General features: G+C 41.9%; 1 protein-coding gene and 1 long non-coding RNA gene across 2 annotated transcripts; one reads left to right on the top strand and one right to left on the bottom strand.

Annotated features, from left to right (window-relative positions):
* Window positions 1-19,673: 19,673 nt before the first annotated feature.
* Window positions 19,674-56,943, bottom strand: LOC130366749 (uncharacterized). The gene is made up of 3 exons (XR_008891913.1): window positions 56,860-56,943; window positions 21,664-21,738; window positions 19,674-20,216 (listed from the first exon to the last, which is right to left on the bottom strand). It is a non-coding gene; the product is annotated as an uncharacterized LOC130366749 (long non-coding RNA).
* A 2,917-nt stretch (window positions 56,944-59,860) lies between these two features.
* On the top strand, window positions 59,861-71,585 carry LOC130367311 (extracellular calcium-sensing receptor-like). The gene is made up of 7 exons (XM_056569719.1): window positions 59,861-59,865; window positions 62,931-63,152; window positions 63,569-63,860; window positions 65,765-66,595; window positions 67,513-67,725; window positions 68,534-68,657; window positions 70,687-71,585. The coding sequence occupies exons 1-7, from the start codon at window positions 59,861-59,863 to the stop codon at window positions 71,583-71,585; spliced, it is 2,586 nt and encodes an 861-aa protein (XP_056425694.1).
* The last annotated feature ends 504 nt before the right edge of the window (window positions 71,586-72,089 follow it).

The raw sequence follows: 72,089 nt of genomic DNA, 5'->3' as shown, positions 1-72,089 counted from the left end.
TAAGAGTTCCCATCGAACTTGTCAGGAAGGGACAAGCGGAGTCTGGAAGTGGCAACTTGCTGTGGAGGAGAAGCAAAAGCAGGCGGAGGAGATGGTTGCTGCTGTAGAGGCAGAAGCTGCTGTAGCATGGCGGACAACTGTGACAACTGTTGTCCTTGTTGGGCGACCATGGTGGCGAGGTCAGTGAGACTTGGCAGTGGCACCTCAGCGGGATCCATGGCCGGATCTACTGTCAGGATTCGGCAGGCTGGCGGTGGATCCTCTGTGTCAGAGAGGGATTGGCGTGGACCGTACCGGTGGACCGGTTCTAAGTTGCTACTGGTTTTCACCAGAGCCCGCCGCAAAGCGGGATGGTCTTGCTGCGGCGGTAGCAACCAGGTCGTGTCCACCGGTAACGGCTCAACCTCACTGACTGCTGAGAGTGGCGTGGGACAGGAGGACTAGACAGAGGCGAGGTCAGACGTAGCAGAAGGTCAGGGCAGGCGGCAAGGTTCGTAGTCAAGGGCAACGGCAGAAGGTCTGGTAACACTGGTAAGGGCATACACAGAAACGCTTTCACTAGGCACTGAGGCAACAAGATCCGGCAAGGACAGGAAGGGGAAGACGGTTTAAATAACCCTGAGCAGATGGGAGCTAATTACACTGATTGGGCTAGGCACCAATTAGTGGTGCACTGGCCGTGGGGCTTAGGACTTGACCAGGTATAGGTCTTAAAGGGGTACTCCAGTGGAAAACAAAGGTTTTCAAATGATCTAGTACCAGAAAGTTAAATTACTTCCATATGAAAATCTTAACCCTTCCAGGACTTATCAGCTGCTGTATTCTCCAGAGAATGTTGTGTAGTTCTTTCCACATTGCTCTCTGCTGCCACCTCTGTCCATGTCAGTAACTGTCCAGAGTTGGAGCAAATTCCCATAGCAAACCTCTCCTGCTCCTGTCCCTGACATGGACAGAGGTGGCAGCAGAGAGCGCTGTGATCAGCCTGGAAAGAACTACACAACTTTCTGTGGAGCATACAGCAGCTAAGGGTTAAGTAATGTAACAGGAAGGGTTAAATAATTTACAAATCTGTATAACTTTCTGGAACCAGTTAATTTGAAAACATTTATTTTCCACCGGAGTACCCCTCTAACCCCTTAAGGACCAAGCCCATTTTGACCTCAGGGACCAGGCTAATTTTATTTTTGCATTTTCATTTTTTCCTCCTCGTCTTCTAAAATTCATAACTCTTTTATATTTTTATTCACAGACTAGTATGAGGGCTTATTTTTTCCGCGACCAGTTGTCCTGCGTAATTATATCACTCACTTTACCATAAAATGTGTGGTGCAACAAAAAAATCTGTATTTGTGTGGGGAAATGAAAAAGAAAACCGCAATTTTGCAAATTTTGGAAGGTTTCGTTGCCACGCTGTATAATTTACCGTAAAAATGACATTATCTTTATTCTGTTGGTCAATACGATTAAAATGATACTTATGATTACTTAATTTTCTATTATTGTTGCGCCTAAAAAAATTGCAAACTTTTTCACCAAATTAGTTTGTTTAAAATCTTTCTATTTTGACGACCTATACCTTTTTCATTTTTCCATATAAGCGGCGGTATGAGGGCTAATTTTTTGCACCATGATCTGAAATTTTTATTGATACCAAATTTGTGTATATAAAACTTTTATAAATTTTCTTATCAATTTTTTTAGTATAAAATGTGACAAAAAAAGCAGCAAATTTGCGCTTTTTTTTTTACGTTCAAGCCGTTCATCGAACGGGATCAATAACATTATATTTTAATAGTTTGGGCAGTTACACATGCAGCAATACCAAATATGTGTTTTACATTTTTTTTTTTTACACTTTATGGGAGTAAAATGGGAAAAAGGGACATCTTACATTTTTAGTGGTGGAGGGGATTTTTCCATTTTTTAAACTTTTTAAAAAACTTTTTTTACTTTCATTTTAATACTTTAATAGTCCCCATAGGGGGCTATTTTTTAGCAATCCTTTGATTGCTAATACTGTTCAATGCTATGCATAAGGCATATCACTGATCAGTGTAATCGGTCATCTTCTGCTCTGGTCTGCTCGATTTCAGATCAGAGCAGAAATCCTGTGGAAGGAGCGCAGAGGCAGGTGAGGTGACCTCCATACGCCGTTCTGGATGATCGGATCGCCGCGGCACCACTGCGGGTGATCCGATTATCCATCTTTCTGACCGCACTCCCGCAGATGCCGTGATCTGTATTGATCACAGCATCTGAGGGGTTAATGGCAGAAATCCGCGCGATCGCGGATGTCGGCCATTACCGGCAGGTCCCTGGCTGTGATCACCGGGACCAGCCACGCATGATCAGGGCATCACTCCGATGCTCGCGGTCATGTATAGGATGTAAATATACGTCCTGGTACCACAGCACCAGGACGTAAATTTACGTCTTTGGTCATTAAGGGGTTAAGGCTTATCCGTTCTTTACGTTGAAACCTTCACAAATAGATATGGACGTTCCAGTGGAGGAATCCCGATGTTGCCATACTGTAGTGGTCTCCAACAACAGCTTAGGCTGCATTCACATAAAAAAATCGGATCCATTACACATCCAATTTGATCCGCATCCGATTTCACACAATTTTTGTTCAGGTCTGAAATCATGGTCAACCCCGATTTCAGACCCGAACAAAAATTGTGTGAAATCGGATGTGGATCAAATTGGATGTGTGTAATGGATCCGATTTTTTAATGGAGGTCAATGGATCCCACTTTATATACGATTTCATACGATTTTAAGTTATAAAAATCGTGTACTCAGGTCGGATGGAGAAATCGTGATGTGAATGCAGCCTTAATTGTGAGCTGGCTGGAAATCTGAAGCATAGTACCAGAAGAGACTATAGATGCATGGTCATATGGAAGCCAAGGCCAGGACCGGCAGAATTTTTGCAATATGGGTAGATTATAGATGGGCCTGGGCAGGGATGGAGCCGATACGATGTCGGGCACAACATGCACATCTCTAAGGAAAACAAAACTTAAGTGCTCATTGTCGTGTGAAATTGAGGAACCCAAAATGCATCTTCTGCTTTCTTTGCTCTTCAGGTATTTGCCATATGTTTCCCTTTAGTGAAAGTTTAGAGTTAGATTCAACAATAAACAAGGAAATTGGGCAATACCCTTCTAGAGGTCACTATTCCCTGTATGGTTATTGGGCATGGTCGATTTGGTAGATATTACGGTCTTCCTTTCTGAGTACAGTAGAAACCACCTAAGAACCACCTAAGGTAGAAGAAGCAGAGGCTTTTTGAAATATTGCCCTCGTCTTGTGAAATATGTAAAAGAGAAGTTTAGCAATTGTCTCTCCCATAGCTCTTTATTTATTCTTTGATAAAGGGGAACTCCGGTACATACATTCTTCTCCCCTATTCACAGGATAGGGGATAAGTGACAGATCCAACCACTGGAATCCCCACAATCTCCTGCCCAGCTCCCGGGCACTCTCAATGCACCAAGCGAGCTTCTCTGTGTGCACAGATTACTGCCGGCCATCACACGGAACGGCGGTTGACATGCCCCTTCCATGTATCTTTATGGGGAAGCCCTAGATACACGATCAATGTATCTCTAGCTGTACCATAGAGATACGTGGAGCTGGTGTGTTGGCCACCGCTTTGTGTCATGGTCGACAGTAATCCATACATGAAGCGGAGCTCGCTCCATGCATGAGAAGAGCCGAGGTGCTGGGCAGGAGATCACGGGGGGTCCCAGCAGTTGCATCATAACAGGGCAAAGTAACAATCTGGCACATTTCAGCTTCTGAAGCCTTACTCATAGATCATACAAAACAATGAAAATCGCCATCTTAAAACCCCTCATGACCTGGACATATCTGACATCATAGGCCAAGGTTCACAGATATTACACCTAATATTATGTGGTGTCAAAAAATGACATTTATATGAAAGAATACAAGTTACAAATAATAAGAGTACCAAGACACACTAGAAAACCATACTGTATCAAGAAGAGGACAGTCAGTATGTTAGAATAAGATCCTGACAAGAGTTTAAATTGTGGGGCTATCTAGAGCCCAGAATGAAGGTCCAACAACTTGCCTAACTAACCAATCTATGGCGTATATTACCTCCCCTACTGGTCAGAAGAATTCTCTCAATGCCCCATCAGCACCATGAACTCTCTGAAGATGGCAGAAGATCCTAGAAATATTATTCTCCCCATTGAAATAAATATGTACAGGCTTAGTTTTTTTGCTAAAACTATGTGTACATATTCATATTGTAGTCTTTACATCTGTGATAATATGGTTTGTCATCGAGTATTGTTCTAAAGTGATAAGTTATAGACTCATGTGATATGTCAGGCCCGCAATGGCATGTAATGTTGGTGAATGGTGTGGCAAAGGTAACTTACAGTTCGTGATGACAGGGCACCATTAACCTACACGATCCGAAGGAGCGACAGCTTCTCTTGGGCCAGGCGCGGGATAATAAATATACCAGTACCAGGTTATGGATAACTGTTTTTTTTACTGAGGCAGGAGTAGTTGTTAAAGTCCTCATAATGCAGATTAGAGCAGAAGAGATGCAAAGTAACCCTTGGGAGTGCTGTCAACTTGCTTGGACTTTACTTGTTGAAATCTTTGGACTTTAGACTTAGTTTTGAGGCCTCCCACTCTTACTAGGGTTCTGCTAATGTCCAATTAATGCTACTTCCAGGGTATGGACTAGCCCTTGGGATCCAGCAGCCTGAAGCTTTCTACTGTATCTATCCCAGACTAGCACTGTGTCTCCCGTCGTCTCACTGGCTCCTGTGCCCACAGTTAGATTGTCAACTCCTCCTGGGTGGGGAACACTTGCAGAATGGCGTGGTCACTCACTTGAAGATTTTCTTTGGGCTTCCCTTAGATCACCTCACACTTGTGCTGACTCCTCTCCACACTGCAGCTCACACTGAGCTCTGCACTCAGCACACACAGGCTCTCTTCTCTCCATTTAATTAACTAACTCCTCCCCCAACACTATATATGGCCTATCTTGGGGCACTCCCATTGGGCAATCAGGGTCACATGGTTTACTCTGCATTATACCTCCTAATGGATATCCTTCACATTTATTAAGGGTACAGTGCAAAACATTATAAATCAAGAGGCAAAACCGTAATAAATATCAAGGCATCACCTAGTGCAGGCACCTGAAGCAATGTTTACCTGACAGGACTCACTCCGGTACTGGGATACCACACTTAGAATACTTACTTAAAGAAACATCACTGGTCATCCGAGCACAAATGACTTCAATAGAGTAAAATACACTCACAGTACCAGAAACATTCTATGTATCGCTTCTGTAAAACACCCTTTCTCTTCTAAAAAACTTCAACATGCTGAAAAAAAATAAAAATAAATAGTCCAGCCTATATCCACATGCCCACGGCTACTGAAAGTGTGACTGGGAATTTTTGGTTGGGGAACAGTATCTTCTCATCATTTCTCTGAATAATACACGGAAGTTACACAAGATCTGACTGGAGAAAAACAAAAACATAGAAACCATTACAATTCTAAATTATTTTTTTAAAACAGCTGTTAGAACCATAAATGATCAATGACATCAGACAACGGATGGGGGGTCTTGAAAAATGTGAGAACATTCTTTCCTAAAAGATCAGTTTTCTGGATAAAGTATATTTTAGCTCTTTTCATCAACCTTAAAGGAGTACTCCGGCCCTAAGACATCTTATCCCCTCCCTTATCGCCCCCTCCCATAGACTTGCATAGCGGGGGGTGACATCAGGATACTCCGGCCCCGTGGTCTGCACCATTGCAGTTTGTGAGGTGGCAGCGAGGCATGCAGCTCAAAGAGGTGGGTGCCGAATGCAAGATTGCGGGGGTCCCAGCGGCAGGACCCCTGCGATCAGACATCTTATCCCCTATCCTTTGGATAGGGGATAAGATTTCTTAGGGCCGGAGTACCTTTTAATCTTCTGCACATAGGTATCTTAACCGCTTGGGGAAGGAGGGTTTTTCCGTTTTTGCATTTTCATTTTTTCCTCCTTACCTTTTAAAAATCATAACCCTTTCAATTTTGCACCTAAAAATCCATATTCTGGCTTATTTTTTGCGCCACCAATTCTACTTTGTAATGACATCAGTCATTTTACCAAAAAATCGACAGCAAAACGGCAAAAAAATCATTGTGAGACAAATTTGAAGAAAAAACGACATTTTGTAAATTTTGGGGGGTTCCGTTTCTACACAGTATATTTTTCGGCAAAAATGACACCTTATCTTTATTCTGTAGGTCCATACGGTTAAAATGATCCCCTAGTTATGTAGGTTTGATTTTGTCGCACTTCTGCAAAAAATCATAACTACATGTAGGAAAATGAATATGTTTAAAATTGTCATCTTCTGACCCACATAACTTTTTTATTTTTCTGCGTATGGGGCGGTATGAGGGCTCATTCTTTGCACCGTGATCTGTAGATTTTAGCAATGCTATTTTTGTATTGATCGGACTTATTGATCACTTTTTATAATTTTTTTCCTGATATAAAAAGTGACCAAAAATACATTATTTTGGACTTTGGAATTTTTTTGCGATTGTGCCATTAACCGTGCGGTTTAATAAACAATATATATTTATAATTCGGAAATTTCTGCACGTGGCGATATCACATATGTTTATTTTTATTTACACATTTTTTTTAAATGGGAAAAGGGGGGTAATTCAAACTTTTATTAGGGAAGGGGTTAAATTATCTTTATTCATTTTTTTTTTTACTTTTTTTTTTGCAGTGTTATAGCTCCCATAGGGACCTATAACACTGCACACACTGATCTTTTACATTGATCAATGGTTTCTCATAGGAAACCATTGATCAATGATTCTGCCGCTTGACTACTCTTGTCTGGATCTCAGGGACTGAGCAGTCATTCGGCGATCGGACAGCAAGGAGGAAGGTAGGGGACCCTCCTGCTGTCCTACAGCTGTTCGGGATGCCGCTATTTCGCCGCAGCGATCCCGAACATCCCCCTGAGCTAACCGGCATTAGTTTACTCTCACTTTAGATGCGCCGTTCAACTTTGAACGCTGCGTCTAAAGGGTTAATAGCGCGCGGCGCCGCGCACTATTAGCCACGGGTCCCGGCCGGGCCTGACCCGCTATGACGTTATAGAAAGGGAGTGGGCGGAGGGCGTACAGGTACGCCCTCTGTCCCCAACAGGTTAAAGGGGTTCTCCAGTAGAATTTTTTTTATTTTATTCAACTGGTGCCAGAAAGTTATACATATTTGTAAATGACTTCTAATTAAAAATCTTAATCCTTCCAGTACTTATAAGCTGCTGTATGCTTCAGAGGAAGTTGTGAAGTTCTTTTCTGTCTGACCACTGTGCTCCATGCTGACACCTCAGTCCACGTCAGGAACTGTCCAGAGCAGGAGAGGTTTGATATGGTGATTACCTCCTACTCTAGACTGTTCCTGGACAGAGGTGACACCAGAGAGCACTGTGGTCAGACAGAACTTCATCTGGAGAATACAGCAGCTGATAAGTACTGGAAGGATTAAGATTTTTTTAAATAGAAGTAATTTACAAATCTGTATAACTTTCTGGAGCCAGCTGATATGAAAAAAATAGTTTTCCACTAGAGTACCCCTTTAAGTCTTTTGGTGGTCTTTTTGCTGTGATTTTCCACCATGGCCCTGAAAAATGAAAATAGTTTCCCTTTTTGAAAAGAGTTGTTCTTGTGGTTTTATTAATAAAATAGTTTATTTTATTCATCTGCTCCAGAATTGGTTACTAATAAAGTTAAATCCATGGGTTTGGGTCAGTAAACACCATTTTTATGTCAATCTGGAATCACTCTTCCCATAAGAGTATAGATGGGCATACATTTTCAATAACATTTATCTCTCCAGACATCACCATATACATGTCTTTTTGGCACATCGGTGGCGGGCTTGGCCAACTTTAGTATAAGGTGTATGGGTACCTTAAAGGGGTCCTCCACCCCTAGACATCTTATCCACTAACCAAAGGATTACTATTACTACACAACAGAGTGAATATTTAGTCCCTTAATACCCGGTCTGTCCAGTCTTTCATGCACTCCCAAAAATACATAAAAACATCTTTCCTCCTCCCCTATGAGCAATCATAGTTAGGATTGGATCAGTGCATGAAAGACTGGCATCGTGGGTTGACAATCTGCTGCAACAACTTGTAGTACGAACCATGGGATATGTGCGTGATACGAAAGCGCTATTGTCAGCAGTTGATAATCTCACATGGAGTAACAATAGTTCATGGTTGTAATGTGACATAACTACTTAGTATTCATGTATCCCACATGAGAGGGAAATCTGTACAAGTTATCATTTGAGGAAATACAGCAATTATGATCATAATCTCATTGAGTTTATTTTGGAAGCGTTACAGTTTTTGTTTAGCCATAATTGTTTTTCGATTTTATTCTGATTTGGGGCTCCAAGTTTTGGGCTCAAAGTTTTCACCCAGTCTGGCTAAGTTGTATATGTCATTTTGGGAGGAGAATCATCTATGTGTGGCCTTGAACCCCTTCCTATCTATGGTGGGGTGGTGTGGCCGTTACATAGATGATCTCCTCCTTGTGTGGCTTGGCTCCAAAGAGGATGCTATGAGGCTTCTTGAATACTGGACGTTCATCTGGAGGGCAATCTAGCAACTAATACTGTACAGTATTTTACTAATGTTTGTTTTGACATTGTAAACAGACTTAGAGCTAGAGGTTATTCCCAGCCTATGTTAACTAGAGCAAAAAATACAGCTAGTAGTAAAGCATGTGACACACTACTTAATGACAACATAAAACACTCAAAAAGCACAACAAGAACGTTTTTTTCCACGACATACAGCACAGAGTCTATACATATATGAAAATGAATTGTTGAGTAATATTTTGCAGGACGGTGTTCACATTGTTGCAAAAAAGAGGCCGATCACTACGCAACTGGCTTTCACCTAGTGACTTCCACAGCAAAGATTGCAACTCAAATTGGCTGCGTACTAAAGGTTACTTCAAATGTTTTAAAGTAGATGTAACCTATGTAGTCACATGGTGAAGACCAGTTCTTTTATTCCAGCAGCAAATGGTAAAGTGTTCCCCATCCAATCATTTATTAACTGTGATTCTACTCACATTGTGCACTTGGTGACCTGTAAGGCATGCAACATTCAGTACGTTGGCTGCACTATGCGAAAATTAAAAAGATGCATATATGAACATATGCATAGGTTCAAATGATGCGTTTCTGGTGTCCCGTTCTACCTCCGGTTTGACCAAACATGTCAAGGAAATGCATGGAGGAGACACGTCCAGTTTGGAGGTTACGATGGGTATTGAAGGGGTCCACCCTCCTAGAAGAGGTGGAGATTGGTCTTGTTTATTGTTTATGAGAGAGGCTTTTTGGATACTTTGCCTCGATACACGCTTTTCAAGAGGCACGAACTATAGAAATGATTTGGCATTTATCTATTGATGTGAATTTGATTTTTTGAGTATATATGTTTCTGCTATTTTTTACCTGGTATCTATGGGGTTAAGAAACAAAGAAGTGTTGGTGTCAGTTTGTTCTCTTCCGGTTTGTGATTGCCTCCGGTGTGTGAAAGGGGCGTTCCTCGGAATATGTCCACATGCAAGACAATGGTATATATAGATAGGTGTTTGTTCAGTTCAGACAAGCCATGATTAAGAACTGTAAAGTTTGAAACGCGTTGGAGTGTGGGGTTTTAACTCACTTCAGCACCATTTTTCCTTTTTAGTGTTGCTATCATTATGTTTTTTTAAGATGAAGTTCTATTAAAGTTTTGAATTTCATCTGGACTATGTGGAGCTGGATTACCTTCCCCCGATGTTGGATCTCCTACTGTTGTGCACTGAGGATGTGGCTCAGCATTACTTATCCATGCTCCCTTATATGAAGCTATCTGGGACTTTATTACCTGCTACATGGTGAGCTGATGCGCTTTTTGTCTTTGTTTTTTAAGATATCAGTGAGTTTAGTGAGAGTATCGGATGTCCAGCACTTCCTTATTCTGATTTCTGGCTTAAGCAAATTACACGCGTCTCCTCCGTGCCCTTTAACCTGTTCAGGACACAGGGCGTATGCATACACCCTGCATCCCGAGTCCTTAAAGGGGTACTCCACCCCTAGACATCTTATCCCCTATTCAAAGGATAGGGGATAAGATGTCAGATCGCCGGGGTCCTGCTGCTGGGGACCCAGCTATCATTACTGCGCAGAGCGAGTTCGCTCTGCACGTAATGATGGGCAATACAGGGGCCGGAGCATGGTTACATCACGGCTCCGCCCCCCGTGACGTCATGGCCCGCCCCCGTCAATACAAGTCTATGGGAAGGGGGCGTGGCGGTCATCACGCCCCCTGCCACAGACTTGCATTAAGGGGACGGGCCGTGATGTCATGAGGGGCGGAGCCATGACGTCACGCTGCTCCGGCCCCTGTATCACCCGTCATTACGCACAGAGCGAACTCGCTCTGTGCAGTAATGATGGTGGGGTGCCGCAGCGGCGATCCCCGAGGTCCCCAGCAGCGGGACCGCGGCAATCTAACATCTTATCCCCAATCCTTTGGATAGGGGATAAGATGCCAGGGGTGGAGTACCCCTTTAAGGACGTAGGGCATAGGGATACGCCCGTGGGATATCTGGTGCCCGCCGCTAGCCGGTTGGGGACCCGACCGGGATGCCTGCTGATATCATTGTTACCAGAGGGCAAGAAAAAGCAGGCATCTGCCCATTCAGCAATATTATTTGTTCACTGTACAAACATCATTTATTATATTACTATATCGAGATAATGGGGTTTACTTGCTAAGAGTAGTGTTGCTCCCGAATATTCGCAATGCAAATTTTATTTGCGAAAATCGCATATTCGTGAATTTGCGAATATTCGCGAATATAGCACTATATATTCGTAATTACGAATTTTCGTTATTTTTTTTTTTCACAGTACACATCACAGTGATCACCCCTCTCTGCTTCCAGCTTGTGTGGTGTAAAGAAGGCTCTAATACTACTGTGTGAGACTGGCGTGCATATGCAAATTTGTGTATATGCTAATTTTCGCATATGCGAAAATAAAACACGAATATTACGAATATGCGAATTTAGCGACTATGACGAATATTCGTCCATATATTCGCGAAATATCGCAAAATTCGAATATGGCCTATGCCGCTCAACACTAGCTAAGAGTGGAGTGTAGGTTTCTTTGTGGGTTTTGATTACTGACAGGTATTTTCCAAAGGCATTTACTTAGATTTCCATGCATTTTGCACTTTCTCTACATTTTGTTTCTTTTACAGCTGCTCTGATCTGTCTGGTTTTCCTCAGCTCAAATCCATCACGTTTCTGTGTAAACCTTAGTAAATATGTTGGGATTTTTCAAAACTGTCGGTAACATAGAAACATAGAATGTGTCGGCAGATAAGAACCGTTTGGCCCATCTAGTCTGCCCAATAATCTGAATCCTAGCAATAGTCCCTGGTCCTATCTTATATGAAGGATAGCCTTATGCTTATCCCATGCATGTTTAAACTCCTTCACTGTATTTGCAGCGACCACTTCTTCAGGAAGGCTATTCCATGCATCCACTACTCTCTCAGTAAAGTAATATTTCCTGATATTACTGCAGAAACCTTTGCCCCTCTAATTTAAAACTATGTCCTCTTGTGGTAGTTTTTTTAATCTTTTTTATGTGCTCTCCTCCTTTACCGTGTTAATTCTCTTTATGCATTTAAAAGTCTCTATCATATCCCCTCTGTCTCTTCTTTCTTCTACGTGTTAAGGTCCTTTAACCTTTCCTGGTAAGTTTTATCCTGCAATCCATGTACTAGTTTAGTAGCTCTTCTCTGAACTCTCTCTAGAGTATCTATATCCTTTTTGGAGATACGCACTCCAGTACTGTGCACAATACTCCAAGTAAGGTCACACTAGTCTTCTGTACAGTGGCATGAGCACTTCTCTCTTTCTACTGCTTATACCTCTCCCTATACATCCAAGCATTCCGATAGCATTTCCTGCTGCTCTATTACATTGTCTTCCTACCTTTAAGTCTTCTGAAATAATTTCTCCTAAATCCATCTCCTCAGATACTGAAGTCAGGACTGTGTCAAATAATCTATATTCTGCCTTTGGGGTTTTACGCCCTAGGTGCATTATTTAGCACTTATCCACATTAAATTTCAGTTGCCAGAGTTCTGACCGTTCTTCTAGTTTTCCTAAATCCTTTTCCATTTGGCGGATACCTCCAGGAACATCAACCCTGTTACATATCTTTGTGTCATCAGCAAAAAGACATACCTTACCATCGAGACCTTCTGTAATATCGCTAATGAAGATATTAAACAATATTGGTCCCAGTACAGATCCCTGAGGTCCCCACTGGTAAAAAGACCTTGCTCTGAATATTCTCCATTGACTACAACCATCTGTTGTCTGTCACTCAGCCACTGCCTAATCCACTCAACAATATGGGAGTCCAAGCTCAATGACTGGAGTTTATTGATAAGTCTTCTATGTGGGACAGTGTCAGAAGCCTTACTAAAATCTAGATATGCGATGTCTATTGCCCCTCCGTCATCTATTATTTTAGTCACCCAGTCAAAAAAATCAATAATATTTGTTTAACATGATCTCCCTGATGTAAACCCATGTTGTTTTTCATCTTGCAATCAGTGGGATTTTAGATGTTCCACAATCCTATCCCTTAGTAGGGTTTCCATTAATTTCCCCACTATTGATGTCAGACTTACTGGCCTATAGTTGTTTGATTCCTCCCTACTACCTTTCTTGTGAATGGGCACGACATTTTCTAATTTCCAATCTTCCGGGAAAACTCCTGTTACCAGTGATTGGTTAAATAAATCTGTTAATGGTTTTGCTAGCTCACCACTAAGCTCTTTTAATAATTTTGGGTGAATCCCATCAGGCCCCTGTGACTTCTTAGTGATGAGCAGCATATGCCATATTCGAATTTGCAATGTTTTGCAAATATATGGATGAATATTTGCCCTATATTCGCTAAATTAGCATATTCAATATATACGCAGATGCGGATAACTATTTATCTATATTATCCATCTATATATCCATCTACCCATCTATTTATCTATCTCTTAATATTCTTTAGTGACGATATTCGTGAATATGAGGATATTCTTATATTTGTGAAAATTAGCTCTGCAGTCTAATACAGTAAATAGTATAGGAGCCTCCTTTAGACCACAAGCTGGAAGCAGGAAGGGATGAGATCAATGTGATGTGTTCTGTGGGGGAAAATAATTACGAATATTTGTAATTGCAAATATATAGTGCTATATTAACGAATATGCAAAATTAGCAATAAATATTCAAATTGTGAATATTCACGCTCAACAATATGGATTATTTGTGTTCACTTTAGATAGCAAACATAGAACATCTACCTCTGTAAAGACACATGCATCAAACCATTCATAAGTCTTCCTCCCTAATGGAGAGGTCCTTTTCCTTTTTTTTCATCTGTAAAAACTGAACAGAAGTATATATTAAGGCTGTCGGCTAACCCTTTATTCTCTTCTACATACCTTCCTTCCTTTGTTTTTAATTTAGTTATTCCTTGTTTTAATATCCTTTTTTCATTTATAACTAAAGAATGTCTTATCTCCTTTTTTCACAGACTGAGATAGTTTGTCTTCTGCCTGCGCTTTAGAAGTTCTTATAACTTGCTTGGCCTCTTTCTGCCTAATCATGTAGATTTCCCTATCTTCATTGCTCTGGGTTGTTTTATAACTACTAAATGCTAGCTTTTTGTTTTTTTTGGATTTTGGCCATTTCTGCTGAGTACCACAGTGGTCTCTTCCTTTTTCTGCTTTTACTGACAAGTCTAATGCAATTTTCTGTTGCCTTCAATAATGCGTCTTTTAAGTAGTCCCATTTCTCCTAGACTCCATGTAATCTGTTTCAGTATGATAGGGACTCATTTATGACTAATCTCATTTTTGACATCAAATACCAAATCCCCATTTGTGTATACCAAATTCAAAATGGCCTCCCTCCAGGTTGGCTCCTCAGTCATTTGTTGTAGAGATAATCCTAGTAGGGAATTTAGAATATATGTATCCTGGCAGAACTAGCTATTTTGGTTTTCCAGTTTATATTCGGAAGATTGAAGTCTCCCATAATGATAACTTCTCCATTCATTGTCATTTTAGCTATTTCCTCAACTAGTAGATCATCTAATTCTTTAACTTGGCAAGGTGGTCTATATATCACACCTACACGAGTTATTGCATGATTACCAAATTGTAACGTAACCCAAACTGACCTCACTAACTTGTATTAGGTTAGATTTTATGCTATCTTTACATACAGGGCCACTCCCCTCCTTTCTTGCCTTCTCTGTCTCTTCTGTATAAAGAGTACCCTGGTATGGTTATGTCCCAGTCATTACTTTCATTAAACCATGTCTCTGTAACAGCCACTAAATCTACAGGGTGGGCCATTTATATGGATATACCATAATAAAATGGGAATGGTGGGTGATATTAACTTCCTGTTTGTGGCACATTAGTATATGTGAGGGGGGAAACTTTTCAAGATGGGTGGTGACCATGGGGGCCATTTTGAAGTCGGCCATTTTGAATCCAACTTTTGTTTTTTCAATAGGAAGAGGGTCATGTGACACATCAAACTTATTAGGAATTTCGCAAGAAAAACAATGATGTGCTTGGTTTTAACGTAACGTTATTCTTTCATGAGTTATTTACAAGTTTCTGACCACTTATAAAATGTGTTTAATGTGCTGCCCATTGTATTGGATTGTCAATGCAACCATCTTCTCCCACTCTTCACACACTGATAGCAACACCGCAGGGAAATGCTAGCACAGGCTTCCAGTATCCGTAGATTCAGGTGCTGCACATCTCATATCTTCACAGCATAGACAATTGCCTTCAGATGACCCCAAAGATAAAAGTCAAAGGAGGTCAAATCGCGAGACCTTGGGGGCCATTCAACTGGCTCACGACAACCAATCCACTTTCCAGGAAACTGTTCATCTAGGAATGCTCGGACCCATAATGTGGTGGTGCACCATCTTGCTGGAAAAACTCAGGGAACGTGCCAGCTTCAGTGCATAAAGAGGGAAACACATCAAGTGGATTTGTCATCGTGGGCCAGTTGAATGGCCCCCAAGGTCTCCCGATCTGACCCCCTTTGACTTTTATCTTTGCGGTCATCTGAAGGCAATTGTCTATGCTGTGAAGATACGAGATGTGCAGCACCTGAAACTAAGGATACTGGAAGCCTGTGCTAGCATTTCTCCTGCGGTGTATATAGTAGTATATAGCAGTGTATACGGATACTGGAAGCCTGTGCTAGCATTTCTCCTGCGGTGTACATAGTAGTATATAGCAGTGTACACGGATACTGGAAGCCTGTGCTAGCATTTCTCCTGCGGTGTTGCTATCAGTGTGTAAAAAGTGGGAGAAGAGGGTTGCATTGACAATCCAACACAATGGGCAGCACATTGAACACATTTTATAATTGGTCAGAAACTTGTAAATAACTCATGAAAGAATAAAGTTGCGTTAAAACAAAGCACATCATTGTTTTTCTTGTGAAATTCCTAATAAGTTTGATGTGTCACATGACCCTCTTCCTATTGAAAAAACTAAAGTTGGATTCAAAATGGGCGACTTCAAAATGGCCGTCATGGTCACCACCCATCTTGAAAAGTTTCCCCCCTCACATATACTAATGTGCCACAAACAGGAAGTTAATATCACCAACCATTCCCATTTTATTAAGGTGTATCCATATAAATGGCCCACCCTGTACATTCTCAGATGCCATTATTGACCAAAGTTCATTGATTTTATAACCTAAACTGTGAGCATTTATAAACAGGACTATGAGCTTGTCATTTCTTACCCTCTGAGCTACTAAAAGTACAACAAAATCTTCAGCTCACCTCCAAATGGTCTTGCCCAGATCCTCAGCCTGGCCCAGCTTGATACGTAGTAGTGGACAAAAAAGGGATTCTGGATCCAGCAATTCCGAAAAACATCAACTTTTATTTGTAATCCAAAGCATTAAAAATCTTGCAAGATGACACTCACGACACACCACCTAGCCAGTGATACACTGCAACATAGACGCTTTTCGAGTGCATGTGCGCTCCTCTGTGCTACTGACATGTTCTGGCATTGTTTTGGCGGCAATTGGACACTTTTGCCCCCCTTCCTAGTTTAAATACTTCTTAGCAGATTATTGAAATTGTTCACTGAGTACATTCGTTCCTTTGAAAGAAAGATGCAAACCATCTTTTTTGTACAGTTCCTTTCTATTCCAAGTAGAGCTATCATGAGACACAAAGCCAAATCCTTGCTCTTGACACCATTTACTAAGCCAAAAGTTGAACTCCTTAATGCACATCTGCCTATCTATGCACAGGCAGAACTTCAGAAAATGAAACAGTGGATGCAAAGAGGAGTGGAGTCATTGCAAGCCAGGTCATTAGTCCCTAGATGGACAAGAACATCCATGTTCCCTTCCTGCTTTGCTTGCTTAACAATATTAAGAATACATCTTAAATCTATTCTAGCAGTAGCATTCGAGAGACATCTCACAAAATCATTTTCCTTAACCCTTTAAGGACTTAGCCCTTTTGACCTTAAGGACTCGGCCGTTTTTTGCAATTCTGACCACTGTCACTTTAAACATTAATAACTCTGGAATGCTTTTACTTATCATTCTGATTCCGAGATTGTTTTTTCGTGACATATTCTACTTTAACATAGTGGTAACATTTTATGGTAACTTGCATCCTTTCTTGGTGAAAAATCCCCAAATTTGATGAAAAAAATGAAAATTTAGCATTTTTCTAACTTTGAAGCTCTCTGCTTGTAAGGAAAATGGATATTCCCCCCAAAAAAATTTTGGTTCACATATACTATATGTCTACTTTATGTTTGCATCATAAAATGTATGAGTTTTTACTTTTGGAAAACACCAGAGGGCTTCAAAGTTCAGCAGCAATTTTGAAAATTTTCACAAAATTTTCAAACTCGATATTTTTCAGGGACCAGTTCAGTTTTGAAGTGGATTTGAAGGGTCTTCATATTAGAAATACCCCATAAATGACCCCATTATAAAAACTACACCCCCAAAGTATTCAAAATGACATTCAGCCAGTGTATTAACCCTTTAGATGTTTCACAGGAATAGCATGTCCTCCTACATGCTCCTCTTCCCCTCTCCCTAGACCCCCAGATTCCGCTCCAGGCTCCTCTGCCCCACTCCCCAGAGCCCAATATCTGACCTGTACCTAATCACCCCCTGGCCCCTCACCCCTCCGCATTGATGTACAGTATATGTATTTATGTATGATAGATGTGTATGTGACTGGTGTATGTATGGTAGATGTGTATATGTATGATGATAGATGTATGATACATCTACACATCATACACCCATATATTATACACATACAAATCTATCATACATACACACACATTTATCATTCATACATACATCTATCATACACACATCCATCATACATACATCTATCATACAAACACACATCTGTCATACATCATACATACAAACACATACATCATACATACACACATTCTATAATACATACACACATCCCCAACCTCTCACCCTCCTGGAGATCAGCACCATGGCCTGCCACTCACCAGGTGCCGGGGATGCAGCGAAGCAGAGGAGATTATACGGATGGTGACTGTAGGGGATGGAGTGGAGCAGAGGCTGCTGCTTTTTCTGTAGATGCTGTGGATGTAGCGGCAGTCGCAGGCAGGGACTTGTCAGGGGCTTGGAGCAGATGTGCTTACCTGCGTGGGGCATGTCTTCTCCCTGCAGCCCTCTGCTCTTAAGGGGGCAGTGTCCCTGCCCAATCTTACTGCGCTAACAGCCAGCCCAGAGTGAGGCTCCTGCAGGGGGAAAAGAGGCCAGAGCTTGCCCTTAGCTTTTTAAAAATTATTATTATTTATTTATTTTTAAGGGCCCGTCATTAAAATAAATAAGTGTGCTGACAGCAACAGGCCTCCCCTTCAGACCTGCAGCTGTAGTATTACACAAATCTATCAAGCATACATACAGACACATCAATCATACATGCATACATACAGACACATCTATCATACATGCATACATACAGACACATCTATCATACAGGTGTAAATACAGACACATCAATCATACATGCATACATACTGACACATCAATCATACATGCATACATACTGACACATCAATCATACACGCATACATACAGACAAATCAATCATACATACATACTGACACATCAACCATACATGCATACATACAGACATATCATTCATACATGCATACATACTGACACATCAATCATACATGCATACATATTGACACAATCATACATGCATACATACAGACACATCTATCATACATGCATACATACAGACACATCAATCATACATGCATACATACAGACACATCTATCATGCATGCATACATACAGACACATCTATCATGCATGCATACATACAGACACATGATCTATCATATACATATACACACCCATCCTCGGTATCTTCACCCCACAGTTCACTCACCCGGCTTCTGGGGATCACTGCCGCGGCTTGCTGCTTACCGGGTGCCAGGGAAGTAGCGGGGTCGAAGCCAGAGGAGATCGCGGTGCAGGTAACCGCAGAGGATGTATGAGGCGCTGGGTTGCTGCTTCCGTTTACAGTGTAATGTGGCAGGGTTGAGCTCAGGGACTTGCTTGGAGCCGATGTGCGTGCCTGCGCACGGCATGTAATCTCCCAGCAGTCCCTTCAACTATCTATGGGGTATCATAGAGGCAGGGTGGCTGCAGCCGCACGCATTAAAAATACATGCTTTAAAGCAGGCATATGACCCGATGGTCAGTCCGGCCCTGCTGTGCTCATTTTATAAAGGACACCTTCTGGCATGAAGGAACTTGCTGCCAGCTACGCCCCCTTCCACCCCAGGCCCGCGCAGTGCCGACCTGTCAGCGCCGACCTGTCAGCAGTTAGTGTAGTGGGCGGGGGGGGGGGGGCCCGCAGTCCCCCTGGCTGTCATGCCCCATCGCCATGGTGACCTCTGTGACCTCTATAGCTACGCCACTGGTTCCTCACCCTCAGTTCTGGAGCCAATAGCCATGTTGCCCTTACATTCTGAGAGTGCTGCAAATTAATTATGGAGAACCACAGACTGTAGGACATGTCTTCTATCCACAACTCTAAGTCTTCCCGAATCTACAGTAACCCATCTTCCATTTCTAGGGGTCCTCTGTGGCAGTGGCATTACAGCAGTCCCAGTCTGAGTTTGTTTAACAGATAATCTAAACATCTCAGATTTCAAAAATGCAATTTCTTGCTGCAGTGAGAACTGTCTACAGATCTGACAGCATCCAAACCTCCAAAGAGTGGAACCTGAAATAAATGCACAATAATTCCTGCACTGAACCAAGTCTGCCATTTTAAAGAGGATCACACCCCTTTTCTCACATGGCCACATAGGTTTTTCTTGTAAAATGGAGGGTCTTGGTTTTTTTGGTTGCAAATTGTGTCGCACGAAATGAAACCAATGAAAAAAGAGTTGAGTTTTACCAGCATTTAGACATTTGCTTTACAGCAAGCCCTATGTACATAAACAACAATAGACTGATGTTGCCCTATTGAATGGGAAAAAAGGTGTCAGGGCGGGTAGAGAGGGCCCTAAGCCAATACCCCTCCCCCATCAGAAACTTATTAACTATATTGGGAAAATATATTTGTAGGGGATGTATTTTAATAAAAAATTATACAGATTTGTAAATAACTTTTATAAAAATAAAAAAATATTTCCAGATGAGTTGCTGAATGCCCTGGAGGATGTCCTGTAGTTCTTTCCAGTGAGACACAGTGCTTTCTACTACCCCCTCTGTCCATGTCAGGAATTGTCCAGAGCAGGAGAGGTTTGCTATATTGAATTGTGAAAAAAACAATGTTTGATGATGGACGTATCTCTCTTCTTAAATGTACAATTATACGTCATTGTTTTTTAACATCAGCATAAACAACCTCCGGTTCCCTTGATACTTGGGATATTTTTGGCGTTGTTGAGTGAGTCACTATTGCATACAAAATTTTTTCATCCTGTGAACAAAAAAAAGGAACATCCTTGTTAAAGAATATTTGTCATTTAAAGGGGTACCCCGCACCTATACATCTTATTTCCTATCCAAAGAGGTGTTTACAAGCTCCTGAAATATTAAGGACTGGAACACCTTCCCCATATCCTTGATTAACAGTCTGCTGGAAGCCGAGCCCTGTTTCCAAATCTTTTTCTGTGCATTATAATTGTGTTCAGGTGCAAGATTTGGAAACAGGGCTCAGCTTTAAACTGATAAGCAGGGAAAGGAATGGGAGTGAAGAGGCGTTCCAGTCCTCAGCACTTCAGGGGCTTGGGAACTCATTTTTGATACTTTGCACCAGATTATACACTTTTTTTTTAATCTTATAGAAGCACTGTTATATTAAAGGTACCATGTGTCTCTTTGCCATACAAGCTATCTAACATTGTCAGCAGTTTGAAAACTAATTTGCAGTTGACAGATTAAATATTGAATCTGAGATAAGCACAGTACCGATAGACATAGGCAAAGTGCACGTATACTGCAGAATCAACACAGTAAATAAATATAGTACAAAAACCGAGGTCATTGCATGAATATTGGATCTGAGACAAACACAGTAGTGATAGACAGTACCAAAACCAAACACAGTAAGTAAATACAGAATGAGAGCCAAGGACATTGCTTGAATATTGGATCTGTGGTGAACACAGTCCAGATATACAGTATCAGATCCAAGCACAGTAATTATATACTATACAAGAAGGAAGGTCAAGGCAAGAATATTGGATCTAAAATATGCACAGTCCAGATATACAGTATCAGATCCAAGCACAGTAATTAAATACTATTCAAGAAGCAAGGCCAAGGCAAGAATATTGGATCTAAGATAAGCACAGTCCAGATATACAGTATCAGATCCAAGCACAGTAAGTAAATACTTAACAATAACCAAGACCAATGCATGAATATTGGATCTGAGATAAGCACAGTCCATAGATACAGTACCAGACTCAAACACAGTAAGTAAATATAGTACAAGAATGAAGGTCATTGCATTAATATTGGATCTGAGATAAGCACAGTACAGATAAACAGTACCAAGACCAAGCACAGTAAATTAATACAGTACAAGAACCAAGCTCACTGCATGACTATTGGATCCTGGACAAGCACTGCACTTTTATACAGTTCAAAAACCAAACACAGTAAATAAAAATGACACAGATAGTAAGACCATTAGAGAGATGAATGTATAAGTCAGTGAGGTGAGCATGACTATAAGCACTAGTGAGCATGATTATAAATTTATAACACCCTAATATAAGAAAAAAATTCTTTGGATACAATACACCTTAAAAAACACATTTGCCATAAAAGAGAATAGCTATAAAAAGCAATGTGTGATGATGGAGATTTTACTCCTCTTGTATATGATAAAGTTATTTTTTAATATGAGGAGAAACAACCTCCGGCTCCTTTGATTCTTGGGGTCTTTTTGGCGTTGTAGAGTGATTCACTACTGCGTACATCATTTTTTCATTCTGTAAGCAAAAGAGAACACACCAGTTAAAGAATAATTATTTTTCCCCAAAAAATAATTACTGGGGGCCTATATAGAAAACTTTATAATACATGTGAAGTCCACTCACAATTTATCAGATACCTCTTTCACCATCTACTGTACCACATAATACATTTACCAGGTTGTGTGAAAGTTCAGGTGAGGGCACACTTACTGGTCACTTTGGGGTAAAGTTTGACTCCCAGTATGACCAGACAAAGAATCAGAGCATGCTGGGATAATGGTACCACACACTTACACAGTCATGGTACTGACCACTATATGGTCACTGCATAGTGGTATAACTGGTTATGTCGGTGCTTGTATGATGGCAGTGTACACTACTGTCGGTGGCCATGTGATTAGGTGGTTATAGGGCCCACATTATGTTCACTCTTGTGCTTATATGTAGGCAAGTAGAAAGTAAAAAGAGATATAGATAGATAGATATGAGATAGATAGATATGAGATAGATATTCAATGAAATATTCGATTTGCAACAAATGCAAATATATATTCTATCACACAAATCGCTTCATTAAACTCCATTTCCTGCGGTCCAGGCTTCAGGGCATCTAAATGGCGGATCCACAAGTCAGTACATGGGGCAAGGAATGCTGGGAAGGCGGGAAGGGAAGTAGGCGGTATGACCCTGAATCACATGCAGGATGCAGCCTATCAGCAGCCAGTCACCCCTGGAATGTCACAGCCCTATATATTCGGCAGCCATATTGCGGCCAGCCACTTCATTCATTACAGTGTAGAGAGATAGGACGGACAGCCTGTGTGTTTGTTACACAGAAAAGCTAATTCCAGCAGCGTTTCACATCCTGGTCACATCAGCGTTCTCGTGGACGGAGAGTATTGTTTTTTTCACTGAAAAGGAATTTTACTGCAGCCATTAATCTCCCAGTCACTTTCTTCGGCAGATAGCTGTGTGTTGTCTCATACATTTCAACAAGCTGCCTCAACTTCATAAACCTTAGCAGAGAAGGCAAGAATAATTTTTCAGTGCAATTCTGTGTCTTTGTTCCACAACAACTAATCTGCTGGTTATACTAATCTATACACGGTATAATACCCAGCAGTCCATTTCTAATAGTCTTTGACAGAGTGAAATGTTGTATTTATTACACAGTTTTTTGTGCTTCAGCACTGTTGTGTACTGCTGGTGTGCAAAAATATATATTTTTAAGCGTACTGTACCGCATTTTCTGCCCTCATAAGTGCATACTGCATACCTATATCTAAATAGTGTACTATTTTGTACCTGTTAATCTGTCAAGGGCCTACATACTGTGAAAGTCCAAGCAAAAGTTATCGCCGGCTGGTGTTTTACTCCAATACATTTATTAAGCGTACTGTACCATATTTTTCTGCCCTCATAAGTGCATACCACATACCTACATCTAGGTAGTGTAATTTGTTGTGCCTGTTAATCTGTCAAGGGCCTACATACTGTGAAAGCACAGCCAAAAGTAATCACCGGCTGGTGTTTTACTCCACTACGTTTATTAAGCGTACAGTAGCCCATTTTTCTACCCTCATAAGTGCATACCACATACCTATATCTAAATAGTGTACTATTTTGTACCTGTTAATCTGTCAAGGGCCTACATACTGTGAAAGTCTAGGCAAAAGTTATTACCGGCTGGTGTTTTACTCCAATACATTTATTAAGCGTACTGTGCCACATTTTTCTGCCCTCATAAGTGCATAACACATACCTACATCTAGGTAGTGTACTTTTTTGTGCCTGTTAATCTGTCAAGGCCCTACATACTGTGAAAGGACAGCCAAAAGTAATCACCGGCTGGTGTTTTACTCCACTACGTTTATTAAGTGTACAGTAGCCCATTTTTCTACCCTCATAAGTGCATACCACATACCTAAATCTAAGTAGTTTACTATTTTGTACCTGTTAATCTGACAAGGGCCTACACACTGTGAAAGGCAAGGCCAAAGAAATCCCCAGCTGGTGTTTTACAAAACTATGTTTTTATTAAGCGTACTGTACCGCATTTTTCTGCCCTAATAAGTGCATACCACATACCTACATATAAGTGGTGTACTATTTTGTGCCTGTTAATCTATCAAGGGCCTACATACTGTGGAAGGACAGCCAAAAGTAATCACCAGCTGGTGTTTTACTCCAATACATTTATTAAGCGTACAGTATCGCATTTTTCTGCCCTCATAAGTGCATACCACATACCTACATCTAAGTAGTGTACTATTTTGTACCTGGTAATCTGTCAAGGGCCTAGATACTGTGAAAGTCCAGGCCATAGTAATCACCAGCTGGTGTTTTATTAAAATACTTTTTTTAAGCGTACTGTACCGTATTTTTCTGCTCTTATAAGTCCATACCACATACCTAAATCTAAGTGGTGTACTATTTTGTGCTTGTTAATCTGTCAAGGGCCTACATACTGTGAAAGGAAAGCAAAAAGTAATCACTGGCTGGTGTTTTACTCTAATGCGTTTATTAAGTGCACAGTAGCGCATTTTTCTGCCCTCATCAGTGCATATCACATACCTACATCTAAGTAGTGTACTATTTTGTACCTGGTAATCTGTCAAGGGCCTAGATACAGTGAAAATGCAGACAAAAGTAATCACCAACTGATGTTGTACTCAGATACTTTTTTAAGTGTACTGTAGTGCATTTTTCTTCCCTCATAAATGCATACCACATGCTTACATCTAAGCAGTGTGCTATTTTTAACCTGTTAACCTATCAAGGGACTAGATACTGTGAAAGTCAAGGCAAAACTACTCACCGGCTTGTGTTCCTACTCAGATACTTTTTTAAGTGTACTGTTGCGCATTTTTCTGCCCTCATAAGTGCATGCCACATACGCACATCTAAGTAGTGTACTATTTTAATCTTTACTGTTAATCTGTCAATTGCCTAGATAATATGAGAGTCCAGGCAAAGTACACACCTGTTGCTGTTCTAGACAAATACTTTTTTAAGCATAGTGAAGCGTATTGTTCTCCCGTGATGCGCACTAAATATGTCAGGCAGAGAAGTGCCAGGATGTGCAAAGAGGAGTGCCAGAGGTCGCAGCAGACTAGAGGTGAGTGGCAGCAGGATTCGCAGTGAGAGGCCTGAGCTCCCTGTATCAACTAGCAGTCGTGTTTCGACTAGTGTTGAGCGGCATAGGCCATATTCGAATTCGCGAATATTCGCGAATATATGGACGAATATTCGTCATATATTCGCGAATATTCGCATATTCGTTATATCCTCGTTTTATTTTCGCACACGCGAACATTTACAGATGTGAAAATTAGCATATACAAAATTAGCATAAGGTAAAATTCGCATATACGAAAATTCGCATATGCTAATTTTCGCATATGCGAATTTTCGCACGCCAGTCTCACACAGTAGTATTAGAGCCTTCTTTACACCACACAAGCTGGAAGCAGAGAGGGGTGATCACTGTGATGTGTACTGTGAAGAAAAAAAAAAAAAAAAAAAAAAAAAACCAATATTCGTAATTACGAATATATAGCGCTATATTCGCGAAATTCGCGAATTCGCGAATATGCGATATTCGCGAATAATATTCGAATTGCGAATATTCGCGAGCAACACTAGTTTCGACCAGCAACCCATCTTCCGTCATCGATTGGTTAACACGTCCATCCACTTCATCATAAGTGACATCTGATACCTACAGTCAACAGTCAGTGGGTTCCTCATACACAACCACCAGTTGGCATGGCCCAGGAGCCGTCCCTGTCCTCCCATTGCCTCTGTCCTATGCTGTTCTCTCCCCTACAGAAGTATCTTATGCTGTGGGTTCAGCTACACTATTCACTGAGGACGATCTAATAGAGGACAGTCAGCAGCTACAGGCCAGCCAGCAAGTGGAGGAGACATTCGCCGCTTCCTCCACTAGGCGGGCAAGTAGTGATGAGAAGAGTGACGTGGGAGGTGGTGTTGCCAGGGTTCAGCGCTATGAAGCAGACACTATTGAAGAACCTGAGGAGGACATCAGAGACTTGTTGATGATGATGAAGCCGATCGCAATTGAAAGCCTGGTGTAGAAGAGGCTTCATCATCATCAGGAGAAGAAAGTTGCTGGTTGCCCGTGAGGCAGCAGCTGAGCCAGCAAGGTGGTAGCATGGTTGACAGTCAGCATGGTGGCAGAAGTAAAAATTCTGGAGCCAAACGTGCCTGGGGAGACCACCTGCTTCGCAGCAGCCTACCTTCCCGGGAGGTAGTGGAACAGGGGTTCCTGAAGATGGCGCCAGTAGCAGTCAATTAGTGCAGACTGTTGGGGGGAAAATCAGCTACTCGGCAGTGTGGCAGTTTTTCATTAAGCATCCAGAGAAGGTTCAAATAGCCACATGCAAGATGTGTCGGCAGAAGGTGAAGCATGGCCAGGGTCCCAATGTTGGCACCAGGGCCCTGTGTCAACACATGCTTCGCCACCATAAAGCGGCATGGGAGAACCATAGCTCTGATGTAGTGGTCCAGCCTGCTGCATCACCCAGTGGGACGCCGCTCCCTGTTTCAGACAGCCAAGGCTCCCCCGCCTCAGCCGAAGAGAGCTGTGTATCATACCCTCCTTCTGTCGCTCCAGATGCTCCTGCTCCTCCTACTTTTAGTCAGGCATTCCGCCAACAATCCATCATCGAAGCCATGTCCAAGAGACAACAGTGTGCGCCCACTCATCCAACAGTGCAGAAGATGAATATGCTCCTGTCCAAGTTGCTGGTGCTGCAGTCCCTCCCTTTTCAAGTGGTGGACTCAGCAACTTTCAGAGAACTGATGGCTTGTGCCGAGCCGAGGTGGTGAGTGCCAACTTGTCATTTGTTTGTGAAGAAGGCAGTACCAGCAGGGCCAGATTAAGGCTGCCTGGAAGATGGAGCACTTCATTATGATGGGGCCCCCCCGCCCCCACCCCCCAGCAGTCCCCCCCAACAGTTCCCCCACATTAGGTGGAGTATAGTTCCCGCACATTAGGTGCAGTATAAGTCCCCCCACATTAGGGGTGCAGTACAGTTCCCCCACATTAGGGGTGCAGTACAGTTCCCCCACATTAGGGGTGCAGTACAGTTCCCCTTGCATAAGGGGTGCGGTACATTCCCCCCACATTAGGGGTGCAGTACAGTCGTCCCCCCCATTAGGGGTGCAGTACAGTTCCCCCATTAGGGGTTCAGTACAGTCCCCCCCCATTAGGGGTGCAGTACAGTCCCCCCCCCATTAGGTGCAGTACAGTTCCCCCACATTAGGTGCAGTACAGTTCTCCACATTAGGTGCAGTACAGTTCCCCACATTAGGTGCAATATAGTTCCCCACATTAGGTGCAATATAGTTCCCCCACATTAGGTGCAGTATAGTCCCCCACACGCGTCCTTCTCGATGCACCGCCCTGCTCTTCTATGGGCGCACGGACGGGATGTCAGTGACGTCCCTGCGTGCGCTACCTCCCGGTAACCTGGGCATTCTTGTGTCCTGAAATTTTTTTTTGGGACACAGGGATGTCGCAAATGTGACGGGGGCCCCCAGGGCTGCCATCATGAATTTCAGGGCCCCATACAGCCATAGTGTCTGGCCACCCCACCACCCTTACCAAGAGCAATAGTACAAAAAAAACTTTGAATATGGGCCATATCTTTGGCCGTTTACAGCACAAGGGGGGGAGATTCATCAAGACCTGTGCTGAGAAAAAGTTGCTGAGTTGCCCATAGCAACCAATCAGATCACTTCTTTTATCTTTCACAGGCCTTTTCAAAAATGAAAGTGATCTGATTGGTTGCTATGGGCAACTCAGCAACTTTTCCTTTGTACAAGTCTTGATCAATCTCTACCAAAATACGTGCTGCATTGCAAGTCAAAATATGGCCAGATTTTAGCATGTAAATGGCCATGTATATGTCTGGTGAAGCAGCCATATTGGAAACATGAAGTACCAGATGTCATACTAGTATTCTGCCATTCAGGAGTCTTATAAAGCTGGGGAAGTACTAGTGGGACATTGTTACTTTACTCCATGTTTCCTCTCCAATGTGGCTGCTTCATAAGATTGATATTCCCTTTAGGAGACTGGGAAAGCTGGGTGACAAACAGTACATAAAGTTGAGGAAGTAGTGTGAGCCCAGCACCGTGCACTACCTTTCACCCAGCGTTCCCAGTCTCCTGAAGAGAGCCCCCAAATACCCATATAGTGCCCCACACTGTGGAGACACGCACATTGCACAGATACAAAACACCTGCACATTGCATATATACATTCATAATATTAACAGACATATACACAATCAGGCACAGGACATATACACAATCAGGCACAGGACATATACACATTCAGGCGCAGGACATATACACAATCAGGCACAGGACATATACACAATCAGGCACAGGACATATACACAATCAGGCACAGGACATATACACAATCAGGCACAGGACATATACACAATCAGGCACAGGACATATACACAATCAGGCACAGGACATATACACAATCAGGCACAGGACATATACACAATCAGGCACAGCACATATACACATTCAGGCACAGGACATATACACATTCAGGCACAGGACATATACACAATCAGGCACAGGACATTTACACAATCAGGCACAGGACATATACACAATCAGGCACAGGGCATATACACACACATATACAAAAGCACACTTACTTTTTAGGCAGGATTGAACGGCTCCAGGGGGTCCACATTTTGTGTAGCCCCAAGCCTGACTTCTGCTCCCAGCTGTAGCACTGTGCAGCCTGCAGCCTCCCCCTGCTCCTATTACCCGACTGCCGAGCTGTGTAAAGCAGGAGGCCGGGGAACTTACTGAGCAGTGGGGGAGGGGCCCAGGAGAGAGGCCCGTACATCTTCTTGCACATGTGTGGGGTACTGCTGAGCCTGGAGCCCTGCAAAGTCCAGGCAGGAGGAGGGGATGGGCCCCCATGATTTTAGCTCCGTAAAAAGAACAAGCCCTACTGCTTTGCAAGGGGCTTGTTCTTTTTACTAACATGCAGTGTGGGAGGAGAGTGACAGAGTCGGCAGCAGCCGGGCCCCCAGTACACAGTGCACCTTGTCTGGGCCCCTGATGGCAGTACTGCCTGTACTGCCCTGATGGCGGCCCTAGGGGCCCCCTGTGGGCCCCGGGCCCGGAGCAGGTGCTCCATGAGCACCAATGATGATCCGGCCCTGAGTACCAGCCCTGCACAATTTTGTGGAAGAGAAGTTGGGACAGTCCTTGAGCCTATCGGTGTGTACCAAAGTGCACAGCAGCACCGACGTCTGGAACGTAACTAAGGTCAGGGACAATACATGTCCTTTACGGCCCACTGGGTGAATGTGGGTCCTGCACAGCCACAACCCCAACTTGGACAGGTCACACCGCTTCCTCCCCCACACTGTCGGCCCGTTGGTCCTGTGACAGTGTGCGACTCTGCATCCTCATCCTCCACCGTGTCCTCAGCCTCCACTGCCCAGACAAGTCTCAGTGGCCCTTCAGCATACCATGTGTGCAGTGCACGGCGGTGTCACACTGTTCTTCACATGGTTTGCCTTGGTGAAAAGAGTCACAAAGGAGAGGAACTGCTAAAAGTCATTCATCAAGAAATCTGAGTATGGCTTACTCCACGAAATCTGGAAATGGGAACCATGGTGACTGACAACGGAAAGAACATCTTACATGCACTGCGAATGGGAAGGCTGAGCTATGCGCCCTGCATGGCACATGTGTTCAATCTGGTTGTCAAGCGGTTCCTGAAGTGTTCCCCCAATCTGCAAGACATCCTAACAATGAGAAGGAAACTTTGCATGCACTTCAGCCGCTCGTAAACCATAAAGCATACCCTCCTTGAGCTGCAGCGTCAGAATGGTATCCTCCAACATAGTCTGATTTATGATGTTGCCACACGTTGGAATTCCACCCTCCATATGTTGGACCGACTGTACATACAGAGAAAAGCCATCACCGATTTCTTGAGGAACCAAGCGGATAGGGGTACTCCCCTGTGTAACTTCAATGTGAACCAGTGGAATCTCATACGTGACACCTGCCATTTGCTGAGGCCCTTTGAGGAAACCGCAATATTAGTAACTCGCCAGGATTACGTTATTAACGACGTCATTCCACTGCTTCATTTCATACAAGTGTTGGAAATGATGGCTGGTCAGGGCACTGGAGATGTGGCGCCTAAATCTCACGGTCACATGAGCCCTGTGGGGGCTGAACTGGAGGAGGAGGAGGGGGAGGGGAATAGTTGAGCACAGTTTAGGTTTCGCCAAATGGGCTTTTTTCTAGTAATATGACAGGAGAGGAGGAGCAGGAGCAGCCAGAGGAGCTAGAGGGTTATGAGGAAGGCAAAACAGAGGACCCAGACACACTATGGCAGTATGCTGTGAAGATGGAGGCAGGGAGTCCCTCCGAGACACTTGCACAAATGGCACGATGCATGTTCACTTGCTTGCGTAGTGACAGCTGACTTGTCACCATTCGGCAGCGGGATGACTTCTGGCTCTCCACCTTATTGGACCCTTGCTGCTGCCACAAAATAGGGGCCTTTTTTACACCCACTGAGAGGGAGGACAAAATGACCTACTACAGAGGCATCCTATGTAGTCAGTTGGCCGATGCCTATCGACGCCATTGTCCATCCTCTCGCAGGTCTGAATTGGGGGGCCCCCTGCATTCACCTTCCACTGCCATGGCTGCTGGGGAGGGGTGGGGTGGCATGAGTAGTGCCAGCTCCATCAGCAGCAGCCTAAGTCTACAGTCGCTGATGAGTAGCTTTCTTCACCCGCATAGTGTAGAAACTCATCAGCAGCAGGTACACCTGGAGCAGGACCTTAAGTAGCAGGTAGTGGCATACCTTGACATGCCCATGCCAACACACCTTCAAGATCCCCTGGACTTCTGGGCAGCCAAACTTGATTTGTGGCCACTACTAGCAGAGTTTTCCCTGAAAAAGCTGTCCTGCCCAGCCAGAAGTGTGCTGTCAGAGAGGGTGTTTAGTGCGGCGGGGGCCATAGTCACCCCAAGGAGAACTTGTCTGTCCACGAAAAATGTGGAGAGACTGACCTTTGTGAAGATGAATCAGGGATGGATCAGCTAGGATTTCCGCCCACCAATGCCTGATGCATGAGAGTAGATTGGCCACACCAACACTTCACAAATATGGATAGTGCCAAACAGATTTAAGGCGCTGCTCCCCAATTACAAACATTCCTCCGCATCAGACCTTTTTTCACGCACCTTCGTCACCGGCTACTGGTATTGCCATCCACCACACCGCTCTGTCATCGGGTCACTTTCAGGACTCCTGATGCTGCCAACTCCAGGCTGTCTTATTCAGCCACTATATGGTCTCTTCTCATGCTTCAGCCAACTCTAGGCTGTGCCATTCAGCCACTATATGGTCTCCTCATGCTTCAGCCAACTCCTGGCTGTGCCATTCAGCCACTATATGGTCTCCTCATGCGTTAGGCACCTCCAGGCTGTGCCATTCAGCCACTATATGGTGTCCTCATGCTTCAGCCAACTCCAGGCTGTGCCATTCAGACACCATATGGTCTCCCCATGCTGCCACAAACTCCAGAAAGTCATTTAGCCACTATATGGTCTCCTCATACTGATGCCACCTCCAGGCTGTCTCATTCAGCCACTATATGGTCTCCTCATGCTTTAGCCAAATCCAGGTTGTGCCATTCAGACACTATATGGTCTCCCTATGCTGTCACAAACTCCAGGCAGTCATTCAGCCTCCTCATACTGATGCCACCTCCAGGCTGTCTCATTCAGCCACTATGTGGTCCAATCATGCATCAGCCATCTCCAGGCTGTGCCTATCAGCCACTATATGGTCTCTTCATGCTGCCACAAGCTCCAGGCTGTGTCATTCAGACACTATATGGTCTTCACATGCTGCCACAAACTCCAGGCAGTAATTCAGCCACTTTATGGTCTCCTCATACTTACAGTATGCCACCTCCAGGCTGTCTCATTCAGCCACTATATGGTCTATTCTCATGCTTCAGCCAACTTGAGGCTGTGCCATTCAGCCACTATATGGTCTCCTCCTACTTATGCCACCTCCAGGCTCTGTCATTGAGGTGACATGTGACTCCTTGTTAGATGTGGTCTTTTGTACCCACGCGCCGGGGCCCCAGACACTAAAACTTGGGAGTTAAAAGTTCAATTTCAAAATCCTCAATTTCAATTTCAAAATCTTAAATTTCTATTTATAATTCTTAAATTTCAATGGTCTCCTCATGCTCCAGCCAACTCCAGACTGTCATTCAGCCAATATATGGTTTACTGATGCTGCTAGGCCTAGGCCTCAAATTTTTTTATTGTAGCACTAGCTACTCTAAATCTTGAATTTTAATTTCAAAATTCAGCTTTTAATCTTACGGGATTGTGAAGCCCTAGTGTCTACTCATGCTGCTTCCAGTTCCAGGCTGTGTCATTCATCCACTATATGCTCTCCTCATGCTTCAATTGCCTCCAGGCTGTGTCATTAAGCCACTATATGGTCTCCATATATTGACTGTGTATTGTAGGAAACATGTGGGTATCCTTGAGTTACTCTCCCAGCATTATTGCCATGTTGATACCAGACCAGTAATAAAAGGAATATTGCCAAGGACCAGCAGAATCAGGGAACTGTGGATACTGACAACCGGCTGTTGGAATGGACTGACTACCCCGGGTGGTAAATTTACCATTTTGAAGTTCCTGAGTTCATGTAGGCTTTAAGTCGTTCATTCTTTGATGTGGTTCTTTAGTGTCAGAATTAAGTTGTATCATGTTTTCCTGTTCCTCCGAAGAGCTAATGTCACTGGAACACAAAATACTCATTTACTCATTTTGTCATCTAATGAAGGATCCTTTTCTTCAGAGAATGTATTTATCATTTTATTATTTTTAATGGCAGGTGGTATTCTGACAATTTCTGATTATAAAAGAATTTTGGAATCTGGGACACAGGTAAAAATAAGTATTTTTAAGCATATTGTAGCACATTTTCTGCCCTCATAAGTGCATACCACATACCTACATCTAAGTACTATTTTGTACCTGTTAATCTGTCAAGGGTCTATATACTGTGAAAGGAGCATTTAGAAAAGAAAAAACTGAGGTGCGCTCCTAGTGGAGTATTTTTTAGGATAGAGCAAGGAATGTGCAATATATTGCACCTTACCATGGTTAGTTGTGCTCAGGGCACAACGCCTTTAACTTGCCCGTAGACTCTCTGTTGCTGGAGGTCCAGACGTGCGGGAGGCAGCCTTTATGCCCTTCACCGTGATTTTCAGGTAACGGTGCTGTGTCAATGGTAATTTGGAAAAAATTGGGAAGTGTTAGATGGTGCCAAATCCTTGAAGAAACCATTGTGCCAAAAATATTTCTCAACCCCTTAACCCCTTAAAGACCCAGCCATTTTACACCTTAGGACCCGGCCATTTTTTGAACATCTGACCACTGTTTTAAACATTAATAACTCTGGAATGCTTTTAATTATCATTCTGATTCCGAGATTGTTTTTTCGTGACATATTCTACTTTAACATAGTGGTAAAATGTTATGGTAACTTGCATCCTTTCTTGGTGAAAAATCACAAAATGTGATGAAAAATTTGAAAATTTTGCATTTTTCTACCTTTGAAGCTCTCTGCTTGTAAGGAAAATGGATATTCCAAATCATTTTTTTTAATTCACATTTATGTTTGCATCATAAAATTTACATGTTTTTAGTTTTGGAAGACACCAGAGGGCTTCAAAGTTCAGCAGCAATTTTCCAATTTTCCACAGTTCAGGTTTGAAGTGGATTTGAAGGGTCTTCATATTAGAAATACCCCACAAATGACCCCATTATAAAAACTGCACCCCCAAAGTAATCAAAATGACATTCAGCCAGCATTTTAACCCTTTAGGTGTTTCACAAGAATAGCAGCAAAGCGAAGGAGAAAATTCACAATCTTCATTTTTTACACTCGCATGTTCTTGTAGACCCAATTTTTTAATTTTTACAATTTCTCTCGAGTAAGCACATACCTCATATGTCTATGTAAATTGTTCAGCGGGCGCAGTAGAGGGCTCAGAAGCGAAGGAACGACAAGGGGATTTTGGAGAGTACGTTTTTCTGAAATGGTTTTTGGGGGGCATGTTGCATTTAGGAAGCCCCTATGGTGCCAGAACAGCAAAAACAACCCACATGGCATACCATTTTGGAAACTAGACCCCTTGAGGATCGTAACAAGGAATAAAGTGAGCCTTAATACCCCACAGGGGTTTCACGACTTTTGCATATGTAAAAAATATTTTTTTTCACAAAAATGTGTGTTTCCCTTCAAATTTCACAATTTTGCCAGGATTAATAGCAGAAAATATCCCCCAAAATTTGTAACCCCATCTCTTCTGAGTATGGAGATACCCCATAAGTTGACCTGAATTGCACTACGGGCAAACTGCAATGCTCAGAAGAGAAGGAGTCATATTTGTTTTTTTGAGAGCAAATTTTGCTCGGGGTGCATGCCGCTTTTAGGAAGCCCCTATGGTGCCAGGACAGCAAAAAAAAAAACAAAAAAAAATACATGGCATACCATTTTGGAAACTAGACCCCTTGGGGAACGTAACAAGGAATTAAGTGAGCCTTAATATCCCACAGGGGTTTCACAACTTTTGCGTATGTAAAGAAAAAAAAAAGTTTTCACTAAAATGCTAAAATGTGGGTTTCCACCAAATTTCAAATTTTTGCAAGGGTTAATAGCAGAAAATACCCCCCAAAATTTGTAACCCCATCTGTTCTGAGTATGGAGGTACCCCATAAGTTGACCTGATTTGCACTACGGCCGAACTACAATGCTCAGAAGAGACAAACTCAGGAATCCGTGGCTGATAACCTTCTGGGGGGCTCCAGACAGGGTCATCGGAAGGGGGCTTTGGTGCACTTATCTGGGGGGCCGGACTCCTATTAAGAGCGGCATTGCCACTCGTACTAGTGTCGGCCACTGGGTCACTCTCATGGGGGGTGCGTGGCCTCGCCTGGCGGCATCTCCGCCGCCCTGCAGGGGGCTTATCATCACTGCTAGATGATGAGGAGGACGAGGAAGAACACAAAAAATTAGGATCTTCCTCGTCCTCACTGGCAGATTCGGAGTCGGAGGCTAAAAAAGCGTAAGCCTCCGCTGCCGAAAATGCCCGGTGGGCCATCACCTTTTTTGTACGGTGGTGTGTGCGGGGGGGGGGGGGGGGGGGGGGGAGGAACAGGGAAGTGTGTAGTGTGTGGTGCTTGGTGTAAACTTACAGAAAAAAAAAAAAAAAACAGCTGCGACCAAAAAAAAAAATGTGTGGCACTCGCAGCACCCTGAACCCCTAATAGGGCCCGGGGTCACACAGATCAGGTGACAGTGGACCCTTGGGGACCTATTAGGGGGTCAGGGGGGGTTTACTTTTTTTTCAGTTTTTTCACTTTTACTGTTTTTTCACTTTTACTTTCTTTTGATTCCCTACTGTCCCTGGAAAAAGCTCACCCTGATCTAAAGGGGTCCTCTTCTTCCTGAGGGTCTCCAATGCTCTGAGGGGGGATCCCGGTCCTTATCTTCCCGCACTGCCCGCTGACTGAACTCAGTAAGCGCGCAGAGCAGGGAGAAGGAGCCGTTAACCCCTCTTCTGCCGCATTGCTATTGGCGGGACGATCGCTGGCCAATAGCAGCGTTGCTGGGGAGGTGACAGTATTGTCACCTCTCCCAAGCAACGGCAGGTGATTGGCGGTGTATCGTACACCGCCGATCACCATTTATTACCGGGTCATCGGTTCACAATTGACCTGAATGACCGGAATCGTCGCAGATCGCTGGCGTGAATTCGCTTGCGATCTGCGCCGATCGTCAACATGTGGGGGTCCCGGGACCCCCCTCGGCATTTGCACGGCATGTCTGCTGAACGATTTCAGCAGGCATACCGTTCCAATCTCCGCCCGGCGAGCGGCGGAGACCGGAATGACTCAGAACGTATGCATACGTCCTGGGTCCTTAAGTACCAGGGTCCCAAGACGTATGCATACATCTTGGGTCCTGAACAGCCCTTTTTCACCTTAAGGACTGAGCCCTTTTTCGCAATTCTGACCACCGTCGCTTTACGCATTAATAACTCTAAAACGCTTTTACCGAATATTCTGATTCTGAGAGTGTTTTTTCGTGACATATTCTACTTTATTTTGGTGGTAAATTTCCGGCACTACTTGCATCCTTTTTTGGTGTAAAATCCCAAAATGTCATGAAAAGTTTGAAAATTTAGCATTTTTCTAACTTTGAAGCTCTCTACTTGTAAGGTAAATGGATATTCCAAATAAATCTTATTTTTCTTCACAAATACAATATGTCCACTTTATGTTGGCATCATAAAATGGACATATTTCTGCTTTTAGAAAAAATTAGAGGGCTTCAAAGTAGAGCAGCAATTTTAAAAAATTTCATGAAAATTGCAAAATCTGAAGGGACAGATGTTACAGAACTACAACTCCCAGCATGCCTGGGCAGTCTCGGCATGCTGAGAGTAGTAGTTTGGTAACATCTGGAGGGCTACCGTTTGGGCACCACTGTAACAGTGGTCTCCAAACTGTGACCCTCCATATGTTGCAAGACTACAACTCCCAACATGCCCAGACAGCCTTTGGCTGTCTGGGCATGCCGAGAGTTGCAGTTTGGCACCCTCTAGGAAGGGCAGCAGTAAATATCACTTACTGCTACCCTTCCTCCCCCCCCCCCCCCCACCGTCGATTCCCTACCTTCGACGTGATATCCGCTGCCTCTGCGATGATCTTCGGTCAATGCGCATCTTCTTTGCAGGTACCGGCCTCCATCTTCTCCCCCCGTTCTGCCCGACATCCAGTGTCCTGGCTGCCATTGGTCAGAATCTGTTCTGACCAATGGCAGCGGATAGGAGGGGATCGCAGCACTGCGACCTCGCTCCTATCCCTCAGGATGATTGGGGATGTCACTGACAGCTCCAATCATCCGTATTTTCCGGGTGATTGGGTCACCAGAGACTCGATCATCCCAGAATAGCAGAAAAACGCATGTCTGAATTGACATGCAATTTTCTGCGATCACCGAAATGGGGGGGGGGTCTCAGGACCCCCCTCGGTGATGTGCCGGGATGCCTGCTGAAAGGTTTCAGCAGGCATCCCGGTCCGGTCCCCAACCGGCTAGCGGCGGGGACCGGAATTCCCACAGGCGTATGCATATGCACCACGTCCTTAAGGACTCGGGATGCAGGGCATATGGATATGCCCAGCGTCCTTAAGAGGTTAAAAACTGTTTGGCTTTTATTGGTAACATATAGTAGGGTGCAACACAAAGGTTTCGAACCTGTGCCGGGTTCTTCGTCAGGCATAGAGTATTACAGATGTGCGTTTGCAGTGGTTTAAATATACACCTTCAGAGTAGAATTACTGCCGGGTCATCATGTCACCGGTACAGGTAATTTGAATAATCATTGAAACATTAATTTGCATAACATGATGGAAGAGCTAATAATATACTAATAATATACTATGTTACAGGTATTACAGATGCTTGTAGCGGGGTATATTCTGACTGACATTTGGAATCTTTTTATTAATCATACTGCAGCGTATTGCGCTGCGCACTGTTGCGGACACATCGGCTGGAACAAAACTAAGAGTGATAGTCGCGGAGTTTGTTGCGGCTGGCATCTGTCAGCCGTGGTGATGTTTGTAAGCATTGATTTGTACTCCAGCACTATATGCTGTACTGGATCCCTCAGCCGGCAGTGAGTAACCAGTGAGGAAAGCGCACTGAATTGGTGCAACAATATTCTTTGCCGGATTAGCAGATGCTCGCTTAGAGCTTGTACTGTGGGTCTCATATGGGCCCTGAGAGTTTAATAGGACCACTGTGTTGGTTGAAACAGTATAAGACATTTGGTTCAGGCGGCCATGGTTATAATATGATAATTTGGAGGGCACTTGCAGCGCTGGAGAAACTTTCCAACTGAAATACAGACTGACGTGCCAATCAGCCTATGTGATTTACCTGATAGATTGTGTCTGCGGCCTTCAGTACGTGGGTAGGACGTCACAACCCCTACACTGCCGTTTCAACAAACACCGACAAAATATCAAAAACACATTTCTTTTACACAGACTCTCAAGGCACTGTGCCATTACACATCCAGAGAACATGGATCCAGTCAGAATCACCCCGATCGAGCACGTTCCGGGCTACAACTCCAATAGATTCAAACTCCTAAAAAAAGGGTTAAAGGGGTACTCCCGTGGAAAACTTTTTTTTTTTTAATCAACTGGTGCCAGCAAGTTAAACAGATTTGTAAATCACAGATATTCAAAAAAGAAATGCATTTCCTCTGATGTCATGACCACAGTGCTCTCTGCTGACCTCTGCTGTCCATTTTAGGAACTGTCCAGAACAGCCTATGTTTGCTATGGGGATTTTATCCTGCTCTAGAGTCTATTTCCATCCCGAAAATAAGAAGATCAATGACATGCGCTGAGGACGTAAATTGATTGGTTAGGGAGGCATCATGAAAGGGAGTGACATCAGAGATACTACGATGCGTGATTGGTTGTGAGGAACGACGAACAATCAGCTATGATAATTAGTAAGTCTATAAATACCTGTTAAACCCGCGAGTCTGACGTGCCTCATTTCTTTGAGAAAGCCATTCAGAATGGCGAAAACGTTTAGAAGAGAGGATTAATGTTTTAACCACAGACTGTACCAGTGACCTTTCCTAGTTAGTATACCGAGTGCCAAAGCTGCAGCAGGGCACCGGGGTACACTAGATAGTAACAACAAACTAATAGTCTGCATGACAGACATTTTCATGATACTATTGGATAGGAACTAACTGGATACAGTGCTGATAATTTTAAACACCACTGCCATTTAGATGCAATAAATGTGCAATATACTAGTTTGGACACTATTTTAATGAGCACAATTAAAAGTTATATTATATATATATATATTAGAGAGTGCGAGAACGATAACAGTAAATTTTAGACACCTGCTCCATATTTACATCTAAGACCTTGTAACCTTGTAAAACCAACGAGTCACGTGACCCTGGGGAGGTAAATGGCTAATTGGGCCCAAAGTGGACATTTTCACTTACAGGTGTACTCACTTTTGTGGCCAAGATTTAGACATTAATGGCTGTGTGTTGACTTATTTTCAGGGGACAAAACATTTAACACTGTTATACAAGCCGTGCACTCAATACTTTACATTGGAGCAGAGGGTAATTTCTTCAGTGTTGTCATGAGAGGGGTGGAGTCACTTATGAGAGGGGTGGAGTCACTTATGGGAGATACTGTATATATAATGTGAGGGGTGGACTCACTTATGGGAGATGCTGTATATATAATGTGAGGGGTGGACTCACTTATGGGAGATACTATATATATAATGTGAGGGGTGGACTCACTTATGGGATATACTGTATATAATATGAGGAGTGGACTCACTTATGGGAGATACTGTATATATAATGTGAGGGGTGGAGTCACTTATGAGATATACTGTATATATAATGTGAGGGGTGGACTCACTTATGGGAGATACTGTATATATAATGTGAGGGGTGGACTCACTTATGGGAGATACTGTATATATAATGTGAGGGGTGGAGTCACTTATGGGAGATACTGTATATATAATGTGAGGGGTGGAGTCACTTATGGGAGATACTGTATATAATGTGAGGGGTGGACTCACTTATGGGAGATACTATATATATAATGTGAGGGGTGGACTCACTTATGGGAGATACTGTATATAATGTGAGGGGTGGACTCATTTATGGGATATACTGTATATAATGTGAGGGGTGGAGTCACTTATGGGAGATACTGTATATAATGTGAGGGGTGGACTCACTTATGGGAGATACTATATATATAATGTGAGGGGTGGACTCACTTATGGGAGATACTGTATATAATGTGAGGGGTGGACTCATTTATGGGATATACTGTATATAATGTGAGGGGTGGAGTCACTTATGGGAGATACTGTATATAATGTGAGGGGTGGACTCACTTATGGGAGATACTGTATATATAATGTGAGGGGTGGAGTCACTTATGTGATATAATGTATATAATGTGAGGGGTGGACTCACTTATGGGAGATACTGTATATATAATGTGAGGTTTGGTCACTTATGGGAGATACTGTATATAATGTGAGGGGTGGACTCACATATGGGAGATACTGTATATAATGTGATGGGTGGACTCACTTATGGGATATAATGTATATAATGTGAGGGGTGGACTCACTTATGGGAGATACTGTATATATAATGTGAGGTTTGGTCACTTATGGGAGATACTGTATATAATGTGATGGGTGGACTCACTTATGGGAGATACTGTATATAATGTGAGGCTTTCACTCACTTATGTAAAATACTGGTGTTTGGTATTGAAAATTAAGAAGAAATTCTACTGTGTGAACACGACTCGCTTGGGTAACAGACCATCAGATGTGAAAAATAGAAATGAATGAATAAGTTGTGTGCAATCACATAAAGTAACAAGAAGGGGGAGTCTTATGTCTTGGAACAAATAAATGATTCACACCATAAAGATGTATACACAACCATTTTTAACTTTGATGCCACATGTAAATTTCACAGGTGGTGACCCCCATTACACATCATAGGAAGAGAAACTTCATAGAAGAAATAAACTACCTACATGAAATTGCTTACAGGCTATGGACACCTTTAAAGGTCTCTGACGGGTTTCAGAAACAAAACAACTTTCTTCATCAGAGAGGTAGAAGTTCAATTCAGACCATAGCTGAATTGGACTTCTACCACCCTGATGAAGGAAATCTTTTGTTTCTGAAACGCATCGGAGCTTCCACAGTGACATCACAAACCAGAAAGTGATTTTTTAACAGCACTGCTAAGTCTGTGTTCACACCACTAGGAGCATCCGTTATGTTAGATTCTTATTGTCATCTATTTATTCTAAACTTATGCCAACAGTCCGTTATTTACAAAGATTTCTTAGAGAGAGCTATTAAAACAACAGACCTTTACTATCAGTTTAAAGGGGTATTCCAGGATTTTTATTTTTTTTATTTTACTATACTACAGGGGCAGTAAAGTTAGTGTAGCTCATAATATAGTGTCTGTACCTGTGTTTCATGGTGGTCTCGCAATTCTTCTGTGATTTTTGCCCTGATGTTTATTTTTAACAGCATACAAAATGAGTTTCATCTCAGGTTTTCCCAGGTTTCAGTGCAACTCCAGACATTACATCACTAGTCAGGTATTGAAAGGGACCCTGTTTGTTTCAATGGGTGGAGCAACTGCTGGGTGGGAGATCATTCTGCAAGGAATTGTAGTTTTGATGTGTGGGAGGAAGAAAAGTGACCTCACACTTACAAACAAGGAATCCTGGGACTTGTAGTTGGAGGGAGGGAACTCCAACAGGAAATAGCCCTTTTATTAAAAGATAGCCACAGTGTTATGGTGGACTCACAACATAGCCATTTAGCTCCACAACAAGCACAGATCCTTCCTAAGCATGTCTATTCCTGGCAGTAAGTACTAAAGTCCTATTATGATGGATAACCCCTTTAAATCAGTTTATACATTCCATAAATGTCAGTTTTTAACCCTATTTTAACTATTTAGGTTTACTGTCACGTGATCTGGCCTCAATTCCTTTGTTTTATTTTATTTCCTTTCTAAGCATGCTCAGTTGCAATAATGTTTTGTGACGGATGTAAAAACTAACAGACACAGGCGGAGGTTACCTCCATCCCCATAAACTTAAAGGGGTAATCCGGTGCTTAGACATCTTATCCCCTATCCAAAGGATAGGGGATAAAATGCCTGATCGCGGGGGTCCTGCCCATGGGGCCGGCGGCGTGTGACATCTGTCACGCCCCCTCCCATAGGCTTGCATTGAGGGGCGGAGCGTGATGTCACATGGGGGCTGAGGCATGACATCACACGCCGCCTGCCCAGTGTTCGCCGGTAATCAGATCCGGAGCGAACATGCTCCGGGGACTGATTTTAACTGGGGTGCTGTGTGCAAGATCACGGGGGTCCCCAGTGGCGGGACCCCCGCAATCAGGCATCTTATCCCCTATCCTTTGGATAGGGGATAAGATGTCTAAGCGCCGGAGTACCCCTTTAAATAAACCAAAAATAGTGCATACCTGGTATTTTTTTTCCATCAAAATAATGGAAATTAAGCGCCACTAATACCGGCGGAGACTTAAAATCACCCATTGAAATAAATGTGACCCATTTATTTTAGTCTTCTGACATCTTATAATCTAAACAGGAAGAAGATGTTTGTGAGGCTTCTGGTCATCACCACTTCCACCTTTTTCAAGTTATGTAAACGAGACTCATAGAGGAAAAAAAAATTTCTGCCAGAAACATTTTTCTGATGCCAGAAAGTTAGACAGATTTGTAAATTACTTTTATTTAAATCTTAACCCCTTAATGACCAAGTCCATTTTCACCTTAAGGACCAGGCCAATTTTATTTTTGCGTTTTCGTTTTTTCCTCCTCGCCTTCTAAAATCCATAACTCTTTTATATTTCCATCTACAGACCCATTTAAGGGCTTGTTTTTTGCATGACCAATTGTACTTTGTAATGAAACCTCTCATTTTACCATAAAATGTACTGCGAACCCCCCAAAAAATATTTAGGGAGAAAATTTTAGTGAAAACCAAAATTTTGCACATTTTGGAGGGTTTTGTTTTCACATTATACACTTTACGGTAAAAATTACACGTGTTCTTTATTCTGTGGGTCAATACAATTAAAATGATACCCATGGCTAGATACTTTTTTTATTTTTGTACTGCTTAAAAAAAATCTAAAACTTTTTGTACAAAATCAGTAATCTAAAATCGCCCTATTTTGACCACCTATAACTTTTTAATTTTTCAGTATTTAGGGCGGTATGAGGGCTCATTTTTTGCGCCGTCATCTGTACATTTTTTAGATACCACATTTGCATATATAAAACTTTTAGATCATTTTTATTATTTTTTTTTTATAAAATGTGACAAAAAAAGCAACACTTTTTGACTTTTTTCATTAACATTATATTTTGATAGTTCGGACATTTACGCACGCGGGAATACCAAATATGTTTTTTTTTTTTTATTATTACGCAGACCAGAGCAGAAGACCCCGGGAGACGGCCAGAGCCAGGTAAGGGCACCTCCGGCTGTCATGCTGGATTAACGGATCACCACGGCAGCGCTGCGGGCAATCCGATCATCCAAGAAAAGTACCGCAATGCCGCAGATGCCGTGATCTGTATTGATCATGGCATCTGAGGGGTTAATGGTGGATATCCACGCGATCGCGGATGTCAGCCATTAATAGCGGGTCCCCAGCTGCTGCTAGCAGCCGAAACCTGCCGTGTATGACGCGAGCACCCTTCCGATGTTCGCGGTCATACACAGGACGTAAATGAATGTCCTGGTGCAGGAAATCCCGCCAAACCAGGATGTACATTTACGTCCGTGGTCGTTAAGGGGTTAAAGGGGTACTCTGCTGGAAAACATTTTTAAATCAACTAGTGCCAGAAAGAAAAACAGATTTGTAAATTAGAGAAAAAAAGGGGTGTATGTGCAGCTCACAATAAATAGTACACACCGAGGTCAAACTAGGGCATGCAACTATACCTTAATTGCACAAAAAAGGAAAAACCAATAGTGAAAAATTGCCCGGACCTTCTAAGTGAGTAAATAATAGTATAGATATTAGATAAAGAAATTTAAATAAATAATTGTCTGGATCGTGCTTCAATAATAATAATATAAACAATTTATTAAAATAAGATAAATAGACTATAATTAGCTACTTCTCACAGGACCCATGTGAGAAGAACATATACAATAAAAACAACCTTTAAGTAATAATGTGCATAAAAATGTAAATAACAAAAATTAAGACAATATTATTGGCATAATGACAATATCACTGGCATAGATTTAGTTTCTAATGTGCAGCTGGTGTTTAATCGCTGGTATCTAGGCACCAACTGCACAATAAGCGAAATATAGCTGAGGGTGCCTGTATAATCGTTTCCCTCTTTAGAATATAATGTATCCTTGTAATAGTTCAACAATCTGCAACAGTTTCAAATGAATGTTATCGATCCTTATAGTGGCAACCTGGGTAAGAGGCGTTGTTACCACAGTGTGTAGATGGTGCCGGTACACTGGGTCCTCTGTGCAACGTTCCAGGTGGTAATGGTAAAATCCAGCAAGGTCCTGGTAGAAGCGGTGGCGATTGGCGCTGGCAGGCGCCGATGGTCACAGATCGCCGAGAGGACGCTGGCGCTGGCAGGCACTGGAGATGGTAAGTCCTCACCGCTGGCTAGATGGAAACGAGGACCGTACACTGGATACGAGGAGCTCACCTCATGTTGCCGGCGTGTGACGTCAGCTGCTGCTGGAGCCGGGTTCGTTGCACTAGAAGTAATTGGCAATATTTGGACCGGACTGATACCGGACTGGATGTCCTGATGGTCTTAGCAGTTCATAGGCGATAAACCAGCCGTGGTGGATAGGCACAATTCATAAAAAACTATATATGCTATTGTTCATTCCCAAAAGACTAGACGCGTTTCAGGGTTATTTAATGTAACCCTTTCCTCAGTAGTCATATGGTTGTCATAAACTATTTCCTTTTTATAGGAGCACAAATCCTGCCCGTTGACTCATTCCTGGATATTAATGAAAACAGTGAATGGAATCAACGGATAGGTTCCCTAGAGAGCAATGTTAAATAGAGATGGGTATGAAAAAGCTGTGTGAATGCTGTTGAAGGTGTAAAGATGCGTTTTTGCAAACAAAATGATTTTATAATATTAAATGTGAAATCAGATAAAACAAAAAATTGGTGTTCAATAAAACTAATTATTAGAAAAAATTTGAGCAAGTTAATTTTGAAAATAAGAATAAAATAACACTTGAGAGAAAAATGTAAATTAAAAGAAGAATATGAATGTAAATTCTGTAAATAGAAAATAAGAGGTATAATATAAATTAGGATAGAAATAAAAATGAAAATAAAATAAAATAAGATAAGAATGAAAAATAAAAAATAATGAAAAATAAAAATAAAATTAAAAATATATAAATAAAAATAAAAATAAGAATAAAAATAAAAATAAGAATAAGAATAAGAAAAATGGAAATGAAAATAAAAATAAAATAAAAATAGAAATAAAAATAAATATAAAACAATAAAAATAAAAAATATAAAAATAAAAAATACTAAAAATAAATATAAATATAAAAATAAAAATAAAAAAGAATAAAAAAAGATATATTACAATACAACTGAAAATAAAAATAAAAAGTGGAATGAAAAGAAAATGTGGAAAGTTGTATTGTAATATATCTTATTTTTATTCTTTTTATTTTTATTTTTATATTTATATTTATTTTTAGTATTTTTCATTTTTATATTTTTTACTTTTATTTATTTTTATTTCTATTTTTATTTCTATTTTTATTTTTATTTTATTTTTATTTTTATTTCCATTTTTCTTATTCTTATTCTTATTTTTATTCTTATTTTTATTTTTATTTATATATTTTTAATTTTATTTTTATTTTTCATTATTTTTTTATTTTTCATTCTTATCTTATTTTATTTAATTTTCATTTTTAGTTATATCCTAATTTATATTATACCTCTTATTTTCTATTTACAGAATTTACATTCATATTCTTCTTTTAATTTACATTTTTCTCTCAAATGTTATTTTATTCTTATTTTCAAAATTAACTTGCTCAAATTTTTTCTAATAATTAGTTTTATTGAACACCAATTTTTTGTTTTATCTGATTTCACATTTAATATTATAAAATCATTTTGTTTGCAAAAACGCATCTTTACACCTTCAACAGCATTCACACAGCTTTTTCATACCCATCTCTATTTAACATTGCTCTCTAGGGAACCTATCCGTTGATTCCATTCACTGTTTTCATTAATATCCAGGAATGAGTCAACGGGCGGGATTTGTGCTCCTATAAAAAGGAAATAGTTTATGACAACCATATGACTACTGAGGAAAGGGTTACATTAAATAACCCTGAAACGCGTCTAGTCTTTTGGGCATGACCACTGGCATATATAATTTTTTATGAATTGTGCCTATCCACCACGGCTGGTTTATCGCCTATGAACTGCTAAGACCATCAGGACATCCAGTCCGGTATCAGTCCGGTCCAAATATTGCCAATTACTTCTAGTGCAACGAACCCGGCTCCAGCAGCAGCTGACGTCACACGCCGGCAGCACGAGGTGAGCTCCTCGTATCCAGTGTACGGTCCTCGTTTCCATCTAGCCAGCGGTGAGGACTTACCATCTCCAGCGCCTGCCAGCGCCAGCGTCCTCTCGGCGATCTGTGACCATCGGCGCCTGCCAGCGCCAATCGCCACCGCTTCTACCAGGACCTTGCTGGATTTTACCATTACCACCTGGAACGTTGCACAGAGGACCCAGTGTACCGGCACCATCTACACACTGCGGTAACAACGCCTCTTACCCAGGTTGCCACTATAAGGATCGGTAACATTCATTTGAAACTGTTGCAGATTGTTGAACTATTACAAGGATACATTATATTCTAAAGAGGGAAACGATTACACAGGCACCCTCAGCTATATTTCGCTTATTGTGCAGTTGGTGCCTAGATACCAGCGATTAAACACCAGCTGCACATTAGAAACTAAATCTATGCCAGTGATATTGTCATTAAGCCAATAATATTGTCTTAATTTTTGTTATTTACATTTTTATGCACATTATTACTTAAAGGTTGTTTTTATTGTATATGTTCTTCTCACATGGGCCCTGTGAGAAGTAACTAATTATAGTCTATTTATCCTATTTTAATAAATTGTTTATATTATTATTATTGAAGCACGATCCAGACAATTATTTATTTAAATTTCTTTATCTAAGATTTGTAAATTATTTCTATTTAAAAATCTTAATCCTTCCAGTACTTATCAGCTGCTGTATGCTCCAGATGATGTTTTTTTATTTTTGAATTTCCTTTCTATAGAACCACAGTGCTCTTTGCTGACACCTCTGTCCATTTTGGGAACTGTCTGGAGCAGGATAGGTTTGCTATGGGGATTTGCTCCCACTACAGTTCCTGACATGGACAGAGGTGTCAGCAGAGAGCACTGTGGTCAGACAGAATGGAAATTCAAAAAGAAAATAACTTCTTCTGGAGCATATAGCAGCTGATAAGTACTGGAAGGATTAAGATTTTTAAATAGAAGTCATTTACAAACTTGTTTAACTTTCTGGTACCAGTTGATTAAAAAAAGGAACTGTCCAGAGCAGGGGGGTTTGCTATGGGGATTTGCTCCTGCTCTGGACAATTCCTGACAGAGGTGGCAGTAGAGAGCAGTGTTATCAGACTGGGAAGAACTACACAACTTCCTGAGCATACAACAGCTAAGTACTAGAAGGATTAAGATTTTTAGAGACGTAATTTACAAATCTGTATAACTTTCTGGCACCAGTTGATTTAAAAACATTTTTTCTTACTTAATATCCCTTAAAAAGGATTGATGGCTTATCCTCAGAAAAGACAGGCAATATCTGATCAGTGGCACATGTCACCCTCTCCGATCAGCTGTTTGGCAGAGTTGCCACAGCCAGATCTACACTGCAAGCAGATGACTCCATTCAATGTGTAGTGACTGCCTCTGGATACAGCGACTCAGCTCTTGTTTACGTCAATGAGAACTGAGCTGTGGTACCTGGTACAGCCAGTGAATAAAGCCATCTGCGTCCAGCCCCATTGACAATGAAGACCTGCCTTGGTGGTCTGATGAAGACCTGATCAGCAGGGGATCCTGTTGTTTGCACCCAGAACAATCCTGTCTGCACAACATGCATGTCATGTTTTACATATAAAAGTAGTAGCAGCCGGGCATTACTAATATACTGAAATCATGTATGATATATAAAATCAGCAGCAGCCTGCCATTACTGATATCAGGTGTGATATGTAAAAGCACTAGCGACCTGGTATTACTGATATACAGATATCATGTATTATATATAAAATCAGTAGAAGCCTGCGTAAATTGATATAATTATATTGTTACGCCGAGCGCTCCGGGTCCCTGCTCCTCCCCGGAGCGCTCGCGGCATTCTCCTCTCTGCAGCTCCCCGGTCAGACCCGCTGACCGGGAGCCTGCACTGACACTGCCGGCGGGGATGCGATTCGCATAGTGGGACGTGCCCGCTCGCGGATCGCATCCCAATCTGCTTACCTGTTCCGGTCCCCGGCTGTCACGTCCTGGCGCGCGCGACTCCGCTCTCTAGGGTGCGCGCCAGCTCTCTAAGATTTGAAGGGCCAGTGCACCGCTAATTGGTGCCTGGCCCAATCAGTGTAATTAGCTCACCGGCCTATATTACCTCACTTCCCCTTTCCTGTATTGCTGGATCTTGTTGCCTTGTGCCTAGTGAAAGCGTTTCCTGTGATTGCCTTACCAGTGTTACCAGACCTTCTGCCGTTACCCTTGACTACGAACCTTGCCGCCTGCCTTGACCTTCTGCTTCGTCTGACCTCGCCTCTGTCTAGTCCTCCTGTCCCACGCCACTCTCAGCAGTCAGCGAGGTTGAGCCGTTACCGGTGGATACGACCTGGTTGCTACCGCCGCAGCAAGACCGTCCCGCTTTGCAGCGGGCTCTGGTGAATACCAGTAGCAACTTAGAACCGGTCCAGCGGTACGGTCCACGCAAATCCCTCGCTGACACAGAGGATCCACCTCCAGCCTGCCGAATCCTAACATATATCATGTATAATATATAAAAGCCATAGCAGCTGAGTGAGTAATATATATATATATATATATATATATATATATATATATATATATATAATGTGTGATATGTAAAAGAAGTAGCAGCCTGGCAGTACTGATATACAGATACCATGTTTAAAATATAAAAGCAGTAACAGACAAGATTTTGCAAATTCTAACATTTCAACTTCAACTGTTTAACTAATTTTGTATCTCTTATGAAACTATAAAGCAATATTACAATCCTCTTCTTCAATCTACATTCATTCAGTCTAATCTGAAGAAGAAATTGCAGTCACCCTGTCATGACAAATTCTATATATATATATATATATATATATATATATATATATATATATCTAAAGATATTGAGAGAGAGATTATCACTTCGTTGCTATTAGAGAAGAGCAAACTTTTGAAATACTTGGGTGGAGGCTGAGGATGACCCAGGTGTTGTGGTCCATATGGGCACCAAAGGCAGAATACACAGTAGTTGGAGGTCAGTAAATAATAATTATAAAGGACTAGGTGGCAAGCTTAAGAGTAGGATGTGTTCTCTGGAATACTACCTGTGCCATGTGCACCGCAGGAAAGATGCAGAAGTTTAAGGAGTTGAATGCATGGCTTAAGTTGTGGTGTAAGGGGGAAGGGTTTGGGTTTTTGGAGCACTGGGCTGGCGTTTCATTGGGGTACAAACTTTATTCTACAGATAATTTGCACCTGAATGGAAGAAGGTCCGCTGTGCTCGGGGAGAGAATCCTAGAAGGGGTGGCAGAGTATTCAAACTAAGCAAGTGGGGAGAGGACAATTAAGTAAATCCGAGGTGCAGATAACTTAGAAAGGGGTCAGGACATAATGTTTGGTGGAGAGGAGTTCTGTGGGGAGGTTAAGAGCAGTGGATAAGGGAGCCCCCAAAGGGCACAGAATGGGAGGAGGGGGGGGGGGGGCATGACAGGGGGCAGCATATGAGCATCTGTTAGGGGGTTAAGGGGTTATTATAGGTAGAAGAAGACAGGAAGGGGTGGTCTAAGGTCCAGGAATTAAAAGGGAGGCAGGAAAGGATGTAGCCAGTTGAGGCCAGCATTCACAGCTTCCCGTCCTGTTTATTCTGGTTCGGGGCTGGGTTTTTTCAGAGGTATGGGTGAGACATTGTCACAAAGGCAGGAACTGGAGGGGGACTTGGAGGCACTCTAGGAGAGCGGTAAGCAGTGACCCGGTTATACTGGTCATGGTGGACCTGGGGTGGTACCCAGCTGGTCTGGGTATACCGGTGTGAGAAGGGACAATAGAGTCTCCGAGGTGGTGCTTTTGGATCACGAGCTCGATGACAGAGGGGAAAGTGGGAGATTGGATGAAAAATAAGCTGCCAATTAGCATCTCAGGGTTAAGTCAGTTTTGTATTTGCACTGTTCAATGTTATGGGGTAATGTTTAGCCTGTGTATTTATTATGGTTATTTAAGTTGGCATATTTTATTGCTACTTCTTTTGTAATTAAAATAAAAGTGAGTCTGCTGTGGCCTTTGTACCACAACCAAATGTCTATGTTTTATAGGGAATGGGAGACTCGGGTGGTGGGTTGTGGCAATAGGCCAAGAAGATCTATATAATCCCCTAGTCAAGTAGATCTATGTGTTACAAACCAGCTGTGAAAACAAATGTACCCACAATAACTCAATAAATCCCAGTACCGATATTGAGTGTGTAAAACTGGATGGCAACGTAAAGTGTATGTTCACTCATGTAAAAGTCTAGCAAGAAAAATGGAGAAGCTTGAGGCTTGAGGAGCTGAAGGAATACATTGATATACATGAGGTCACCGAGACATGGCCGACTCCACACATGACTGGGCTGTCAATATGCAATAGATTACACTGTTTCGCAAGGATAGGATGAACAGAAAAGGTGGTTGAGAAGTATGAAGGGATATGAAAGTCAGTGTGAACGATGTCATAGCGTGTGAGGATTGTGAGGAAGTGGAATCATTGTGGGTAGAATTACAAAAGGAGGAAAAAGGAAAACACCGACAAATATATTTTTGGTGAAGAAATTTCCCAACTCTGTCACTTTTTTAGAAAGACTCTTAGAAAGGCTTGACCACATTTGAGACATTTTGTGTCTGGTGTTTTATCTTATATATGGTGGTGATGCCATATTATTGTCCCTTTTTGGGATAAAGTAATAGAGATCACTTTAAAAATCCCATGTTATATAATAGATGATAATCCATTTCCCTTGTTCTTGTCTATTCTTCCGGAAAGTGAAAGAATGGTCTCGAAGTCACTATACCACTTTTTTCCTCTGGCAGCAAGAATCTGTCCACTGTACTAGACCTATTATGTGAAGTAACGACTTCCAACGCTTGGGGTTTGACTTGGTAACTCCTTCCTTAGGGTCTATTTCAGTATCCCTAATCCTACCCAAACGTATCTTTTATGCCTCTTTTCTTTTTTTTTTTTCTTGCTTTCCCACCCTCCCATGTACTTGAGAGATTTACTTGGTTGTCCATATTCCCACGACCTTTTTATATAGGCTCTGATAGATGACTTCTGTTACTCCTCTTTATTAGCATTGCTAGCCTTTGTACTATTTTTTCTTGTCTTGCCTAAAAAAATTGTTTTGGGCTTCCACACAATTATCTAGGGACTTAGCTAGGTAAGTTAATGTCCATTGTGGGAAACTTGTAAATACATAGGGGGTAATAGTATTACAAGTGTTAGCCAGCATGGTTTTACTAAGGATAGAAGTTGTCAAACCAACGTAATTTGCTTTTATGAAGATGTGAGCAGAAGCCTGGACAGATGGGGTAGCCTTGAATATAGTGTTTTTGGATTTTGCTGTTTGACACTGTCCCTCATAGATGTCTAATAGGTAAGTTAAGGTCTTAAGGATTAGAAAACTGGCTTAAGGATCGAACTCAGAGAGTGGTGATCAATGATTCGTACTCTGATTGGTCCCCGGTTGTAAGTGGGGTAACCCAATGTTCAGTACTGGGCCCACTCTTTTTTAATTTATTTATTAATGATATAGAGGATGGGATTAACAGCTCTCTTTCTCTTTTTGCAGATGACACCAAGCTTTGTAGCACAGTACAGTCTATAGAGGATGTGCAGAAGTTACAAGATGAGTTGGACTCACTGAGTGTGTGGGCATCCCCTTGGCAAATGAGGTTCTATGTGGATAAATGTAATGTTATGCATCAGGTTACTTATAACCTGCATGTATTGTATGTCTTGGGGGGGGGGGGGTTAAACTGGGAGAGTCACTGGAAGAGAAGGATTTGGGTGACTACAGAATAGCATGCAATGTCAGGCAGCTGCTTCTAAGGCCAGCAGGATATTGTCATGTATCAAAAGAGACATGGACTCGAGGGACAGGGACATAATAAAACCCCTTTATAAAGCAATGGTACAACCTCACCTGGAATATGCTGTTCAGTTTTGGGCACCAGTTCATAAAAGGGTTGTTGTGGAGCAGGAAAGGGTTCAGAGCCGCGTCACTAAACTAATAAGTGGCATGGAATATCTTAGCTATCAGGAAAGATTAAAAGAATTACATTTGTTTAGTCTTGAGATGAGATGTTTAAGGGGGATATGATCATAAATGGCCCATACAAAAAATATGGTGAAAAACGGTTCCAAATAAAACCCCCTCAAAAGACAAGGGGGCACTGCCACTGTCTGGAAAAAAAGGTTGGAAAAAAAGGCCTGGTTGGAAGAATCAGCAAAATGACTAAGAACTAGAGGGTCTTATAGTATCCAGCGTACAGCAGGAGGTTTAAAAAATATTTTTTTTCAAAATTTGCACTGCATGCACTGTGCTGCACATTGACAACTGCATGGAGTGGCCTACCCGTAGCACCACATGATTATGCACAGTGGGGACTCATATTAACTGTAGTGGACAGCAGGCAGTGGTGAAGTAGCATTACCTGTAGCCACCAGACAGCAGGCAGTGATGAACTAGGTATACGTTTAGCCAGGCCTTGTAATGCCTCTCCATGTGCTGGCGTGGAGGCCTAATTCCTAAAGTTGGACCCTGCCTGTACCTTACTTTGTCTCTGCAGATATGGCACTGTGCCTGGTTTCCTGCATTTGGTAAGATAGTAAAGAATTTCCAAACAGCAGGATACCTTGAAGAGCTGGTACATCACCACCAAACGGTGCGCCTGTTCTAGAAGGTTTTTTTCTCAAGCCTGCAGATGTAGCAGTGTCGCTGTCACATCCTGTGTGGAAATTCTTTACTATCTTACCAAATGCAGGATACCAGACACATTGCTGTATCTACAGAGACGAAGTAAGGCACAGGCAGAGTCCAACCTTAGGAATTAGGCCTTTACCAGATATGTTTTTTTGAGGTTATTTTAATCTTTTTCATTTTCCACTTATGTGCTAGTCAATATTAACTTTAATTGTTAAACAAGAAGGATAAGAAATAGTCGGCCACTCACTGGTGCTGGTTCGATTATTCTTCTTTATTGAATATACTCACATACATGGGGAGAGAGGCAACATGTAGGGGAATGAGCTGACTGGCAATGGGACCATTTCACATGGTATACATGCTTTTTCTGGCCAGAAGAAGCATGTATACCATGTGAAACGGTCCCGTTGCCAGTCAGCTCATTCCCCTGCATGTTGCCTCTCTCCCCATGTATGTGAGTATATTCAATAAAGAAGAATAATCGAACCAGCACCAGTGAGTGGCCGACTATTTCTTATCCTTCTTGTTTAACAATACATGAACTACTGTACAAAGTCAGAGCACCACCAAGGTTCAATACAGCAGCCCATGCATCCCACCACGTTACAGTCCTAAATTAGACTAAGCAGTGCCGATCTCACCTCTTTCTAATGACTGTATATTAACTTTAATCGCTTTGAACAGTGTTGTTATCTTACAACCAGTTAAATAAACTGTGTTTTGGATTAAACCAAGAATATAAACATACAAATGTTTTACAAGGTGTTACACTGTGGAAAGGGAAGGGTGTATTTCCCTAGCTAACCCTGGAGAAACCTCCACCTGTGGCCTAATCAATGAGGTAGCAGAAAGGGGAAGTGTGTTTAAAAGGAAGTCAGACAGAATAGTTGGTGCTCTCCCTAGAAGACAGCAAGGTGGCTGTAGAGGGGAGGTAGGGGTCCTGGTGAGGAACACGCAGCCCGAGCTGTGAGTGGCACCAAGAGGGATGTTGATGAGTCACACAGCAATAGGTTGCAAACACTGTGTGTGAACAGGAAGTAGAAGGTTGCAGGAGGCATGAGTTTAACTGGCTGGGAAAAGCCCACCAGTTGATAGTCAGGGAACTCTGGTTTGTTAGTGACTAGACTGTCTAGGGTTTTGTTTGTTCCTGTCTTATATTTTTTTATTTATCCTGCAACCTGTCTAATAAAGCTGGTGAGGGGCCAGACTTGCATAAAGTACTGTTGTTTGCCTGCTGAATAAAGTGGAAACGTGTCCTGTGGCGGTATCAAGGACGATCCTAGAGCTGTCCCCAGGGAGAAATCCTTACAAGGGCTAATGCACATTACATGTAGACACTTCTATTGCACTGTTAGCTTATAACCTGTAGGTATACAGTGTTTGCACTCAAACCTCATAAATGTAAGTAAAATGCTTTTGATGAGGTCAACTGTGAGACAAATCGGGACATGTTCAAAAGTTTTGCAAGCCGCAACCAGCCCAAAATTCGGATCGAAGCCAGGTTTACTGGGCTCAGCTTGCTCATTTCTAGTGGCTTTAGGCAACAGTTTTTCAACAGTTTTTCTTTTAGACCGTTTTGATCATCTCCAACATTGTTCTCTAGACAAAGCAAACCCCTCAGATTCTATTCTGTGAAACTGTCTAAAAGAAAACCTATCTTTGTTGCCCATGACAACCGATCAGAGCTCAGAATAATAGTAAATGGCTACTAGAGTCACAAATGTTTTAATAGCAGTCACTCTGTCTTCAGAGCTCCACCTTTCTCCGGGTCATACACTTATATTACGTATAACACGTTTATACATATATATAAAGAGGATTTCACAGACCTTATCAGTCATAACTTCTTCATTTATTTTCAAAAGGTATTTTTTTCTAAGCGTTACAGCAATAGTAGTTCATTTAGAGTATAGGAGCCATTGCACCCACGTCCATAGCCGAACCTGACGCTACGTTTCAGGGAGGATTCCCTTAATCATGCACACAGGTGAGCACCTGGAGGTGACTTAAATATAACGTCAGATTTGACTATGGACGTGGGTGCAATGGCTCCTATACTCTAAATGAACTACTATTGTTGTAACGCTTATGAAAAACATACTTTTTGAAAATAAATGAAGAAGTTACAACTGATAAGGTCTGTGAAAACCTCTTTTTCATTTATTGTAATAAATGAAAATGTTATATGTAATATAACCAATCAGAGTTCAGCTTTCATTTCTGAAATTGTTCTAATAGTAATAGTGGTAGAAGCAGCAGTAGTGGTGGTAGTAGTAGTAGTGGTGGTTGCAGTAGTAGTTACAGTAGCAGCAGTAGTGGTAGTAGTAGTAGTTGCGGCAGTGATGGTGGTAGTAGTTGTAGTGGTAGTAGCAGTAGTGGTGGTGGTGGTGGTGGTAGTAGTAGTGGTAGGAGCAGTAGTGATGGTGGTGGGGCTGGTAGTAGTAGTGGTAGTAGCAGTAGTGATGGTGGTGGTGGTAGTAGTAGTGGTAGGAGCAGTAGTGATGGTGGTGGGGCTGGTAGTAGTAGTGGTAGTAGCAGTAGTGATGGTGGTGGTGGTGATAGTAGTAGTAGTAGCAGTAGTGATGGTGGTGGTGGTGATAGTAGTAGTAGCAGTAGTGATGGTGGTGGTAGTAGTAGTGGTAGTAGCAGTAGTGATGGTGGTGGTGGTGGTGATAGTAGTAGTAGCAGTAGTGATGGTGGTGGTGATAGTAGTAGTAGTAGTAGCAGCAGCAGTAGTGATGGTGGTGGTAGTAGTAGTGGTAGTAAGTAGTAGTGTTAGTAGTACTGGTAGTAAGTAGTAGTGGTAGTAGCAGTAGTGATAGTGGTGGCAGTAGTAGTAGTGGTAGTAGTAGATGCAGCAGTAGTAGCGGTATTGGTGGTAGCAGGTGTAGCAGGAGGTGGCAGTAAAACTAGCAGTAGTAGGTAAATAAAGTAGTTTTTTTTGCAAATAGCAAAAGTAGTAGTTGTTGTAGTTGCTGTAGTAGTAGTATTTACAGCAGTATTTATCATAGAAGTAGTAGTGTATTAATAGTAGCATAGAGTTATATTTTATGCTATGTATATATATATATATATATATATATATATATATGTGTATATATATATATATATATATATATATATATATATATATATATAGCAACAGAAGAATGCAGCAGCACACAGCCAGCACAAAGATATAGATGAAACATGAATATGCAGTTAAAACATGGAGAGCTATACAGCTATGGTGTAATAGATGCAAATGTGAAACTATGAAATAGTGAGGCACTTAGCTCGCAGATTTGTCTCCGCCGGATTTGTCTCTTTGTCTATATATATATATATATATATATATATATATATATGTATGTATATATATATATATATATATATATATATATATATATATATATGTGTATATATGTATATATAAAGCCTAAGTTGGTACAAAAGTTTGCCATCTAACTTCATTTTTTTATTTTTTAGATATTAAGAAGTCTGTTATCAGCCAGACTGATATTTTGTCTCACTGTGAGAGCAATAAACATCTTTTTTATCTTATTTATTTTTTTACTATATATAAAAAAAGTAGATGTTAGGGGAGCCTGACAGAATCAGGTGGCTATAAGAACAGATACGTTTACTGACCATGTGCCAGTAGGTTAAAGGATATAAAAACATAGTACAGAATATGCAGTCCCTAGGAGGCTACTATAGAACGGATCCCATCCTTCTGTCGGCAGATGGGCAAGAGGACCTGCTCGGTCCAAGAGCCAACAAGACCATGGGGCTTTCAAAAAGGCATAGAGGAAATACAAACAGTTATCACTAGAACTGGGAGCCGAAACTGATCTTTTGGCATAAAGTGACCTAACGGAACAATATACAGGAGAGAGATAGAGAGAGAGAGAGAGAGAGAGAGAGAGAGAGAGAGAGAGAGAGAGAGAGAGAGAGAGAGAGAGAGAGAAGGGAGAGGAGGGAGAGAGAGAGAAAGAGAGAGAGAGAGAGAGAGAGAGAGAGGATACACAGTGTATACCACCTACCCCATATCAAGCCTAGAAGCAGCACACAGGACATAGTGAGGAACAGCTTCATGTACTCTTCTGTAGAATGGACCATAAATACTAAAAAGGAACTGCAAAATGTCAAATAAATTAGAATATGTTTCCATTCACTTCCTCTTTATAAAGATTTCTGTAGAAAAAGAAAAAGAAAGAAAGAAATCCCTAGACTGTGTTGTAGAATCCCACCCCATAGAGTCAGCTCAGCCAGGGATAGCAACAGGACTACATGCAACAGAGATGGTCAATGGGTGGGGGGATTGTTGGAAATGTTAAAATACAACATAGAAAACATAATAAACATAAAATGATTTGTTAACCTTTTCTGTTCAGTTTCTGTTCTGTCAATTAATTTCCTGTGATTATGTTTTTTTTAGTTGACTAAATATCATAACTTTTAGTGTTACCAATGAAGATGAAGGAACCTCCCGAGATTAAGACTTAGGCCATGTTCACATGGCAGAATTTCCATGCCGGATTTTATTTGAATCTGGCATGTAGATTCGGCAGCAGCAGGGTCCCGTTGCATTCAAGAGGATTCTGCAGCTCTGTGCACATGGCAGAATTTCTATGCCAGATGTTTCTGGCATTAAAATTAAATTTCCCATGTCAGCACAAACACGTTCATTCTTTGTGCAGGGTCCGCACACAATGCCTAACCATCTATGAGATGGCGCATTCCTGTGCGTTCCTGGCCCTTATCTGTTTGGGCTAGGCGCAGAGAACCACAAGAAAATCAGAAAAAATTTATAAATGTGCATATGTTTTCAATAGGGAGGAGGTGTAAGCCACTGGTGGACTCAAGTCGAGTGGCCCCAATACTCATTCCACAATCAGCCGCTCCTGCCGAAGTCCAGAGGTTTATCCGCAATATGTTCATCCGCAATACTTTTTCAGAAAATATTGGAGAACAACACATGAGCATGGCCACCACACCATTCATTCTCAATGGGTCGCCAAACATTCCCAAGCACAAAACTTTTAGTGGCTCCCAAAACAATGAATGCAAGGGTATCAGCACATCTGCGATGCACTCCATTCTTTCCCATTTTGGGCATCAATGGGGATTCCGGCGATAAGGCGCCCACCGATCAGCTTCTTATATCCTATCAAATCCATATGAAGTTAATGGGGACTCTGGGGAATTGAGATTTTGTACAAGATATCTCCGTACTCCATGGGGGACCTGGGAGATTGAGTTTTAGTATCAAGACATTCCTGTATCTACCGGAGGTTTTCTGGGGATTGAGTTTATTCCTGTTTGTTCCTGAAGTCTATTCTGACTAATCCAGTTCTGGTCTAGTGTTAACTGTGCTCTGTATGTTATAATTCCTGTTTGTTCCTGGAGTCTGTGCTGACTCATCCGTTTCCCAGTCTTGTGTTCTGAACCTAATCTATTTGTTAGTTATCTGTGTCCAGTGTGAACAGTGTCCTATGTTCCTAATCAGTTTGCCTGTTTATATTCTGCCCTGTTAGTATTTATATCCTGTCTGGTATATGTGGTTGTCTAGTAGTTTTCCATTTCTTTTTCTGGTCTAGACCGACTATGTTTATTATATGTGTCTTTACGCCACTTCACTTTAGCGCAGGGAGGGACCGATGCCCAGTTGTCGATCCATCAGTTAGGATGGATGGGCAAGTAGACAGGGAGAGTGTTTTTATTGTCAGTTTGGGACTCACTTTCCCTGTCTCCCCCAGTCGGTCCTGACAACTTCTATTTTAAAATTTTGATTCTTCCAGTACTTATCAGCTGCTGTATGCTCCACAGTTGAGTAGTTATTTTCTATCTGACCACAGTGCTATCTGCTGGCACCTTTGTCCATGTCAGGAACTGTCCTGATACAATTCCTGATACAGACAGAAGAGTCAGCAGAGAGCACTGTGGTCAGACAGAAAAGAACTATACAATATCCTGTGGAGCATACAGTAGCTAAATACTGGAAGGATTAAGATTTTTATATAGAAATCATTTACAAATCTGTTCACCTTTCTGGCACCAGTTGATTTAAAAAAATGTTTTCCACCGGAGTACCCCTTTAATATACTTGCAATGTTAATGGTTGCCAGTAGATGGTGCTATAGCACCATAGTCTTTAGGTAGAGGTTGTAACCAGGAAGTTATTAGTGTGGTGGAGACTGCATGGTATTCTGCGGGGGCTACTTGTGCCCCTAATATATAAGGAACAGAGCACCCTACCACAGATTTTCTACATCAATGTGTAAAATTGCAGTCTTTAATAAATCTACCCCAGGTTATTTACTCTTTGTTGCAGTACACCACTTCTAATTTATTAGGAGGTCCAAATAATGGGACATTGCCCCTTACCAACGATTTGCTGTTATACTGCTTCTTATATGGGACTGAAGATGGGGCAACAGCTACCTCTACAACCCCTATAGCTATACCCAGACCTTGCTCACGATCAGTGCCAATTATGCTGCCAGTATAGAATGACTATGCCCACATTCACAGGACTTGGTGTCTGATATTTCCAGGACAATGAATTACATTCATGTGAGGAGATCCCTAGTGTAGATAGCACTGGTTTTCTGGACTAATTTACAAGCAGTCAAAAACAAGTGCTGGAATATCGGAATGTCAGAATTCTTACATTATAATGGAATTATTAAAGAATATCACTGTAGAAATCATATTTAGATTAGTCAGTTATAAATCACATTGTCTGACTCAGCTGTGATCTGTCTCTTCTAATGACCATGTCTCCAAGGACCATGTGTAATGAATGGGACCCTTGAGGTATATAGATGACATGAATATCTGACAGAGACATGAAGTCCCTTTTGTTTTAGTTCTGCCTTTACAATGGGCCTAGTGAGAATTGTCCCTATGGTAAAATACACAGGCAATGACCCAGAATCCTTATGAGAACTAATAATAAGATGTGTTACTATGAGGCCCCTAGACTTACAGTATATATAGGGGAAAGTTTTAATAGAAGACGTGCAATGTAACATCTGTACAATGAGGTAAGTCACAGTCCCGTATTACATACCCAATGATGTAACTGCTGACGTATCCATTTCCTAAAGCTTTATTGACCACATTCACCTCATTTTAACAGCTAAACAAAGTATTGCTTTAGTAGCTTATACTGCTCTAGACCGCAACAGATACTACCGCAGTATGTTGTCCCATTAGTGTATGGGGGTTCTACACTGGCACTGTGTATTGGGAGAATTCTGCTGGCTGTTCTGCCGGATTTCCAAACAAAAAGTTCTGGTTCTGACCACATGAGTTCTGTCCGAACCTGTACTTTTACCATAAGCCCAAAAAGATGTGTGTAATACTGTCTCAGAGCCCTAAATGCCCTGTACAACACAGCTAGGTCACCTATGTATCTTCTGAGTTGTTTTTAAGAGAAAGTTAATTTCAAAGTTATGGAAACATATATGGTTATGGTTAAATTGTGGAAACCAACAGGTGGAATAAAAACTCACTGCACTAGAGGATTTTTTATGTTTCTTAAAATTAATGTCAAAAAACTCTCTTTTGGGGAGTAGCAACAGGTTTTGTGCCTGGAAATGAAGAAGCAATGGCTTTTTTCAAGCTATTAATAATGATTTCCATTTTGGGAATAGCAACACGATTGGCATCCTAGAAAGTGCACAAAGTGACAAAAAAGCCTCTACACGGTTTTAATGTAAAACAAACAAACAAAAAAAAAAAGAAAACTTAAAGAAGTACTCTGGTGCAGACTACTTCTGCTCCATCCTGCCCGGGCTGCAAAAAAAATTAAATTAACCATCACTCACCTTCCCACTATAGCTGATCGGTCCTCCGGTCCATCTTCTTCATACTTCCGTGTGAACGAAGCGTCACATAGCACTCAGCCTATTATGGGCCGAGGCAGAACATCGCGGCGGCCGGCAATAGGCTGAGTGCCATGTAACGTTCACACGGAAGTATGAAGAAGATGGACCGGAGGACCGATCAGCTGTAGTGGCGCTCCGCGGGAACCCAGGAAGGTGAGTGATGGTTTATTTTCATTTTTTTTTTTTGCAGCCCGGGAAGGACGGAGCAGGAGTAATCTGCACCAGAGTACTCCTTTAACTTCTAATAAAAACAGACATTGTACAGACAGAACAGATGCAGAATACTCTCTGCTGCTTTACTACAATTATTATTTTATGTGGCTCTGTGTTGGTCACTGCTCACTGTCCCTCACAGAGATCTTCACCTAACACCTGTTATCCCTAACATGGCTGCTGAAGCCATGTGCATAGGCCTTTATAGGGACTTTGACATCACACCTATACTGCCTTCTGATTGTCTGGAGAGTTGTTTGAAAGGCATTATGGGGCTCCAATAGGTCATGTGATCCTTCTTTCTTCTCCTTTTTACCATGTGGCTGATCTTACTTTAGCAGGTTCTACCGATAAGAACTGTCCGAAGTTTGGGTTCTAGTCAAACAAAACTTTTTGCAAAAATCTGACAGAACTCAGGTTCTACAGGTTTGGTTCACTCATCTCTATTTATGAGCAACACTCAGCTGGGTATGATGTTGCTGTTTGGTGTCTTATTATTATGCTTTATAGTGGCATTTTTTCATTTTTCCATACTGCAGTACTCTGCTGTACTTGTATCAATTGGCAACCCTTTCACTAGGGAGCTAAATATTTAGTATGGTGTTAATGTGTCTATATAATGTCCATGAAAGTCTTCAAACCCTTTCACTTATTTTTACATTTTGTTATGTTGAGGCCTCATGCTAAAATTTAACTCCTCATCATCTCTGAGATATTTCTACACATCAATTGGACTCACCTGTGGTAAATTCATCTGATTGGACAAGACACTGCCTTGTCTATATAAGGTTTCACAGCTGACCATTTATATCAAAGCAAAAACCAAGTCATGAGGTGGAGGGAACTGCTTGTAGAGCTCAGAGACTGGATTGTGTGGAGCCACAGATCTGGAGAAAGGGACAAAAACATTATTGCTGCACTGAAAGTTCTGAAAAGTGGTCACAGTGGCCTCCATAATTCTTACATGGAAAAAGTTTGGAACAACCAGGATTCTTCCTAGAGCCGCCATCCCACCAAACTAAGTAATTGGGGTAGAAGGGCCTTGGTAAGAGAGATGACCAAAAACCAAATGGTCACTCTGGATGAGCTCCACAGATCCTGTGTACAAATGGGAAAAACTTCCAGAAGGTCCAGAACCATATCTGCAGCCTTCACAATTTGGCCCCTCCGCAGTACAAAAAAAAAAAAAAAAACACAGGAAAGTGACTGGAGTTTGCAAATAAAGCACCACAGGCTCAGGATAAAGGACTCATAGACTATGATAAACAAGATTCTCTGGTCTGATGAAACCAAGATTAAACTTTTTGGGCTCACCTGTCCAAATCCATCCCTACAGTGAAGCATTGTGGGGGTGGCATCATGCAACTACAGATTATGAGGGAACAACCTAGCACAAGGCCGCAAAAAAAAAATGTGACAAAAAGTGAAAGGGTCTTAAGACTTTCCAAATGCACTGTATATATGACTAGTGTTAGTATTTTGTATGTTCCCACTTATCAAGGCTACTGTTGTAAACTTATGTTTTGGGGCTTAAAGGGGTATTCCAGGCCAAAACTTTTTTTTATATATCAACTGGCTCTGGAAAGTTAAATAGATTTGTAAATTACTTCTATTAAAAAATCTTAATCCTTCCAATAGTTATTAGCTTCTGAAGTTGAGTTGTTGTTTTCTGTCTAACTGCTCTCTGATGACTCACGTCCTGGGAGCTGTGCAGTTCCTATGGGGATATTCTCCCATCATGCACAGCTCCCGGGACGTGACATCATCATTGAGCAGTTAGACAGAAAACTTCAGAAGCTAATAACTATTGGAAGGATTAAGATTTTTTAATAGAAGTAATTTGCAAATCTGTTTAACTTTCCGGAGCCAGTTGATATATATAAAAAAAAGGTTTTGCCTGGAATACCCCTTTAAATTAGTATGGCAGCCATGAAAACATGCCACAGAATGTTATGTTGACTGAGAAATGTCTAATCTTTCCTATCATTTTATGGCTCTGTCTTCAGGCTGGTGGAACTCGTCTACAATATCTTGTGGCAATTCATCCTACATTACCTGATGCCAACATCAAACTCCATTGGGCAGCACTGCAGTCTAGAGACTCCTGACCTGGTGGGGATCTCTGTGATTGGAGACATCCTATTTGGAGCAGTTTTACCTCTCCATATAGAGAAAGTCTACCCCAAGATCCTATATACCGAAAAACCAATGCCAGTCATCTGCACAAAGTAAGACATCCTAACATATTTTCTCTCATCACTGACATTGTTCATTTAAAGGGGTACTCTGCTGCTCAGAGTTAGAAACAAACTGTTCCGAACGCTGGAGCCGACGCCGGGAGCTTGTGACGTCATAGCACCGCCCCCCCATGATGTCACACCCCACCCTCTCAAGACAAGTCTATTGAAGGCGGCGTGATGGCTGTCACACCCCCTCCCATAGACTTGCATTGAGGGGGCTGGGTGTGACATTATGAAGGGGCAGTACTATAACGTCACGAGCTCCCATTGCCGGCTCCAGCATTTGGAACAGTGTGTTCCAAGCGCTGAGCAGCGGAGTACCCCTTTAATGGGGTTTTTCTTGTTTTCTTTTCTTAATATGATATATACTTAGCGTTATTTTTTTGTTGTTTTTTTTTTTCCAGATTATCCTTGGAAACATACCTTCAGCTCCATGTTGTAAAATACGCCACCATGGAGATAAACAACAACCCAGACCTTCTCCCAAACATCACATTGGGCTATCATATGTATGATTCCTGCTCCACTATTCAGAGGGAGTTGGAGGGGACAATATGGATGATGACGGGAGGCACAAAGGCTGTCCCCAACTTTCAGTGTCAAAGACTAGAGAAGCCAGCAGCTATCATTGGCCATTCCACCTCTACCTACTCCATCCTCATGGCCCATATTCTTGGGTTATCCAGTTATCCACAGGTAAGATGACCGACCAGTTTGATTTTACATAAGACTAATAAATATTATGCTGTTTTTTGTTTTTTTTTGTTAGAAAAATATTTTTCTGGGTGACAGTTTTGCATCTAGTTTCAATAAAGAACATATGTATACATGTTAGATAAATAATATTTCAGGCATAACAGTCAAACATTTTAGTTAAAGAATCCATCAGATCCCCACAAAATAATAATAATAATAATAATAATAATAATAATAATAAGTTACTCAGTACCTAATCCTGACCATGTAAATCTAATTTTTATGCCTCTATCATCTATATTTATTATAAAAATACCTCTTTTCATTAGCTCACAGTGCTAGAAATCCTCTCAGGGGAAGGGGCGTGTCCCTCCATTGTGATGGTGGGAGGTGATTGGCGTGTGGTTATAGGGGGCGTGTAAGTCTTTTATTATACTTCCCTTTATTTGATTTCTCTTTCTTTTTTTCAATATCAAACCATTTAATTTAAAGGGACCCTGTCGTGTTAATACAGTCATATTTGTCAGCAGCATGTTAAAGATCAGAAGGAGCTGAGCAGTTTGATATGTGGTTTTGTGGGAAAAGGTTTCAAGGTAACTTGACATTTATTTATGCAAATCTCTGCTCACTGTGGGCTAAGTAGTCAAGTGGGTGGTTCTTCTCAGTGACTGACAACTCTATATCCACACAGCTGTCAGTGACCGATTAGGACCACCCACTTGACTACTTAGCCAAAAATGACATTTAACTAGTCAAGTGGGAGGTCCTAACCAGAGATTGACACACCTGTGTATATAAAGAGAGCTGTCAATCACTGAATGGTACTGCTCACATGACTACTTATCCCTAAATGAGCAGAGATTTACATGAATAAATGACAAGTGTCCCTGGAACTTTTGCAACAAACTATATGTCAATCTGTTCAGCTCCTCCTGCTCTATAACATGATGCGATCTCCTATTTGGAGCCCCGGCTCTCCTTCCCAGTGGTGCGTCACAACCCCTGCCCCAAAGTGGGGGCCGCCACACACTCTCTATATAACTCTATGGGAGAGCCGAAGATTGCCAAACGACTTCCCCATAGAGCTATATGGAGAGGGCATGGTGGCCTCCGCTTCAGGTGGGGGACATGACACGCCACAGTGAAGGAGAGCCAAGGCTCCAAACAGGAGATCACAGGCGGCCCCAGCGCTCAGACCTCCGTGATCTAAAACTTCTTCTCCTTCGGATAGGGGATATGTTTTTTAGCATGATACTAGTCCTTTAAAGATAAAAATAAAAGGAAATATTATATCTGTTTCACATTACAATACAAATTGTATTTAGCTAGACCCAGGTAAACAAAAAACTGACCACACAACAAATTGTGAAAAGCAACTTCTGCTTTAAACTTAAATAGGATTGTAGGAAGGCTTAGTGATACAACTGTATTGAATGTAGTTGTTTATACAATTTTGGTCATAACACTTAAAAGGGTATTCAAGCCTTTAGAAAAAAAATAATATACTGCTTGGCCATGGAAAAAGTAGAAAATAAATCATACTTACTTAGCCCCAGGCCCAGCAAATCCCATTCTGCTCTGTCCGGTCCCTTGATCTTCTCTCTTCTATCTGCTTCAGAGATGACAAAAAGGAGCAGAATCTGCCGGCTCGGCCAATCACTAGCTGCAATGCTGTCCCATCTCAGCCGTTATTGAGTGAAAACAGGTCCTGCTCCAAGAGTTAGCAGGTCCTGCTCGAAGTGATCATCTACGAAACAGAAAGAAGAGAATAGAACAGGAGACCAGACTGAGCTGAACAGGGGCTGTGGGGGACAAGCTTGGGCCTAGAGCTAGGTAAGTATGTTTTCATTTTTTTAAAGAAAAGACTGGAACACTACTTTAATTCCTGATTATTTTACCAACAGATAAGTCACTTGTCAACCAGTTCCCTCCTAAGTGATAGAAGACAATTCCCTTCTTTCTTTCGGACTGTGCCAAGTGATGCCTTCCAATCTAAAGGACTGGCTCAGCTTGTTTTACATTTTGGCTGGACATGGGTGGGATTGGTGGCCCTGGCCAATGATTATGGTCAACAGGGTATTCAGGTTATTAAGCAAGAAATCCTTAAATCTGGGGCTTGTGTGGAGTTCACAGAGTTTATTCAGATTGATAGACCCGACAGTAACATTCCTTATATTGGACAAGTTATAAAAACGTCTACGGCACAAGTCGTGGTTGTCTTCTCTACTGATGTCCATTTTTTGCTCGTACTTGATGAGCTTTTGAGACAAAATGTAACTAAAAAGATATGGATAGCCAGTGAAGCTTGGTCAACCACTACATTATTTTCTTCAGAAAAATATTCCAAGCTTCTTGAGGGAACCATAGGGTTTGCATTCTACAGTGGAAATATTCCTGGATTTCAAGAGTACTTACAGCTGATTTATCCTGGCAACCTGCCAGAAAAGCCTTGGAATTGGATGTTCTGGGAAGACAATGTTGGTTGTGCATTTTTAGACTTTGGAAGCTTTACGTTCCCCAAACAGAGACCCTCAAGAAACTGCACTGAGAGCGATAAGATCACAGATTTTCAAATGTACCTTAAGCAAATGGCCAGTATTCGCAAGTCGTACAATCTGTACAGCGCCATTTATGTGGTTGCCAAAGCTTTGCATGACCTGACTACATGCAGACCAGGAAATGGTCTTTTCCTTGACAGAAGCTGTTCAGATAGCTGGGACTTTAAACCTTGGCAGGTAAAGATTCACACGGTGATGATGTTGATGAAATGAGTCATGATAAAAAAAACTAAAAAAAAACGTTTGGTTTGTTCTTGAACATTTCCTGCAATGAGCCGGTAGAAGAACGTGCTAAACATGTTCTCTCCTGACTCTGTATCAAGTGCTTCAGATGGTGCATAATGTAAGTCTATGGGACAATCTCTTTTCTACTAGGTGCCTCCTTCTTTGACCCCCTTACTATGTTGCACAGTTTGGCCTCGTTCACATTGCCGTCAGACTCCGATATTCGGAGTTCCATCGGCAATCCGGCAAGAAGGACCTTTAAAGCAAATTTTTTTTCTCCACTAAATTCTTGTAGAATTACCGGATCACTGATGGACCCCATATAAGTGAATAGGGTCTGCTGGGACCCGATAGTAGCTGTGTGCATCTGACCTGTTTTAGGGTCCGATTGGCTAAAAAAAAAAAAATAATAAAGAGCCGATCGGACCCTTACCATGTCCAATCGGATACGAACGCCAATGTGAACGAGGCCTTACTCTTATTATATAATTGAAGCTTACACCAACACTCTCTAGTCTGTCCACAAGACCCATGGCACTCACTCCATCTCTAGGATGGCCTATTGGCTAAGAGTGTGTAGGACATCCTGGCTTTGCCTATTTTTGTGTGCTGGAAAACTCTCTGGTTCCCACTCAGCACTCAAAAATCAGAAGGACCATTGATCTAATGCTCCTCGACAAGTCTCAGGTACTTTTAGCTTCTTATATGAGCTCACTTGTTATACACTCTGCTGTGGTCCTCCCCCACCCACCATTTATATAAATGCCCCACCTCTGCCACAGAGGGCCACTTTCCTGAGTATGGCTACTTTAAATCTATGTTTTCTTGGCCTAGTATTTACATGTACTCCAATGTGTATATCCCCACAGTTTCTAAAGTATATGAAGACAGTCAGTGTGAAGCTGAGCAGTGGACAAGACATGTTCTTTGATAGTAATGGGGATCCGCCTCCTGTGTATGACATAGTCAACTGGCAGCTGAGCTCGAATGGTGGATTGATACAGGCCAACGTTGGACAATATAACTCATCGGCCTTCATTGTTAATATGACGTCTTTAAGATGGGATATGGGTGACACCAAGGTAGACTTTAGTTATGATCTAGTGTAATGTAAAATGATGGAAATATTTATGTTGTATTTCCCCAAAGATGAAAATACACTAAATGTTAATACAAACTGATCTTATCTATCATAACCAAACAACTGTATTTTTTGTAAGACAAGGAGTAGTAGGCTTTAGGCCAATAGCACACTGTAGGCACATTAGGAGCTCCCAATGGGCATCACTGAGCTATATTTGATATTGTGTAAGGGACTTACTAAAGCAATATAGTTAGATTACTGTATAACAAATAAAATGGAATACAGTATGTAGAAATAAAGTAAAAACTAGTTTATAGCTAGAACATTCTCAGAAGTTGTCAGTGCCTCCATATTATTGACTCACAGATAGATAGTGTATGATCAGAAATACCTCAACATATAATTTATTTGATTCTGGTACCTTGAAGGGGTACTGCAGCAAAATTAACTTATCCCCTATCCACAGGATAAGTGAGGGGGTTTCGACCGCTGGGAGCTCCTGCGATCTGCGATCTCTGTTGACGGCATATGCTCCATTGATTTCTATGGGAGCTCTGAAGAGACCTGAGTCCATCATTTGGCAAACATCGGCACTCCAATAGAAATTAATGGAAAGCATGCCATCTAGTGGTAGAGGACGCACATTCCTCACTGAGCGAGATAGGGTCCTGTCCCAGAGATCGCGTTCAGTCCCAGTGGTTGGACAACCCACGAACAGCTACGTATTCCCTATCCTGTGTATAGGGGATAAGTTAATTTGGGCTGCAGTACCCCATTACTTTGTATATATTTGTCTTTACCTTCAGATTCCTGTCTCAGTTTGTAGTGAAAGATGTCCTTCAGGCTTCAGAAAAGCCCCTCTTAGTAGAAAACCCACCTGTTGCTTTCAATGTATACCTTGCCCTCTCGGAGAAATCACCAATAAAACTGGTAAGTAAGATCTATTAACCTGTTTTTTTTTAGTAGCGTCTCCTAAAATTAAAGGGGTACTCCACCCTTAGACATCGTATCCCCTATACAAAGGATAAGGATAAGATTTCTGATCGCTGGACTCCCGCGATCTCGGCTGAGGCACCCCAGACATCTGGTGCACGAAGTGAACTTCGCTTCATGCCAGATGACTGACGATACGGGGCGGAGGCTCGTGATGTCATGACCACGCCCGCTCGCGACGTCAAAGCCACGACTTCTCAATGCAAGTCTATGGGAGGGGGCGTGATGGCAGTCACGCCCCCTCCCGTAGACTTGCATTGAGAGGGCTTGGCAGTGACATTATGAGCGGGGCGCAGCTGTGATGTCACAAGCCTCTGGTGCTCTAAAGAAATGCTGGGTGGTGCAGGGAAATCGCGGGGGTCGCTTGCGGCAGGACCCCCGCAATCAAATATCTTATTCCCTATCCATTCGATAGGGGATAAGATGTCAAGGCGTGGAGTACCCCTTTAACCCCTTAAGGACTCAGCCCATTTTGGCCTTAAGGACTCAGACAATTTAATTTTTACGTTTTCATTTTTTCCTCCTCGCCTTCTAAAAATCATAACTCTTTTATATTTTCATCCACAGACTAGTATGAGGGCTTGTTTTTTGCGCGACCAGTTGTCCTTTGTAATGACATAACTCATTATATCATAAAATGTATAACGCAATCAAAAACACTATTTTTGTGGGGAAATTAAAACGAAAAACGCAATTTTGCTAATTTTGGAAGGTTTCGTTTTCACGCCGTACAATTTATGGTAAAAATGACGTGTGTTCTTTATTCTGAGGGTCAATACGATTAAAATGATACCCATTATTACATACTTTTCTATTATTGTTGCGCTTAAAAAAAAATCACAAACTTTTTAACCAAATTAGTACGTTTATAATCCCTTTATTTTGATGACCTCTAACTTTTTTATTTTTCCGTATAAGCGGCGGTATGGGGGCTCATTTTTTGCGCCATGATCTGTACTTTTTTTGCTACCACATTTGCATATTAAAAACTTTTAATACATTTTTTATAATTTTTTTTTTTATAAAATGTATTAAAAAAGTAGGAATTTTGGACTTTTTTTTTTCGTTCACGCCGTTCACCGTACGGGATCATTAAAATTTTATTTTAATAGTTCTGACATTTACGCACGTGGCGATACCAAATATGTCTATAAAAAAAATTTAAGCTTTTTGGGGGTAAAATAGGAAAAAACGGACGTTTTACTTTTTTATTGGGGGAGCGATTTTTCACTTTTTTTTACTTTTACTTTTACATTTTTTAACATTTTTTTTTACACTTGAATAGTCCCCATAGGGGACTATTCATAGCAATACCATGATTGCTAATACTGATCTGTTCTATGTATAGGACATAGAACAGATCAGTATTATCGGTCATCTTCTGTTCTGGTCTGCTCGATCACAGACCAGAGCAGGAGACGCCGGAAGCCGGACGGAGGAAGGTGAGGGGACCTCCGTGCGGCGTTCTGAATGATCGGATCCCCGCAGCAGCGTTGCGGGCGATACGATCATTCATTCAAATCGCGCACTGCCGCAGATGCCGAGATCTGTATTGATCCCGGCACCTGAGGGGTTAATGGCGGACGCCCGCGAGATCGCGGGCGTCGGCCATTGCCGGCGGGTCCCTGGCTGCGATCAGCAGCCGGGATCAGCCGCGCATGACACGGGCATCGCTCCGATGCCCGCGGTTATGCATAGGACGTAAATGTACGTCCTGGTGCGTTAAGTACCACCGCACCAGGGCGTACATTTACGTCCTGCGTCCTTAAGGGGTTAAGCTGATCTTTGGGTGTACTACTACAAGAAATGTTGTAGTTCTGAAGTTCTGCTTTAGCCCCATACAGTGGAAATAATTGTCACATGATGTATATTGAAGGGTTTCTACATTAGATAGTCCCATTTATGAAAACATAATCTATAGAACCATTATGTAAAAGTAAATTTTATTTCCTTGATTTTACTTTAGATGCAAATGAATGTCTTAAATGTCCATGGGACCATTGGCCGAACCAACGAAAAGATAAATGCCTACCAAAACATATAGAATACCTCTCCCAGGAAGAGACCTTAGGCATCGTCTTGATGTCCACCAGCATCACATCCTCCATATTTCCTTTAGGTGTCCTGGGACTTTTGATTCACTACAAGACCACACCCATTGTAAAAGCCAACAATTATGTCGTCAGTTGTCTTCTCCTGGTCTCCATGTCTCTCTGCTTTCTCTCCTCTCTGGCTTTTATTGGATATCCAAACCACGTCAAGTGTCTTCTTCGCCAGGTGACTTTTGGGATGGCCTTCGCTCTTTGTGTCTCATGTATCTTGGCTAAGACCTTTACGGTTATGATAGCATTTAAGGCAACAAAACCAAAGAGTAGTTGGACCAAGTGGGCCAGACCTCAAATATCATATCTGGTGATTGGCCTGGGAACATCACTTCAGTTCCTCATAAGTTTTATGTGGTTATTGTTTGCACCTCCTTCCCCACAATACAACTTGAATGCAAAATCTGAAGTTATCTTAGCTGAGTGCAATGAAGGGTCTCTCGTGGCTTTTTGGTGTACAACTGCTTATTTAGGCTTCCTAGCCTTGGCTAGCTTTCTTGTGGCCTACTTAACCAGACAGCTTCCCGGTAGCTACAATGAAGCTCGGTTCATCACCTTTAGCATGCTGGCTTTCCTAAGTGTCTGGGTATCCTGTATTCCGGCTTCACTCAGCACCAGTGGTAAATATGCCGTAGCCATGGAAATATTTGCAATCCTTTCCTCCAATTGGGCAATGCTGTTCTGTATGTTTGCCCCAAAATGTTATATTATTTTGTTCCAACCCCATATGAACTCAAGAAAACACCTCATGGGGAAAAGATAAAAACAAGTTTCTATAATTATGTGGAAAATATCAGTGTTAATTTATTTGTTATTTATTTGTTATGTGAATAAACTATTTTGAATTCATAAATTGTTTTGTTTTCGCATTTCCATAATTTGTGTGTATTGTGTATTTTAAGTTTTTCATTACAAAGTGCGTCTAAAAATGAGCGAATTCTGTCTAGATTTCACAAAGAAAATTTGTACTTGGTATAATCCAATATTTTTGTGATAAATTTTGGATGTTTTGTCCCTGCTCCTGGGTTCGGAATGGTCTGGAGGTAATAAGTGAAGCTGTATGTATCATAGCCTCCAGTTATTGCATTTGCTAGGCTGGGTGCCATCAGCTTAGTGTACTGTACATAAGCTTGATAGGAGTCTCTGGACTTGTATATACTTTGTATGGGCCATCGAAGCACTTCTAAATCCATATCGGGATCTTAATCTAAAAAAAAATATGTACCCCTTTCTGTTTTCATGCTGCAGTCTGATAGGACAGGCGTGA

This window comes from Hyla sarda, chromosome 4, assembly GCF_029499605.1.
Source record: "Hyla sarda isolate aHylSar1 chromosome 4, aHylSar1.hap1, whole genome shotgun sequence".
Lineage (NCBI taxonomy): Eukaryota > Metazoa > Chordata > Amphibia > Anura > Hylidae > Hyla > Hyla sarda.
This window is presented reverse-complemented; position numbering and strand designations above follow the sequence as displayed.

Coding starts and splice junctions, on each gene's coding strand:
- LOC130367311 (XM_056569719.1), top strand. Junction 63,861..65,764: donor GGTTATCCAGTTATCCACAG/GTAAGATGACCG, acceptor TTTTACCAACAG/ATAAGTCACTTGTCAACCAG. Junction 66,596..67,512: donor GGGACTTTAAACCTTGGCAG/GTAAAGATTCAC, acceptor ATATCCCCACAG/TTTCTAAAGTATATGAAGAC.